This window comes from Notolabrus celidotus, chromosome 9 (assembly GCF_009762535.1).
Source record: "Notolabrus celidotus isolate fNotCel1 chromosome 9, fNotCel1.pri, whole genome shotgun sequence".
NCBI classification, from domain to species: Eukaryota; Metazoa; Chordata; class Actinopteri; order Labriformes; family Labridae; genus Notolabrus; species Notolabrus celidotus.
In genome coordinates this window covers 33,396,003-33,466,470 of record NC_048280.1, presented here as the reverse complement: position 1 = coordinate 33,466,470, position 70,468 = coordinate 33,396,003, and the positions used below count along the sequence as shown (strand labels likewise).

At 40.8% G+C, this 70,468-nt stretch overlaps 3 protein-coding genes across 5 annotated transcripts in view; 2 read left to right on the top strand and 1 right to left on the bottom strand.

Annotated features, from left to right (window-relative positions):
- Positions 1–15,717: 15,717 nt before the first annotated feature.
- On the bottom strand, positions 15,718–33,552 carry LOC117819135 (folylpolyglutamate synthase, mitochondrial-like). The gene is made up of 15 exons (XM_034692375.1): positions 33,331–33,552; positions 33,084–33,212; positions 29,225–29,278; positions 29,081–29,145; positions 24,754–24,868; positions 24,580–24,657; positions 24,387–24,448; positions 24,158–24,260; positions 23,715–23,792; positions 20,380–20,536; positions 20,154–20,234; positions 19,684–19,831; positions 19,332–19,401; positions 19,185–19,248; positions 15,718–16,227 (listed from the first exon to the last, which is right to left on the bottom strand). Exons 1-15 carry the CDS (start codon positions 33,376–33,378, stop codon positions 15,914–15,916), a joined length of 1,566 nt encoding a protein of 521 aa, XP_034548266.1. The 5' UTR covers positions 33,379–33,552; the 3' UTR covers positions 15,718–15,913.
- A 14,235-nt stretch (positions 33,553–47,787) lies between these two features.
- Positions 47,788–53,205, top strand: LOC117819043 (Golgi-associated plant pathogenesis-related protein 1-like). Of its 3 annotated transcripts, none has more exons than XM_034692244.1 (7): positions 47,788–48,003; positions 48,174–48,778; positions 48,902–48,928; positions 49,054–49,263; positions 49,721–49,798; positions 52,051–52,200; positions 53,010–53,205. In XM_034692244.1, the coding sequence occupies exons 3-7, from the start codon at positions 48,922–48,924 to the stop codon at positions 53,099–53,101; spliced, it is 537 nt and encodes a 178-aa protein (XP_034548135.1). In that variant the 5' UTR covers positions 47,788–48,003; positions 48,174–48,778; positions 48,902–48,921; the 3' UTR covers positions 53,102–53,205. The 3 variants fall into 3 exon arrangements, with proteins under 3 accessions (XP_034548135.1, XP_034548136.1, XP_034548137.1); XM_034692245.1 differs by having other exon boundaries at positions 47,795–48,003; positions 52,875–53,125; XM_034692246.1 differs by having other exon boundaries at positions 47,864–48,003; positions 52,987–53,125.
- Positions 53,206–68,495: 15,290 nt separating this feature from the next.
- tubb2b (tubulin, beta 2b) overlaps positions 68,496–70,468 on the top strand; it is a 2,586-nt gene continuing 613 nt past the window's right edge. Inside the window, exons 1-4 of the mRNA XM_034692973.1 lie at positions 68,496–68,628; positions 69,483–69,591; positions 69,679–69,789; positions 69,895–70,468. The exon at positions 69,895–70,468 is cut by the window's right edge and continues 613 nt beyond it. Of these exons, the coding sequence (XP_034548864.1) occupies positions 68,512–68,628; positions 69,483–69,591; positions 69,679–69,789; positions 69,895–70,468 (911 nt within the window). The 5' untranslated portion in view covers positions 68,496–68,511. The remainder of the gene's footprint in view (positions 68,629–69,482; positions 69,592–69,678; positions 69,790–69,894) is intronic.

Below are 70,468 nucleotides of genomic sequence, written 5' to 3'. Positions count from 1 at the left end.
CAATGAGAACAATTTGAAACTTGAATGAGGCTGAAGTGAGAATCTCAATTTTGTCTCCAGAGACTTAGAAGAGAAAGCCTTGAGCAGTTAAATTTTCCTCTGGGATATCCTAAAAACCTCAGTTAAATTAGGGAACTATTTGATGTTATTATCAGCGTTTTTGCACCCTGCATGTACCTTTAACTTGTTTGATGGAGCCAATGGTATTATGGCCAAGCTTTTGCACTATTTCGTTGCTGTAAATAAAGCTTTAGTCAGCTAACGTCAGATAAACTGGTGATACTTAAGTGATGAAAAACTGCTACTTGGATGCTTGGATTGAGGAGAAACATCATGCAAACACAGGTCATTTGTAAAAATGTAACAGCTGATTGACAGTGGAAACTGTTATTTTAGCTAATGTGGAAGCTTATTATAGAATATTTATTTATTTAGCACATTTCAAAATAATATGACAATAATGAACGTCATTGCACATGACCTTTTTTCATATCGTGCAGGCCTTATGTCCGAGTTTGTGGTAAAGGGCTGCACCAAGTGCAGTAAAAATATGAGCTTCAAAGTCACATATGATTATTTTTAATTGCATAAATGTCTATTAAAAAAACATCTATTGTCATAAATACCGCACACATGTAAATCCCAATGACAGTTTTTCCCCAAATCATGCGTCCCTAGTTTGAACTCAGCGTGTATCTGTGTGCTCAACAAACCTGAAGATTTTAGCCTGAGTTTGTTTACAGAGATGACCGTGTTCCACAGTGATAAGAAGCTCTGTTCGTTTCACTTTTAATGAGTTTGGTTCATCAGCGCTCGCTCCTCTACTGAAGATGCAAACCAACGAGCAGCAAGTTTGCCACGCTCCATGACATCTCAAAGAGTTTCAGGTCGACTAGATAAATGACTCTGTTTAGAAACACAAGCAGACTGCGGTCCTGTGGGAAACACTGTTGTTGACTATCAAATTAGCCTGCTAATGAATGGAGGGTCCACTGGTGTCCCTTTCCCATCAGGACACGCCCACTCAACAGACTGATTGGCAAAATATCCTGCTACATGACTGCCTCTAGTTTAGGAAAAAAATTGGACCCTGTGGCCTCCATGCCATATTTTGCTATATCTGGTCTGCCTGGTCTCTCTATGTTCAAGGTTCATTTTATTGTCATTCAGTCACATTTAAAAACATAAAGGAATGAAACACATTACTCAGGTCCAGCAGCATACAGAACCATACTAACCTCAAGCAAGTAAATATAAAAACGTAGTTTAAAACCAGTGAGAAAGTGCAGTAATGTGTGCATGCAGTCACAGCGGTAAAGTGCAGAGAATAGACCTAAAGAGAGTTCACAAGTCTCACAGCTTCTGGAAAGAAGCTACACCTTAGCCTTGTTGTTCTGGCTTTTAGGCTGCGTAGCCTTCTGCCTGAGGGGAGTAGGGTGAACAGTCCGTGTGCTGGATGGGTAGGGTCCTCCATGATGTGCGACGCCCTGCCTCTGCACCTGCTGACATATATGTCCTCCAGGGAAGGGAGGCTGCTGTTTGTAGTTCTTTGAGCAGATTTGATCACTCGCTGCAGCGCCTTCCTGTCAGCCACAGAGCAGTTCCCATACCAGACAGTGATGGATGCTGTCAGTGTGCTCTCCACCACACACTGGTAAAAAGATGTCAGGACAGCAGGGCTGAGGCCAGCTTGCTTCAGCCTCCTCAGAAAGTACAGGCATTGCTGGGCCTTCTTTATGGTGCTGGTTGTGTTGGTGGACCACGTGAGGTCATTGGAGATGTGCAGGCCCAGGTATTTGAATGTGGACACCATCTCCACAGATGAGAGCAGGCTTGTACGCAATTGTTCGTGTTTCTACTATAAAAAATTGAGACAGTTACCAAAATAACTGATCAGTAATGTCCTAGTTTTTAAATAATGGGGTATTGGCCAATTTTGTTGGGGTACCAAGCGTACCGATACGACTCTAAAGTGTGGTTACACTGCAACCTGTTGATTGAGAGAGCGTTTAAGAGTTCAGAAAAACAAGGACAGCAGAGGCAAACTTTATAAGTTACACAGTGCATCGTGCCAATATATTGTAATAAACAACTTTGGTCATTTCAAGTTTTTTAGTGAGGAATGAAATTTGCACCTTCAGTAGGAAACAAAAACTCAGAACCAAAACCCTGACAGGTTTGTTTTGTCTGAAGTCCAGTCCAGGATTAGCAGAGGTTTTTTGATCAATGGATTGCTGCCCCTCAGTCCCCTCAACTTCCACCCCCACCTTTGAGAGCCGAGCTTATCCAGCACCTATCTGGTTGGTGGAGTCCTCTGTGGCAGCTAGACGAATGCCTGACTCACCCCCACTCCCAATCCCACTCCCACACACACACACTCCCACCCCCCAACCCCAAACCCTGGCACCCAGCATCAGGCTTAAGTCCAACCTGCTGCGCTCACAACAACAAAAAAAAGTTTAATTAAACACTTGGCACGGGAGGCAGGGTGCGTGGGGGGCTGGGTAGGATGAGAGGGGGCGTCGAGGAGAGACAGGCCTCCTCACTTCAGCGCCTTCAACAAGCAGCATGCAAATGTGTAAAGAAGAGAGTCACAGCTCCACAGCCTCACATTCCTCAGTGACAGGCCGCTGCTTTCATTAAAGCTGCCGGACAAAAGAGGGAAAGACGACAGGACGACACGTCTCCGCCGGGCCAGCCTTACAGAGAGCAGAGCTGACGATGCTGACTGTCCTCTTTTTTTCTGTGATGTACGTCTTTCTGTCTTCTTAAACAAAAGAAAGGCAATTACTACACACTGCTGCCAGGATTTACCAGAATTTAAAAAGGAGGGGGATGCTGGTACTCTTGGCCACATTGCACAGAAACTGAGGGGAAAACTGGCACAGGAGCTATGAAAATCAACAGCTGGAGACAGGTCAATCTTAGGAAGTGATACAACTTTTTCTAACGGTGGCAAGTGTAAGCTATATTTAAAAGTTTCCATCTGACTTTGTTAAATTTATCTCAATAATGTAGTTAAATTAGCTGGGATTCCCTGTGGGTAAAACACGTACGATTGATAAGTGCTTCACAAAACCACACTTCAAATAAAAAAGACAGAATATCCCTTTAAAAACATTTATGTATGCGTATGGTTTTCGTGCCATTTACAGGTGTTCACCCAGCAACAACATCTGGCTTTGAAAAGTGAAGCCAATGTGGGAGTGCAAAAAACTGCAGTTCCTTGAGGGTTGCTCCAAAAGCCCAAGAGACCACATTAACACTGATGTTAAAATGCCCCTTTTATACAGGAGACATACACATCCTTAAAGGGATAGTTCAGTTTTTTTGAAGTGGGGTCGTATGAGTTACAGAATACTATTGCTCCTGTTAGCCACAAGGAGTGCTGGTGTGCTCTTCCCCTTTAATGAGAAAATTCCCAGAGGACCGGCAGGTAAGCTAGGCTACAATTCTCTGCGGACGGGGCCTCCTATTTCAGCTAATTTCACTAAAGTTAAGAAAATGGTCCAGGCACTCATCACGGTGCAAATGCATGAACCAGTAGAAAAAATTGGAGCTATTCAGTTGGCTGTCAGTCTTTGTTTTTGGCACTATTTTCAGACGCACCTCACAGACCGGTGTTCTTCCGCTGCATGAGCACGGATACACGCTGATCAGCTGTATGGATCAACAAGCACGAAGCAGGATCAAGTAGCGGTATCGGTCTTTAGAGTGAATTAAACTCACTTTTCTGCACATTTAAAAGATGGAACTTACCTGTCTTTATCCCGGCTGTTCAAACAAACAAACCTCCTGTAAGGCAGGGAACTCTGGATGATGAGTGATGCAGACTGGAGCCGTATGTGAGCCGCTGGTATCCTCTGATTCAGAAAGGTCCTGAAGTATTGTTGTCACTAAGTCCCTCTCCTGACAGGCAGAAGCTCTCTGGGTTCGTTGGCATGGGCTCACAGTTTACACACCGGCACCACCAGTTAACGTGGGATCTCTCCTGCTCACTCGTTAGCACAGAACTTTCTCCCCTCTCTTCTTCATTGGTACGCTGGGTCTGCATCTGGAGTTCTTCCTCTGTAAACTCTGGATCATAGAGGGATCCTCTTGTGTCCACAGTAAACGGTCAGAATCCCTCATTTCTGCAGTTTGTAGTTTTTGTTCCTAAAAGTGTCTGCCAAAAATGCTACGTGCTTGTTGATCCAAACAGCTGATCGGCGTGTATCCGTGCTCATGCAGCGAAAGAACACCAGTCTGTGAGGTGCAAAGACTGTTCAAACATTTTACTTGAAGACAACAAGGTTACGAGCTTTCAATAATTAGGGGCACAGCTGGCTAGAATGTCAAGAGGCTAAAGTTCGCCTCAACTCCGCCTCTCTGCTTCTTAATGGTTCATCAACAAGAGACAACCTCCAGCCGCGAGAATTGAGGCAAATACAGAAGTGTTAGAAATCGCAGTTCCTTGAGTGTCCCCTTGAGGTTGTCTCCAGAAGTACAGGAAACCACTTACACACAAACTCAAAAAAGCAGGTCTTTACAGCAGAAATAAACATGTTTACAGCCTGGTACAAAAAAATGAGTGTAGTCTGGATAGCTCATTTCTAGATCAGCACACACTGTACAGGGGGTGAATTGTTCCATAACACGGCAATTTTGAAGATATTAAGATTGCAAGTTTTCCATTATGAGAGGCACAGCTGACTTGATTGACAGGTGGGAACACTGTAGCTGTTGGCTAGGAGGCTCAAAGCCCGCCTCTTTACCTCAACAGAAGTTAGGTTGAGTTCAGCATTTCCAATTTTGTTCCCACCGACGATTAGCTTCAAACCAGCGCTTCTGATACAGATGGGTGACGTCATGGATACTACGTCCATTATTTATGCAGTCTATGGTCAACAAGGAAAATGAGAGTTAGGTTGAGGAAGCACTTCCATGGTCCCAATGCTGGGCTTCAAATATCTGCTTCAGAAACTAAGAGGTGACATGTCTGAGACTACGTCCATGTTTTATACCGCCTATGGTTTCTACCACACCTACGAATGCTGTTATATTTTTCTTTGTGTGTCTAGCATTTTTGTGTGAAATAAAATAAATCTCAAAGGGGACTAGTTCTGATCTGACTGCACGGACACATCATTGGACGAGTGTTCTGGTTAAAATAATCTGCTGGGTGACCTGGGGGTCGCCCTGGGTGCTCCGGCGGTACCTGTTTGCTTCCGGTCTGGGTCCTTGGCTTGTCCCCTGGCCTGGGTCTCCCGCGGCGGGTTGGGTCCTTCGGTCTGACTGCTCTCGCGGCCCGGGTGCTGGGCCGGACCGCTCGGCTGATCTGACCCAAGTGGTATCATCTGCACCAGTGGTGGTCTTGTTACACAAATAGAACACAGCACGGCGGCAACCCTCTGTGACCCAAGCTTCAGTAATGATTGTGGACACTAAGGGTTGCTTAATCATTAGTATCACCGCACGGAGTTTTTTTTTTGGCGTCATGGTGAGATGGTCCCTCTCCATCTAAGTGTCTTAGGTCTCTCTCTCCTTCTCTTTCCCTGTCCCTTTGTATATCCTTGTGTAATCTTTCTTTCACTTTCTCTTATTTTTTTTTGGCCCACCTAGGTGTGCACGCCCTCTTTTACAGAACATGATATTAGCTGTCAATAAAAGATAGGCCAGAGTTCTAAGAGGAATGGTGATGGTCGCATGCACACAGTCACAAGCACAGAAGAAAAATGTTTTCTTTCTTTTCTTTTGCTGCAAGAATAAATTGCATTAATATTTGACAGTTTGTGACAAACATGACACAAACCAGAAATATATATGCAGACAAGAGAAAAGAAAAAAATAATAATAATCTGGCAGAAACACAGTCAGACTGGAGGAGTTATAATAAAACAACATGGAGACTGGACTCACTGTCCTCCTCCTTCACCACTCCCATTTCTACCCTCCTCCTTTTAGTCCTCCAACCCTCCAGAACAACATTATCGTACAGTTTGTGGAGGTGAATCCTGGCCAAGCTCTCTGTGTGGGCAGAGTTGATTTATTGTGGTGACCAGCACACAGACAACACTGGAATTCACCACGGAGACACGAAAACAAACTAACTTAACATTTGAGAGACCTTTGAAATGTTTACCCTCCAACAAATACTCACTTCATACTTTATTTTAGTGTTTGGAATGAGAAGTAGCTCTACACTCACTCTTGAAAGGACAATATTTTACTGCACATCATGTTTTTCTCACTTTTATATCACTAAGCTGATACAAAATGAACAATTGCTTAAAACCAGAAAGTCTGTTAAAGTTGTGATGCCCTAACTTGGACAAAGAAATGAGGGCTTACCTAACAGTTTTGGTTTCTTTAAGTTGCTTTACACTCACACCTTTATTAACTAAACTTATGTACAACAGCCGAGAGAGTGAACAAAAGGCTGGGACAAAAAATAAATAGATGAATAAAAGACAAATCCAGTTTCATCCACGATGCAGACAAACCCCAATAAAGAGAGATCATCGTCTCTGTGAGCGAAAGACTGTCCAGATCAACTTAAATGAGCCAACGTAACCCTCTGAGTCGGTCTCTGGAGCTCTTCCATGTTACTTTGCAGAGCAGTGGGTAACAGACCATGCTTATAAAACACAAAGCAGTCACAGGTAATTATAAACTTCACACCTGAAAAATCCCAGCTAACAGGATGCTAACACCTCTTCCTTCTTCACACCTGCACTGTATGCTAACACTGAGAAGGAGGGAGCCTTTAGTCAACAATAGAAATAAGAATCTAAAGCTGTTTCATCCTCTCACTGGTTTACGTGTTGTCACTACAGAGGCCAAGTCTGATCCCTCACAGACTGTAAATACAGACAGAGACTCTTTTAATGGCCTATTACAGAGGATGAGCTCTCTATAGGTCGTCTTATTTTTTGTCTTCTGACTTCACACTTCAAAGGTTATAAATGTGCAAAAATTGAAGAATGATGAAAGATATCCCAAACCCCCTGTAGTATAAGCCTGCAGGTGGATGCTGGGAGGTGGTGAGGCTGAAAGTGTGTGCACAGCACTGGTGCAGGGCAGCGATGGCAGAGGACAATAACAATAGTTATCTACAGAGCTGTGTTTACACTGCTGACTCTACTGAGTTTGTTAAAACTTCTCCAGCAAAGTAGATTTGCTGAGTTTGACATCATTCTTTTGTTTGTACCAGATTAGACTGTGTAATAATTGGAAGTAGTATCCGTGCCGTCACCCATCTGTTTCTGAAGCGCTGGTTTGAAGCTGATCGCCGGCGGGAGCCATCTTGGAAATTCTGAAGTAAGTGCTGTCGAGTTAGTGTGAGGTAAAGAGGCGGGGTTTGAGCCTCCTAGCCAACAGATACAGTGTTCCTGCCTGTCCAATCAAGTCAGCTGTGCATCTCATAATGGAAAACTCTTAATCTCAGTATCTTTGGATCTGCCTCATAATGAAAAAATTAAGCCCCCGTACTGTGTGCCTATCAAGAAATGAGCTATTCAGACTACACTTGTTTTTTGAACCAGGCTATAAACATTTTCATTTCTGCTGTAAAGATGAAAGTGATCGTCTTTAGATTCATTTGTGTGAATGTGGTTTCTGGTGGTCCTGCAGCCAGCCCAGAAACCACATTCACACCCATTCAAAAAAGACAATCTCTACAGCATTAATAAACATGTTTACAGCCTGGTTCAAAAAACAGCTTAGGTCTATGTCGCTAATTTCTCTATCGGCACACACTGTACGGGGGGAATTTTATTTCTAATGCAGCGGTTCAGAAGACATTAAGATTACGAGCTTTTACCCAAATAAGGACATGACTGACTTGATTGACAGGCAGGAACACATAGCTGTTGGCTAGGTCACACTCTTTCAGCATTTCCAATATGGCTGCCGCCGCCAATTGGCTTCAAAACAGTGCTCAGAACAGATGGGTGACGGATACTACGTTCATATTTTATACAGTCTATGGTACAAAAAACATACATGTACAACCACAACATCCTTCAAACCACCTGACAACCAGAAATGTTGTAAAATAATACAGGAAAGTGACAGATAAAGGTCAAAAAGAAAAATAATAAGAAGAGTAAATATATTTGAAATTTGTAAATAACAATAAATAAATAAAATACGTTCAGTCAGGAGAGACACAATTTGAATAATAAAGGTTATTTATTACAACTGAATGAATGATGAAACTTGACAGAAATCTTTGGTGTAAGGACTCTATGGGGATAATGTTCAGAGCGTAGGATGCATGAATTTGGCAGCAGAAGAAATCCCCCTAGAGTCCAGACACTGGTGGTGGTGGTTGATGATCCTAGGAATTGAAGACTTGCAGAGACCAGGTGGAGATGGGGAGGTGGAGGGGTGCGCACCATCAATGCAAGAAGGAACTAGCAGGAGAGAGAGACACATTTAAAAAGACAGCAGAAAGTTGATAGGCTGACGATAAGGGCGTTCCACTGAGGTATTGGATGATTAACCAATGACAGCTCCGGAGCATGCAGCTGGAAGTGGTTGAGCTATTGAATGAGGGAGAGGAGAGTTAAACAACTGCTGTGATTGCTTTTATAGTCTTCCTGTCTGAACTTTCACTAGAGCTACATTAAATAACAGGAGTGTAATTACATGGTGAGCATTATCCCTAATAGCAAGTCTGTATGGGGACAAAAGGATCAAGTGCATAGCAGGAAAACCATTCGCAGATCTATAGCAGCACCAAAAGCAAACTAAAACATGAACACCAACAGGAATTAGGCACACTTGAGCGTGAATCATGCACCAGTACAAACAGCATCATCAGTACAAACAGTAGGTAAATGCAGACATAGAGGCAATGCGTAAAGGGGATTAGTGTAGACTGGCTCATTGAAGGACACATGCCATCATTTCTCATTCCCACACATGGAATAAAAAGCAAAAAGCTTCAGGAAACAAAACCATTGTGGCGTTTTTGAAAAGGGAACAGTGAGTCAAAATTATAAATGGGGACCAGGTAGCGATTAATTTCTGACTGGTTATAATATTATTTTTGTCTGTATTTTTAAAATATAATAATAATATTTCAATTTCCTTAAAAGAAAAAAAACATCCTGGAAGAAATCTTGTGACCCTTAAGTAGTGTCTCGCGACCGCTCAGGGGGTCCCGACCCCTACTTTGGGAACCCCTGCTTTAAAGTCACAATCTGGCAACCTCTGATCCACTGTGTCCACTGAACCCCATGTTATTTAGAAATGACCTCCCATGGGATTCAGTGCATGACATGTGATTACTATAAGAAACATAAAGTAGCAGTACATTGTGATTAGCTTAAATTGAAGGATAAATGTTGTTCATTATGACACAGGTGTTGGTTGACCCTCTGTTGTTTAGTGTGTAACCTCTGAGGTGAACAATGCACTTGCTCCTGTGTGTCTCTGTCTAGTCAGATCTCTTCCAGCACAGAGCAGTAAAAGAGGAAACACTGTTGGTGGCATTTTGCAAGCAGTGAGAAAAGCTGCAGCTGTCCGCTAATGGCTAGTGAATGCTAATGCTGCTATTGAATGGTAATAGAGGTTTATAGCAGTCAATCATTGCCCACTGAGGTGAATCTATTAACACTCAGATCACAAAAAGGACACTTTAATCCTGCAGATTTTTTTTTACAGACTCAGACACATGCAGGATTGAAGCACCTGGATTGAAGGGTAGTAGTTGAAAGGAATGTTTTAGGATGCCGCTCACTCTGTGTTTACTTTCAGAGGAATCCCATCTCAGTTCCCACCTTCCCCTGAGAGAGGGGGGGGGGTGACGGGTTGTTTATAATTTATGTGGTTTCTTATAAAGTTCAAGACAGGGGATTTGCTGTGGGCACTCCATCTCTCTCTCTCTCTCTCTCTCTCTCTCTCTCTCTCTTGCGCTCCCCCGCACATGCACATTTCCCTCCCCTGCACATCTTAACATCCAGTCCAGTCTGGCCCTCCACAACAATGGAATCTCAAAAGAGCCCCAATTGCCTTGTGACCCTTAACTTCACCCCCTCACTCCCCCCTTTTTTTTAAAAACTCTGCCAACAAAGAATTCTGCTGGAGTTCAGATGAAGAGGCTTTTAATCTGCATTTAACCGCCAATGCACCATCACTCTCGCCCATGTTCACATGTCACAGCTCAGCTTTGTATTTTTCCGGATGTAAGAGTTGGTTTGGATGCATGTTGGATGTTGTTTTGATGTAAATAAAGGAACAGAATGACCTGTTCATTTAGTGGTTACACTATGAGTGCTGCTGATTGGTCAGTCTGTCGTGGTGTTTACTCTCAGTTAACCATAAACTGTATGTTTGTCATGAATTTAGTTTAAAAAGAGAAGTCAACTCAGAAAGAATTTAAACCGCATTAGCCAGCAGGGGGCACTCCACAGGGCCAGTGCATTATTTGGACCCTCTCCTGGTTGACCTTTTACATCACAAACCAAAACAACTTAGCAAAAGATAAACTGGTTGTATGTCAAATGGTGGAAACATGGGGAAATTTACAGCTTTTTCCCTCTCTTATGTACGAAGCCCCTGATGTCCCCACCCAAAAATGTTTTTTATCTTATACCTATGAGATAATTATATTTCTTGAATATTTATATTCTATTCTATCTGATATAAGGCTTTATGACTCTACTTCTTTATACAGTGAATCTGAAATAAACAAACAGATAGGCCTATAAAATTCAGGAGTAACCCCCTGAGACATTGATTTTGTGTTCAGTATTTTGTGTTAAAAACTCACATCAAACACTTTTTTATTCTCAGCTCATCACAGACTGACTGTTTAGAAACAGACGTACAGTACCTTTATGATCTCAGGGACTGTCGCCGTTATCAAACTCAGGTGATGTGAAGTTTTAGAGAAGTCTGAGCCGCTACAGCATCCAATCAGATAGTGATGTTCAATGACCATCTACATTAACAATCTATATGGACCGAAAAGAGACGGAATCAGACAGCGGTGTCTTGGTACACACGTAATACATTTGCAGTCTGGATGCTGAGGGATGAACGCCTCCTGCTCAGAATGCAGCTAGGATGGACTCACAGCAGCATCCACTGCTCGTTGAGTAGAGTAAGAACGACACGTTTTCACGTCAGTCTCCAAAAGTCTGTTTTTAACACCAGAAAAAGTTGCTAGATTTGTCAATAGTCGCTTTTTTGAAAAAGTGTCGCTAGAGGGATCTGAAAACTTGCTAAATACTGACAAAGATGCTAAGTTGGCAACACTGCGTCTGTGAAGCATGCGCCAAACGCCGTCGTCTAGAACAGTCTATGCATGCAAAGTCCATCCCAAACATCCCAAAATCACCAAAAATGATTTCACTGCCTCATCTTCTTTTCCTCAAGTCAATAAGCATGTCCACAGTGGTGATGAAATGGTTAATGGTTTTCTGGGTATGTGTGCTTTTATCTTTTTGCAGCACATTAGCTGATATTTGATTCTGCATGATGTAGCATATTTTTTCAACAGATTTTGCAGCCTCTTTGCATTTGTTGGTCACTGTACACACTGTCTTAAATTTGATCAATTTATTTATTTATTATTTAAAAGGACCATGCATATTAATTAACACTTCTGCAAATATGCCAGAGTTAGCCAAAAGGCTAGTTTACATTTGTAATCCTTTGCCAGATGTTAAAAAGGCTCCCTAAAAAGATCAAGGTTAAACAAAGAAGGTAGAGGAGGAACCAAAACACACACAAACAAAAAAAAGGAGAAGAAAAGAAAAGTACAACTAGCACCATACGATTGAAAATGACTAAAAGCTACATAAGGAGATGACATAGCAGTCTTTGATCAATTTAAAGTATGTAAAGTATTTGAAAGCTGACCATTTCTGATTCAGAGCTGTTAGAGAGCATGATACTGACTAGAGCAGGGGTGTCAAACATGCGGCCCGCGGGCCAAAACCGGCCCGCCAGAGGGTCCAATCCGGCCCGCGGAATAACTTTGCAAAGTGAAAAGGTTACATAGAAGACATTAAGACTGCAATTTTTCAATAAAAGTAACTGCGATTTCAGATTTGTTCTCTAGGGGTCGCATTAAATCATAGTGTTGACGGAGCGCACCGGAACGGCGCTTTTTTTCCAGGGACTTTTTTCTTAAAGTGAGGAAATGGATTAGGCCACTTGCTTTTTGCATAATCCGGTTGAGATTCATAAAGACTTTTTAGAGCACTATAAGATGATCCACTAAATAGTCAACTTTACCTTCTTCATTATTATAATCAATCTGTTCTTTTGCAGTAAACATTACATTCGGTGTCAGGTGAATGGGTAACCTGTGTGCTTGGTGTGTTCGCAGCAGGTTTCAGGGCTTAAAGAGTGAAATATTCGGCCCCACTATGAGACTCATCATGGCAAAAAATACAAGAGCTGTTTTTGTAGAAAGATAGTTCATTAAATGTGAACATTTTCAGAATGTACTTGTACTTTTTTGCACTAAAACAAAGGGAAAAATGTAGAGTTGTTGTTATTTATAGGTTATTATGTTATGATTTTACTGGTCCGGCCCACTTCAGATCAACTTGGGCTGTATGTGGCCCCTGAATTGAAATGAGTTTGACACCCCTGGACTAGAGAGTTCATACCGGTCAAATAAAGGAGTTTCATTACAGCAGGCTGACATTTAAAGGTTTTAATTTTTTAATTTTAAAAATTCAAAACTGCAGTTCATGCTATTCTGCTAACCAGTGGGCAGTTGGAGCCTCAGTCAGAGGATTCTCGTCTGATGAAGTACCCTAAAGAGCAGCCGCACTAGATACATGACCAAATCCCAGAGGTTTGTCACTGTTGTCGCCTCACAGGGCCTCGCCAAACAAATCTCTGCTGTGACTGCACTAATTACTCCGGCTGTCTCTAATACCTGATTAGGACAATGATGTGATTTACAAGCCAACTGGGGTCTCTTCAGTGTGCAGGTCTTTGTTCTCTCTCTCTGGCTTCTCTTAAGATGTCAACCAGAGAGGGCTCCTTTGTTCCCAGGTAACTTTAGTGGAAGTGAAGTTTAACATGAGTGTGTGTGAGGAAAGCAGCTGCCCTCGTCTCTAATGATATTTTCTCTGTTGGGCATAAAGAGATTGTCAGGCCTCAATCTGTCGTCCTGTCCTCTGGCCCCCTGTCTTCTCTAATCTTGATGAGGGGCTAATAAGCCGGTGAGACAGCGGCTCCCAGCAGTGGCTCCCCAGTGGGCTCCCCGAGACCTTCCAAAACATCCCCCCTGTTAACCCTTCATCACCCAAACCTGGTCTGAAGTATGCAGGCTCAGATGCTCCGGTAATGAAAGGGATTTGAACAAAGCTGTGAGGGACCAAAGCAAACTTCCTCCAGTGATATGTGGAAGGTAAATACAACAGTGAAACATGGCATTCCAGGTAGCTTTGGAGACTGTGTCTGTCTGTCAGCTTAGCTCGGACATTACTGAGAGGAATTCACAGCAGGGGAGGACGGACTAGACAGACATGTTGTTATTGCTGCGGTGCTGCATTTTACTGTATTATAACACTCTGCATGAGGGGCACATGTTCTGTACTTGACATACGCAGAGGTAGATGAAGAACTTGAAGGCCTCACTTCAGTAAAAGTAAAGATTTCATACAAGAAAAAGACTTTGAAGAATTATAAAGTGTCAGAAGTATTTTTCTGATATTAACTGTACCAAGTATTTAAGCAGTGAAAGTAAAAGTACCATAAAGGGTACGCTTACAGGAAAGGATCAGAGTTTTGATCATTATCTTGTCAACGTGTCCCTGTAATGTTTGTAATATAATTTATTACATGGTTAAATAATCGATTCTGATTGGTTAAAACCATTGACTATATAAATAATGGACTTAGTATCCGTGACGTCACCCAGATCCGTGTCCGGTCAGTCTCAGATCCGTCACGGTACCAGATCTGATAGGTTTCTATTCTAGTCAATGTGTTAACTTCCACTGGAACCGGTCTGTTGCGTTCCGGCTGCATCTCTGATCCGGCAGGTCGGAGCCCTACGGATCAGATACACAAGACTTCTATTGTTGCCGGATGCCGGAGCACGACGCATCAATCTCAACAGAGCAGATGGAGCGGGACAGGAAGTCAGGTTTCACCAAAACAAAATGAAAACATCCGGTTAATTTTCAGAATAAAACACTCTGTGTTATCACCAGATCGTATTTCACTTAACTACAACAAACCAAAGTCATGATGAGCGGAGCCAGGCCTGGAGTCAACAGGTCAGAGGTTTTCAGAGGACCAGAAAGACAACATGGATAGAATAGAGAATGTACTTTAATTATCCCTTAAGGGAAATTCAGGTGTCTGGCAGGTAAGATTATAAAAATCCCATAAAACAAGTAATTCAGGTGTCTGTCAGCTCATCTCCCATTGGTTAGAGAGTTGTGAAGCCTAATGTACGGTGGCCCTGAGAGCTCACAGCACTGCAACTTAAGAAAACACGTGCAAAAAGACAAAACACAAGCAAATTAAGAAAACATCTTCATCAGTTTGACGACACATGCGCAGCACTTGGAAAACGCACTGCAAAGACCACAACACAATGGAAGTGTTTCCAGAGGACACTTAAAAGTGATGCACACGTATGGACTGTAGTATAGGCGGAATCATGTGATCACAATGTTAAAATAAATCAAAAACACTGACTTTTTAATCTAATTTTCCAACACCACTGACGGTAAGATAACCTTAATAGCGCTTTGACTAAAAATCTGCTTCTACAACAAGCATGTCCGGACATGTGCATCACTTTTAAGTGTCCTCTGGAAACTAATGTGTTGTGCTGTGGTCTTTGCAGCACGTTTTCTAAATCCTGCGCATGTGTTGTCAAATTGATGAAGATGTTTTCTTAATTTGCTTGTATTTTGTCGTTTTCTTAAGTTGCAGTGCTGTGAGCTCTCAGGGCCACCGTACTAATGTCTGCAGGGATGAATGATTTTCTGTATCTCTCAGTCCTGCAGCGCACAGAGATGAGCCGTCCACTGCTGCTGTTTCTCTGCTCCACAAAGAAGTTGTGAAGTGGATGATCTGTGTAATTTAGAATGACCTCTATCTTCTTCTGTGTGCATCTCTCCACCACAGCCCCCAGTGAGTCCAACCTGGTTCCAATCACAGTTCCAGCTCTTCTCACTAGTTTGTCCAGTCGCCTCACATCCTTGTGTTTTACACTGCTTCCCCAGCAGACTGCAGCAGAGAATAACACACTTGCTACCACAGACTGATGACACATCTGCTGCATCTTTCTGCAGATGTCTAAGGATCTGAGCCTCCTTAAGAAAAAGAGGCAGCTCAGCCCCTTCCTGTAGAGTGCATCTGTGTTAAGGGACCAGTCCAGCTTGTTGTCCAGGTGTACACCTAGACATTTGTAGGTAGGCACCACCTCGATGTCCACCCCACGAATGTTAACCAGCTGATGGCAGAGCCTGGATCTTTGGAAATCTACTATCATTGGGAATCCTTGATTCAGTAATAACCGTGGGAAAACCTCGGTCACATGACCCCAGCTGTCCGGCGGTCCTGCTCTGCTGTGGTGGAAGTCCTGTCCTGGTGGAAGACAGTGCAGAGGTTTTAAATGATATACTAGTGAAACTCTTTACCCTCACTGAAACTTAAATATACTTGGCCCTTATTTAGGGAGAAATTTCCTCACAGAGTATTCAGTTGGAAGTATTTATAATAGAATATGAAACAGCAGAGGGGTGAATATGAAAATGTGCACTTTACTTTAACGGTACATGTCAAACAAAGTCAGTCACTCAAAGGATTGTTAGAGATACATGGTCTTCTCCACAGCAGACACACTGAAGCTCTGTGACACTGAAGATACAGGAAAAAAACAGAAAAATATTAAAGTCAAGTTTTAATAAAATCCTTGCAGGAGAAAGTCTCTGATCCTCTAAGAGTCCAGAGCAGGTTCCAGATGTCTGAGCGCTCCTCCCACCAGGTACAGACTGCCGGTCACCAGCACAGAGACCTGACCCCCCTCTCTCATCCGGTCCAGGGCCTCAGTGGACTGCAGCTGCTCCGTCTGTCTGATCCAATGGAGGGCGCTGAGGATGCAGGGAAACACGAGGCTGCGACTCACAGACCTAGCCACCAGATGGCGATGTTGCGGGTGTAATGTTTCTGATGAGTTCAGGGTCTGCCAGATTCTCAGGTTGTCTCTGCAGCGAGCTGTGTGCACACATTCACTGCTGCTGTGCTGAGCTGCTGCAGAGGAGCAGAGATACATGACAGACATGTTGAATCAGCATGAGGAATAATTGTTGGCTTCTGTTTGCAAGCATAGAAATTGTCAGTCATACATTTTTCACCTTCATGATCACCAAAATATAACTTTCTTCTTAACTTACTATAATAGGTGTTTGTTGTTTTTTCAAAGTTTAGGTTTATCCAATCACAGGAGTGCTCTGGCATCTGATGGGACCTTTGACACACTCAGCATCCATCAGTTCAAACTGATTGTTTGAAAAATCTCTAAATCCTATAAACAATAAATGTCTGATACTTCCTGGATGAACATCAGATTTCACTTCCAGAAGATTCAAAGTGTCATCATTCAGATGTTAGTCTGAAGAAGCTGTACCCTCATTTATCAGAACCCTGAATGATCCAGACTTTATCATAAAGTCTGCTGCAGGTGGAAACTTATGATCTGTGTTTATCCTTTATAGTCATGAGCCTTCATTGATACCATTTCCAGGTCTGGATCACACTTATTGATAAGTCAAGCTGTTGAGCTGAGCTGACTGTGACCTATAAGGCTATTAGAAGAGTAAATGATCCATTAAATGTTAGATATGTATAAGCATGTTTGCCCTTTTTGTATTTTATCTGTCCTTTCTTTGATACATGGTTTGTTTTTCTATTTATTTTATGTTGTAGATCTTTTTTTAAGGGCTTTTATTTTGAAGGTGGACTTGCCACTTACCTGTGGGAACAAGGGAGCAATTTTATCCTCCTTTTGGTGGTTTTGTTTTTTGTAATTGATGGTGTTTTGATCCTGAAAAGTTTATGGGACTTAATTTGTTTACTTGTAGTCTTGCAAGCCTAGCAGCTAACGGCTAGCCTACCCTAGCCTAGCTTTTTGTAGAAGAAGACCTGTGAGACCTAGGATTGTTATTTTTGTACTTTTCCATTTTAAGGCCTTCATTTATTTGTTTTCTGATGTATTTTATAATTTGCATTGTTTTTTTGGATGAGCACCGGATTTGTTTATTTTCAATGTTGTTTTAATCAGTTAAATGTCTTTTTTTAAGGACTTTTATTTTGAAGGCGGGCTTGCCACTTACCTTTGGGAACAATGGTGCAATTTTATCCTCCTCTTGTTGGTTTTGTTTTTTGTATTTAATGGTGTTTTGATCCTGAAAAGTTTATGGGACTTAATTTGTTTACTTGTAGTCTTGCTAGCCTAGCAGCTAACGGCTAGCCTACCCTAGCCTAGCTTTTTGTAGAAGATCTGTGAGACCTAGGATTGTTATTTTTGTACTTTTCTATTTTGAAGGCGTTCATTTATTTATTTTCTGATGTATTTGATTATTAAATTTTTTTGTATGAGCAACAGATTTTTTTATTTTCAATGTTGTTTTAATCAGTTAAATGTCTTTTTTTAAGGGCTTTTATTTTGAAGATGGGTTTGCCACTTACTTGTGGGAGCAAGGGTGCAATTTTTTCCGCCTTTTGGTGGTTTTGTTTTTTTGTATTTAATGGTGTTTTGATCCTGAAAAGTTTATGGGACTTAATTTGTTTACTAGTAGTCTTGCTAGCCTAGCAGCTAACGGCTAGCCTACCCTAGCCTAGCTTTTTGTTGAAGAAGATCTGTGAGACCTAGGATTGTTATTTTTGTACCTTTCTATTTTGAAGGCCTTCATTTATTTATTTTCTGAGGTGTTGCATTATTTGCATTTTTTTTGGATGAGCACTGGATTTGATTATTTTCAATGTTGTTTTTAATCAGTTAAATGTCTTTTTTTAAAGGGCTTTTATTTTGAGGTGGGCTTGCCACTTACCTGTGGGAGCAAGGGTGCAATTTTTTCCTCCTTTTGGTGGTTTTGTTTTTTGTATTTAATGGTGTTTTGATCCTGAAAAGTTTATGGGACTTTATTTGTTTACTTGTAGTCTTGCTAGCCTAGCAGCTAACGGCTAGCCTACCCTAGCCTAGCTTTTTGTAGAAGAAGACCTGCGGGACGTAGGATTGTTATTTTTGTACTTTTCTATTTTGAAGGCCTTCATTTATTTATTTTCTGAGGTGTTGGATTATTTGCATTTTTTTTTGGATGAGCACTGGATTTGTTTTTTTTCAATGTTGTTTTAATCAGTTACATTTTGCATTGTTTTCAGCAGTTACTGAACTTGATTAACACAAATGTGGTTACAGTATTTAAATGCTTTTAACTTGTCTTGTGTTAATCAGAATCAGAAATACGAGGGGAAATTCAGTCATTACAGTTGCTCATATACACAATAAGTAAGAATGTCAAATAATATTAATAGAACAAAGTAATTACTAAGATATGAATACAAATACAATGAAAATAATGATAATAAATGTAAGTAGAGAAGACAAAATATGTAGAAAATACATGGTTGAAGTCTCAGGAGATCAGGAAGAGGGCACTCCGGTGGTCTTTCTGGAGTCTGGCTATGGCAGCGTTGAGACAATGTTGTAGATATTATATTTTAATTTTGGTTCATTGGTAATATACATATTCTGTTTGTCTTGTCTTGTACAGCTGTAACAGTGTGATTGTGAAATAGCTGCACGGCTATCAGGAAAATAAAGATGTCATAAAATACAGCTGTAACCAGTTAAACTGTCTGTCTAGCTGGGGACGTTACAATGAGCTCTCACCTCTGTCTCTCTCAGCTTCAGAGATTATTGGTGACAGTAATACATTTTGACTTTATTTTCATCCTATTTATAATAATATGCATTCGTGTACAATACCTGTGCATGTTGAGGCTTTTTAATTACACAGTCAACCAAAACCTGAGGGCACCAAATATTTACCAAACTAATAATTACAAGTATGTGTTTCTTGCTACCCCGCCTGCAACAGGACATTGCTTTGCTTTGCTGCTGGAGAAGCTGTCCAGAGTTGTTCGACACTTGTCGTCCCTCTTCAAAGATCACAAACTAACCCTCGAAAGTCATCGTCTTATCTCACCTGAGCCGCCTGCAGGTGTGTCAGAGATGTTCGGGCAGAAGAGCGCGTAGTCGAAGTGACAGGGCTGAAAGTCACACAGAGACAGAGCGTGAAGGCCCGCACAAACTTCATTTTAAAAAGAAATACTGCAGCTTGTGTTTTCCTCACCAGCAGCAGTCTGAGTAAAGCAGCAGAGTCTCTCTCTCCTGTTGTGTTGAAGAGCAGGACTCTGATGTTTCTGCAAGACAGAAAGAGAACTGACTGACTCCTTCTTCAGAGAGGTACTAAAAATATAAACACAAACTGTTACAACAAGGTAACACTTGATCTATTTTAAGGAGTGTTGTTTTTAAGAGCTCTCTTCAAATGTGACTATTAATAGTCACATGAGCACATTGTCTTGCGGAGTTCAGCCAGGACTTTGGATTTTGTGATATGTGCCTGAATTTCAGAGGTGAAAAGCAACCTTGAATTTTGCATCGTGCACTAATTCAAACTGTTCTGTGTTCGTGTAACATACGTGGTCTTGTTTCTGTGCAGCGTCTCCTGTCTGAACCAGCTCACACAGGCCTGCATGCTGTCTGAGGTGTGAGCTCCGTCCAGGTAATAAGTGACAGAACCTCGCCTCAGCTTCTGGTTTCGTCCCAACCACTCGGTCTCCTGCAGACCTGAGAGGAAAAAAAACATCCTCCAGTCATACCTTCAGAGCCTTCAGTCAGGCTTTGAACTTTGTGACGAGAGAATCTGGAGCGACTAAAATGAGTGTCCAATTTAAAAAAACAAGACGCTCTTAAAGAAGAATTATATGTCTGCTGTCATCTCAGAGATAAATTTAACTCTCACACACCTGATCTCATACAATCCTGAGCAGTTCCCTCATTCTAATAATCAGCCACACAGATAGAACATGTCCCTCCTCTTTTTTAATCTGAACAGTCAAATCTGCATTTTTATCAGCCAAATCCAGATGATGAACTTTCGTAAACTTGCCTGTCAGCATGTCTGAGCTGGGTTGAAAGATGTCCGCCTGTGATCCAGGTCTGCAGGAGGACAGAGCAAAACTGAGATCATCTGTAAGAGGTGAACATGGTTTAAATAAACTTAAACAACCAGAGAAGTCTGAAAACCACAGACGGAAATAAAAAAAAAACACACCTACAGCAGTCAGTTTTTTCTCACTGAACATATCTAACTCTTATTTTAATAAAACACCTACCTCCTCTCTCCCGGGCCTCGTGGCGTTGCAGCCAGCTGTGGCTGAGCTGCAGGGCGAGCGATGCATTTGCGTGGTGATGTTTTCCTGCCAGTCCCAGACTCATGGGGCCAACCAGAGCTTCATACTGATCCAGCTCAGGACAGACCAACAGAGCACTCTGTGCAGGACAAAGACGGTGTTACACCACATGTTATTGTCTCGACTCGGTTCTATTCACTTAGAGCTTTAAGAGTTCCTCTACTTTGTCTCCACTTCAGACAGAGTCTGCTCACTGATGCTCGGTGCAGGCTCAATGATCATTTCTTAATTCAAAGAAACCAGATCTCTGTTTTTAAATGTATTGTTATCGGGTTTTTTTATTCTTTATTTAGTGCTTCATCCAAGGTTCAAAGCCACATAAACAACAAAAATAATTTAGATTTAGAGAATTAAGTCTTAACTTTACTTGAATTGCTGCGCGACACGGACACATTGACGCACAAGTATGTGGTGCTCATGTCTGCGTCAGCCCCTGCTGCGTGGGGGCAATGCAGAAGTAGTCCAGTCTTAACCCTGAGAACCAATGGGAAACTCAGCACAGCAACTTTTTTGTAAAGTTTTAGTAATGGTCAGTTTCTTTCATGACGGTAAAGCCCATTTGCAAACCTGACAATGAATGAAAACATGTTTCAGAAAGGTAGAGCCTCTGAACAAGCTGCCATCTTCGACCATGAGTGAAAAGGTGTCGCCAACTTATTTCAGATATTTAAAAAATCAGGAAAAGGACCCTGTCTCGCTAATGAAGACTTCCTCTGACCAGTCATAGGTCACAGTCTTAAAGTGAACTCTCATCGTCGGCTCTTGTGGAACTTCAGGTAATACCAGTAACACACGAGGTGCGTTTTCACTGTCCATAACTATTTATGGACAAAATCCACAAAGAGCTGCTCCACGAGAGGCAGACGTTATCGAGTTATGCCAAAGAAGTGAGGCTAAAAAAGTTGGTTAAAGATGGTTCTAGACATGTCCTGAACTATGTGAGTATTGGAAAGCCTTCTTTTTTTAGCAATTTCTGACATCCTGGGCCTAAAGATTCAGCCATCCCCTCATTTAGCCATCTTTGGCAGAGCCCCGCTTGATTTAGCTACTACAAAAATCCTTGTGCTTTGGAAGTCTTCTAAACCACCTTTATTTAGAGTTTGGCTAAACGATGTTTTAACTCTGCTAAAATGGGAAAAGATAAAATTCACCATCAGGGGCTCATCGGATACATTTTATACCCACTGGAGGCCTTTATTTGATTATGTAGACCGCCTCCCTCCCAAGGAGTTGACCCCACCCCCCCATTGGAAACCTCTGCGCAGTGGAGGGTGGGCGCCTGGAGCCGACACGGGTCATATGGGCAATGCTGGCTGATTTAGACTGTTTCTGACTGGGATGCGAGCAGCAAACAAAACTAATATCAAACTTCTCATGAACTACATCTGACCTCCATAATACTGACTCACTCCCACATTTTAAATCCAAACTCAAAACCCATCTGTTTAAACTGGCTTACTCCATCTGACCACAACTCCTCTGTCCATTCACTTCAAACTTTTTAAATTGTGTTTTATTTACTGTTTGCTATTTAAACTCTGTTTGTTTCTAATGTTGTAAGGTGACCTTGAGTGCCAAGAAAGGCGTCTATAAATAAAATGCATTATTAGTATTATTATTATTATTATTATTATTATTATTATTATTATTATTATTATTATTATTATTATTATTATTTTAAAGGTTCAGCTGTCTGCTAACAGTGAGTGATTCCTCATGTAATCCTCAAACATGAAATAGTTCAATCCAGGGTAGTTTTGTTTCAGAACTAAAAAACGCCTTCTCTCTTTTTACCATGGTGCGGTCTGGGTGCGCCAACCCTCCACTGCGCAGAGGTTTCCAATGGGGGGGTGGGCGCCTGGAGCTGACACGGGTCATATGGGCAATGCTGGCTGATTTAGAACTATTACTAACAAAACTAATATCAAACTTCTCATGAACTACATCTTGTATTTCTATTAATTGATTGATTAATTAATTAATTAATTAATTAATTAATTTATTTATTTACTTACTTATTTATTTATTTCTGTACCACGTATTACTTGATTGTATTGTATTTTATTTTACATTTTGTTTTCCTAACTTGAGCTGGGGTTTGAGGGAGTGGGGTGGTGGGAGGGCAGTTGTGTGTGTGTGTGTTTAAAAACAGAAAAAGACTGTTAACTATTACACTGTTTTGGTTGTACTGGAATAATTCTGCAAAAACAAAAGAAAAAAAAAAGAAAAAAAAAAAGATGGTTCAAGTTATACTTCATAGAAGTCAAATCAAAGACCGCACCGTGGTAAAAAGAGAGGAGGCGTTTTTTAGTTCTGAAACAAAACTACCCTGGATTGAACTATTTCATGTTTGAGGATTACACGAGGAATCGCTCACTGTTAGCAGACAGCTGAACCTTTAAAATAATAATAATAATAATGCATTTTATTTATAGGCGCCTTTCTTGGCACTCAAGGTCACCTTACAACATTAAAAACAAACAGAGTTTAAATAGCAAACAGTAAATAAAACACAATTTTAAAAGTTTGAAGTGAATGGACAGAGGAGTTGTGGTCAGATGGAATAAGCCAGTTTAAACAGATGAGTTTTGAGTTTGGATTTAAAATGTGGGAGTGAGTCAGTGTTGCGGAGGTCAGGTGGGAGAGAGTTCCAGAGCTGGGGAGCAGAGCGGCTGAAGGCGAGCAGGGGGGACAGTATGGAGGAGGTCAGAGAGATATGGAGGGGCGAGGTTGTGTGTGGATTTGAAGGTGAGGAGAAGTATTTTGTAGTTGATCCGCTGTGTGATGGGGAGCCAGGTGGAGGGGACGGAAACCAGACTGGAATTGTTCATATAAATTATTGCAGAGTAGATGGGTATGGAGTTGAGCGGCAACTGATTTTTCAAGAATTTTGGAGATGAATGGAAGATTTGAAATGGGACGGAAATTATTGAGGTCGGTGGGATCTGAACCAGGTTTCTTGAGTATTGGAGTTACAGCGGCTGTTTTGAGGGAAGAAGGAACAATTCCAGTGGTAGGGGAGGAGTGAATAATGTCAGAGATGAGAGGGGACAGAGAGGGGAGGCTGGCCTTTACGAGGACAGTAGGAAGTGGGTCCAATTTGCAGGTTGAGGATTTGGATTGTTGAATGAGTTCGAATCTCAGATCATCATGGTTTCATTGATCCAACCCCCGTCATGCAATGCTTGATATGTTCTGTTGTATTGGATGCACATTATAAACATTTCGCAAGATAAAGATGTGCACGGCCTCCTCACCCTCAGCTCTTCAGCTCTGAGCTGCAGGACTCTCAGAGGGCCGGGTTTCTGTCTGACGGTGAACGCAGGGACACCTGGCTGAGGACAGAGGCGGACATCACAACTGTTGTTCACTTTGTCAACATGCTCACAGTTACAGTCAGCTCAGCTCTAGTGCTCCGGTCTAATATATATATAATGAACTGTGGAAGAAAGCTTTCCAAATCTCTGCCTCTCAGAAAAGGAATAAAATGCAGAAAATGTTAAAAACTCAAATTTAACCTTGAGCTCTTTAAGGAAATCAAAGATTATATTTTTACGCTCCTTTGTCAGGCTACATTTGTCTTTCTCTCTGCTGTACTCTGGTCTTTGTAACAAACACATGTCTATAGTGATGAAATAAACTGATTACAGTGAATACAATTAAAAAACATGGACAGTTTTTTAGTAAAAGTTTGTTTAACCTTGAATATCCCGGCTTTCTGAAATGCGATCTTCTCCAGAGTGTCTCCGAGCAGACTGCAGTGATCGAACCCAAGAGCTGTGATCCCACACACCCACGGCTTCCTGGTGACCACACACAATGACACATCAGCAAAAAACCCATTCCCTTTCTAAGAAAAACAACTGAGTCATGAATGTTTTCTTTACTTGTTTCAACCCATCACTAAGGCTCTTACCTTAAAACATTACCTGATAATGTTTGTGCAGTCATACTGCCCCCCAATGCCAACTTCCATCACTGCTAAATCAACCTGCATCAAAAGAGATGCAAATGATTAGAAATAATAAATGGCATTGTCAAACATCTTAACATGTGTTTGTGTGTATCTGAGTGTCAGTGTGTGTTTGTGTGTATTTGTGTGTCAGTGTGTGAGCAGCTCACCCGCTCCTGCAGGAAGACGTGGAAGGCCAGCAAGGTGAGGAGCTGGAAGTAGAAAGGCATAGAGCCTCCGTGGACGTCCTGAGGATTCAAAACATGGTGTTTTGCGTTGGAAGAGGTTTCAACAACCTGACCCTAACCCTCACCATTTACTGCTCCCCTCAGACCAGAGCCTACCTTTGAGTCCTCTAGCTGCTCGTACGTCTCCCAAAAGTACTTGGTGAAAAGCTGCTTGCTGATTGGCCATCCGTTGATACGAATCCTTTCTCTGACATGAACCAAGTGTGGAGAGCTGAGGGCAGAAACGCAGAGTGTTAGCTGATGATTAAACGTTCTCTTTATGTAGCCACATCCAAAAGCAGGTTCTGCTTTATCATCAATTGAGCTTAAAGATGACATTAATCTATAAAATGATCTATTTTGTTGTCCTGTTACCTTCTGACACAGTTACCATCTTAAAGTCCTGTTGTAGTCGACATGGATAATGGATGTATGGCTGTTTTTAGCATACATCCATCATCGATGAGTATTTCGGATCTAAACGCTCTTTAAACGGTCGGGAGTCTGTATATGATGTGTTATTTTGAAATTTGCAGATGTTGCATGCGATCCTGGTGCCTGACTTCCTGTCCAGGTCGTTCTTTTCTGTGCTGATTGACGCGTGCTCCGTCGAAAAAAGACTTCACGCGTATCTAAAGCGTAGCGGCGCGGGGGCACGCTCCCGAGACGGAGCTGAGACGCGCCACGGTGCTCCCTGTGGACCCTAGAGCATTGATTAGAATGGGAACGAAATGCAATGCTACCAAGCGGCAACCTCCGGTCTCAAACAATGGAGCCCATGCTGAAGTGTTATAAAATGGAGCGACGCCTGCGAGCTAGTTCAGGCAGACAACTCGAGCTGCAATGCCATACACGTCACATGTCCCACTCTCATAACCATCATCCAATCCTGCCCTCTGCCTCTCAAATTGGCGGTCTATTTAAACTGGGGAAATTCTCCCATCTCTCCCTCTGCCTGTCAACGCCTCTGCTGCTGCATGCCACTGCTGATATTTGATTCTTCCCCGCCGCCTTACCCAGCTTCCACCTGCAGGCTCCGGGGGGGGGGGGGGGGGGGGGGGGTCAGAGTTGTCTGACTGAACTGCAATACATGGAGAATCCACTTGAGGCTGGCTGCAGAAACACCGGAAACCCCATAGGCATGAATGGGAAAAAGAGGATCTTTGCAGCATTAATAAACATGTTTACAGCCTGGTTCAAAAAACAGCTTGGCCCAAAGAAGCTAATCTCTCTATCGACACACACTGTACAGGGGGTGAATTTTTTTCTAATATGACGGTTCATGAGATTTTAAGATTCAGATTTTTGCCCAAATAAGGACATGACTGACGTGACTCCCGGACGGGAACACATAGCTGTTGGCTAGGAGGCTCACACTACGTCACACTCTGCCTGGTTGAGTTCCACATTTCCAATATGGCTGCCGCCTTCGATTGGCTTCATAACAGCGCTCAGGAACAGACGGGGGACGTCACGGATACTACGTCCATATCTTATACAGTCTATGAATGCGACGCATCCTGTGGATTTTGGGGGTCACACTTTCATTTCCAACGAGCTGAGATAATTACCATACATCTGCACATCATTACAGCACCGTTATATTAACGTCCATCGGTTATAGTTAACAATTTACCACTCAATGTCACTGTTGTTTCTTCAAACAACAGATGAATTACCAACATATCAAAATGCTTTGACATATTTTACCTTTATGTCTCTGTTTGTCAAGTAACGGTAGTTACAGCAGTGATGATTAGCCGTTAGCTTGTTTGGAGGCAATGAGGCTCACAGGAGTTATCATTGAAGCAAACACCCCATTAAGAAATAGCTTTTCACTGATTGAGCAAATCACATCAAAACGTCATATCTGTGAGAGTACTTTAGTTAGGTTGGATGTTACGGTCTACTATTTAAGATGAACCTTACGTCCCTGTGGTGAAACCATAGACTGTATGAAATATGGACGTAGTATCCATGACGTCACCCATCTGTTTCTGAAGAGCTGTTTTGAAGCCAATTGTCGGTGGGAGCCATATTGTTGCTGTTGAACGATTATGATGTAAAGAGGTGGAGTTTGAGCCTCCTCGCCAACAGCTACAGTGTTCCCGCCTGTCAATCAAGTCAGCTGTGTCTCTCATTGGAAGACATCTACAAAAACTACAATACGTACAGAACTCTGCTGCCCGGCTACTCACCCACTCCCGCTCCAGAGACCACATCACCCCTGTCCTTCAACAGCTCCACTGGCTCCCCGTAAAACAGCGCATCCATTTCAAGATCCTGCTCACTACGTACAAATCCCTCAATAACCTGCCCCCCCCCCCCCCCCCCCCCCCCCCCCCCCCCCCCCCCCCCCCCCCCCATACCTCACTGACCTTCTCCAGTACTACCACCCCTCCCGCCGCCTCCGATCCTCTGACTCCAACCTCCTCACTCCCATTACCAAATCCAAGCACCGTACCTTGGGGGACCAGGCTTTTGCCATAGCCGCCCCCACCCTCTGGAACTCTCTCCCCCCACACATCCTTGCTTCTGACTCACTTCATTCATTTAAGAAACAGTTAAAAACATACCTTTTCAAACAGGCATTCCCCACACATTAATTATTCCACCTTTTCCCTTCTCATCTGCTTGTCTTATATGTCTTTATTGTATTTATTTAGTGTCTCTCTTGTGAAGCATCTTTGAGTTATTGAAAAGCGCTATATAAAACTAAGGTATTATTATTATTATTATTACTTGTAATCTTAAAGGTGACATATTACGCTTTTTTCATCAATACATATTGGTCTAAGAGGTCCCCAAAACATGTCTTTAAAGTTTATGCTCAAAAAATCTGATTTTGGCATGCCTGAAAAACCCTCTTCTTCAGCCCTTCTCAGAACAGGCTGTTTTCTCTCTGACCACGCCCCCTCAGGAAGTGGATGTGGCCTCGGCTCTCCAGCACGTTGATCTAATGTTTACATGTTGGCTGAATATACACGGCTGCTCACAGACCCGCATTACTAACCCTCTGAATCTGATCCAGAATCTGATCCTGATGGAGAGGCGCCTGCAGCAGGACCTTTCTGAACCACTGGTCACAGATTTAGTGTTTCTTGTTGTTTTATTTGTCAGTATGTCGACGTGTGTCTTGGTACACAGCTACAAACATGTAGCTATGTGGCTATGCTAACTAGCGCTAGCACTTTTCCATGAAAAATAAAAATCATCCACTAGATCTTCAAATCTGCAGACGTGGGGAGTAAAACCGACCTTTGTGTTTATTAAGACAGCCTACAACTAGCATGCCTCCCTCCTAAGCTCCTTGTTAGCACACATGTGTGCAGGGAATGAAAAACAGAGGAGGGGTTGAGTTGTATTTTATACAGTCTATGGGCTGAACAAGCTCCAAGCTCTGACTTCTCTTACAGACTGGATGTCGTTGTGACGTATGAAAAACACTGAAAACTGAGACGGCTGGTTTCAGCACACATTTACAGAAAGGTGGAGAAATCAGAACAGGGGCAGAATGGATTCTTTTCATTATCAGGGGGTTTGTAGACATGCCAGGGAAACATGTTTCAGGTAGAGAACCATTAAAAAGTCCATTTTGCATGATTTGTCAACTTTAATATCTTTGAAATTGCCGCGTTAAAAAAAAAATCACCCCCCTAACAGTGTGTGCCGATCGAGAAATGCGCCATCCAGACTAAACTCGTCTTCTGAACCAGCCTGTAAACATGTTTATTTCTGCTGTAAAGATCGTCTTTTTTTAAATTGGTGTGTATGTGGTTTCCGGTACTTCTGGAACCAGCCTCAAGTGGATCCTCGATGAACTGAAGTTTTTAGCACTTCCGCATTGGACTCATATTATTAGACCGGAGGTTGCCGCTTGGTGTAACCAAACTATGACATACATTGAAGCAAGTCTCAACGTACAGTTTAGGGACTTTACACCCTAACTGAGGACTCAACTTATGCAGAGCTGGTGATCCTCCACACACAGGTGGTTTTCAGTGTATCACCTCTGAAGCAGTTCACAGACTCCATCTATCGCCTTTCGTACCCAAAACAATCCTGAGATAAACCTCTACTATCTCTCAGAGCGGCCGGATCTTAACAGTCGTGATGGTTAAATATTAATTATTAGAGAGTAAAGTTCAGATTCAAACTGATGAATGAGATAAAAGCTGTTCAGTTTTAACCTCTGTGTTTTTAAATGTGTCACTGTTATATGTTTCTGTTATTATGGATTAATCATTAGTGCAGCATTGAGACCTTCCCCTGGACTGATTCTTTGCATTAGCATACCACAGTCTGCACACTTCAATAGCTTGTCAGGATCATTCAATGCTAATGCTACATACTGTGAGAACTTGTTTTATGTAACATGTCTTTAAAGGTAAAATCTCTTTCTGAAGGCAAACAGAGTAGTCAGTAAACCTGTGTCGTGACTTACCTGTAAAATCCCGTCTTAAAGCCACAGCTCCTGAGGACTCTCTCAGTGAAAGCACATGTTGATCCCTGAAAGGAGGAAGTAGTGTTTCATCAGAGTGTTTTTTTTATTATTATTATTAAAGATGAAGGTTTGTATGTCTCGTACCTTTCCTTTGGTCCCTGTCACATGGATTATGTTGAGTTTGTGCAGATCATCCACCTGGAGAAGATAACAAATGACAGTAGTGATAAATACAGAAATCAAAGAATCACTGATATCTTACATTTTGGCTCTTTAGCTCCAGTCCAGGCAGACGGCAGTCACCTTAGTGCAATCAATCAATCTTTATTTATATAGCACCAAATCACAACAAACATTATGTGAAGACTCTTTCCAAACAGAGCAGGTCTAGACCTGACTCCATGTTCTATTATAAACAAAGACCTAACATCAAGACAGGATAAGATCCAGTCCCATCTTACAGACAGGACTCAGTCTGATTTCATCTTAATCCACCATGAGCAGAGCACTTTGCAGCATTTAGCAAGTTACAGTGGCAAGGACAAACTTCCATTAACAGGCAGAAACCTCCAGCAGGACCAGACTCATGTTAGACACACATCTGCTGAGACCGTATTGGAGAGAGAGGGATAGAGGGAGATGAAGAGAGAGAGAGATGATAGTGGTGAGATGGATAGTAGTAGTTGTAGCAGCTGGAGTCTGGCACGTCCACAGCAGCAGAGATCCAGAGGAAGCTACGAGACAAGGGAGCTCAGGGACTCCAGAAAGGACTAAGAAAAGAGAGAAGAGAGGGAGACCAGAAGAAAGGAAAAGTGGAGAATAAATGGTGAAAGAATGACAGAAGGGAAGGATGGGATAAGAAAAGGAGACAGAGAAAGAAATCAATCAATCAATGGAAAAAAAAAAACAAAGGAAAGAAAGGAAAGAAGGGCAGAAAGTAAGGAAAAAGGAAAGAAAGAAAGAATGAATGACAGACCCAAAAAAGGAATCTACGGCAGAGATCCAGAGGAACCTATGAGACAAGGGAGCTCAGGGACTCCAGAAAGGTCTAAGAAAAGAGAAAAGTGAGGGAGACCAGAAGGAAGAATAAGAGGAGAATAAATGGTGAAAGAATGACAGAAGGAAAGGATGGGATAAGAAAATGAGACAAAGGATGAAGAAACATGGAAAGCACAAAGAAAGAAAGAAAGAACGAAAGAAAGAAAGAAAGAAAGAAAGAAAGAAAGAAAGAAAGAAAGAAAGAAAGAAAGAAAGAAAGAAAGAAAGAAAGAAAGAAAGAAAGACCCAAAAAGGGAATCTATGGCAGAGATCCAGAGGAACCTACCATACAAGGGAGCTCAGGGACTCCAGAAAGGTCTATGGTTAGTAACTTTAATGGGACAGGAAGAGTTAAAGTTAGAGGCATTAAACAGACAGAGGAGAGAGAGGGAAAGACAGGATCCCAGTGTGTCAGTCTAAGCCTATAGCAGCATAACTAAGAGCTGGTCCAAGCCTGATCCAGCTCTAACTATAAGCTTTATCAAAAAGGAAAGTTTGAAGCCTACTCTTAAAAGTAGAGAGGGTGTCTGCCTCCCAGACCCTGACTGGTAGATGATTCCAAAGGAGAGGTGTTTGATAATTGAAGGCTCTACCTCCCATACTTCTTTTAGAGACTTTAGGTATGATGAGCAGGCCTGCATGTTGGGAGCGTATTGTTCACAACTTTATAAATGCTCTATAGTGACACGCAGGATTACAACATGGTTTACGTTTTAGTATTCAGCACATACAACCTGACAGAGGTTGTTCACACCTGGTTTCATCATATGGATTGAGATCTGGTTACTTAATCTACACATGGAGGTGGTCTGGGAGGGATTAGCCCACCTCAGTCTGGCCGTGAGTCGATTCTCTCTCTCTTACTTCTCATGTCATTCTAATGTGTTTGATGATGTAGTTTCTGCATTAAGTTTGCATGTGATCATTCTTCAGATCTTGTCTCTCCTGATTGAAATGTAGTAATTAAGCGCTCAGAAACATTCACTGGAGACACATTTGGAAATACATGATCATGCAAAGTGTGAGCACTCGTAAGTAAAGCTGAATCACCCACCGCTCATGTGTCCGTGCTAACTTGTTAGTTATTTACCTTTACAGTAACAGCAGCTTTTCTATGCTACCTCCATATCAGAGGAGTTTGTTTGAATTATACTCTTTAAAAAGAAGCCAATAAGTAATTGTTTCTGTTCTCTAACTTTTCTTTTTGTTTTGATTGTTTTTGTTTTCTCTTTAATCTTCACTGTGAAGTTGGACTGCACATTTTTTTTGCTCTTATCCCTTTTATTTGATATTCTTAAAATTATTATTATTATTATTATTATTATTATTATTATTATTATTTTATTTTTTTTTATTATATTTTTATTTGTATTATTATTATTAGTAGTAGTAGTATCATTATTATTATTATTATTATTATTATTATTGTTATTATTAGTATTAGTAGTAGTATTACCATTATTATTAGTAGTAGTAGTAGTAGTAGTAGTATTACTATTATTATTATTATTATTATTAGTAGTAGTAGTAGTAGTAGTATTACCATTATTATTATTATTATTATTATTAGTAGTAGTAGTAGTAGTATAACCATTATTATTATTATTAGTATTATTATTATTATTAGTAGTAGTAGTAGTAGTAGTAATAGTAGTAGTAGTAGTAGTAGTAGTAGTAGTAGTATTATTATTAGTAGTAGTAGTAGTAATAGAAGTAGTAGTAGTAGTAGTAGTAGTAGTATTACCATTATTATTATTATTATTAGTAGTAGTAGTAGCAGTAGTAGTAGTAGTAATAGTAATAGTAGTAGTAGTAGTAGTAGTATTACCATTATTATTTTTAGTAGTAGTAGTAGTATTACCATTATTATTATTAGTAGTAGTAGTATTACTATTATTATTGTTATTAGTAGTAGTAGTAGTATTACCATTATTATTATTATTATTAGTAGTAGTAGTAATAGTAGTATTAGTATTAGTAGTAGTATTACCATTATTATTATTAGTAGTAGTAGTATTACCATTATTATTATTATTAGTAGTAGTAGTAGTATTACCATTATTATTATTAGTAGTAGTAGTAATAGTAGTATTAGTATTAGTAGTAGTAGTAATAGTAGTATTAGTATTAGTATTAGTATTACCATTATTATTATTATTAGTAGTAGTAGTAATAGTAGTATTAGTATTAGTAGTAGTAGTAATAGTAGTATTATTATTAGTATTAGTAGTAGTATTACCATTATTATGATTAGTAGTAGTAGTAGTAGTAGTATTAGTATTAGTATTATATTTCTGACTTATTTATTTTAAAACAGTGAATTCCAATTAAATTATAATGTATATTACTTATTTTTCTGTATCTTTATTCCCATTATTTTCAGATTTTTTTTTTAAAAAAAGGGCAAAAATGAATTTAATTTGACTGTAAGAAATACAAATATCATTATAAATAAAATAAAATAAAAAGAAGCCCAAAAACATATATTTTCAGAATAGCTATAAAGAAGCTATGGCTTCATAAAACACTTTGATTCACACATACTCATTGTCCCATTGTCATTGTCTTCCTCTGGAGTTGTTTATACTTTCCTTCTTGTTATAATAAAACACTATTACACATGTCTGCATACATAGTTATTTTCCTTACTGTAAACAAAATACAAAGACGTGTGCTGCATTTCTCATTTCTTGCTGTTTTTTGCTGAGTTTTTAGTGGTTTTAACACCTGTGCTCCGTTTAATACTGAGAGTGTGCCAAACATGGAGAGCCACTTTAATATGTGGGTTTTAAACTCAGCCCTGAGGTTAACCTCAACTATTCCCATTTTAGAAACCTTGCTGGTAGTAAACAGGCCGGGTGTGTTTGAGTGCTGCTCGGTGGCGTCTGAATCAAACACAATAAGAAGAGTTTAAACCTCATGTGTATGAAGATGGATTAAATAAATGTCATGTTTGTGCACATACAGCGATGCCCGTGCGTTGGAGGTATCCCTGCATGTCCTGCAGCTGCAGACCTGGATTCTCCTGACGTGCTTGTATCCGCTCAGACACTAAGGGTTTATTCTGCAGAGTGTTCAGGACACACATAGCTCCCTGAGAACACACATAGAGACACCATAAAAGACTGAAATGCACAGAGAAACGGGAGTATTCTCCTTCATGATCATACAACATAAGCAAACTCAACTTAACATGTTTGAATAACACTCACCTGAAAAGTTTTGGTCCTGTTCAGGACAGCAGGTAGACCCAGAACCATGTTCGCGAGGCCTTATCAGGGACTGAACAGACTCTCACTTCTATATAGAAACTACAAACATGTGTTTAAGATCCGTCTGAAGACTATAAAACGAGCAGACTCAGAGATAATCTGTCTCTGTGGCATCTCGACACATGCTGAGAAACACTGAGATCAGGATCCTGTCCTGTGTTTTTCAGCACGAGGCGACTGTTTGAACAAGATCTCAGTACATTTATAACCTGATGTAAGTAAGTGAGGGCCGGAGCAGCCAAAACAGTTATCTTACAGGTTAATCATTTCCAAACTCAGCACTGCAGACTGATCTGAACCTAGCTCTGTCACAATGTGTTTCAGAGGAAGAACAGGGAAGTTTTATCTTCAAACAAAAGACAATAAAGCAAGTCAAGTAACAAGTCTGCATGCAAGGTGATTTCTGAGGCAGCTGGTTATTGGGTTTGTGCATTATTGTGTTAATGTGTGTGGATTTGAATGTCTCTGAGGTGAAATATCCTCTTGAAGTGCATTTTGACCAAGAGTTCTGGGGTCTTTTAGCCCCCAGAACTTCTTTACCCTGAACTAAAAGGTTCGTTTGCCCCCATTGTTGTCTGCGTTTCGACCGTCTGAAGTCCCAGGTAGATTGTGCAAATCAGGCCAGTGACGTATGGAGGAAATAAAAGTAAATGCACTACACCACCAGACCAGTAGAGGGCAGTAAAACAAAGTCGAATGCCATTCATCACCATAGAAGCAGACAAACAGGGAGGTATCATTATGAGCAACACAACAGTTAGCCTGTTAGCATGAAGAGACTCAGCTGGCGCTGTTTTAGATGGTGCTATATTTCATCACAGATGGATTCACTGAATCAACACGTGAGAGGAGATAAGCGCGAGTAGCAAAGACGTTTCAACACGGCTTTAAAATCCTTTTGAACTCAAAAAGCCGTGGCAGAGATCGGCCGGTGTTTTGGGTTAAACAGCGATCCTGTTAACTGGAGATTTTCAGCCCAACGCATCCCTCATAAAAGTCTTTAGATGATCATTAAATATCTGATAAGGATACTGAATCTTAAAACTCCCTCTGTGTTTCAACAGCTGTGTAAACTCCACAAACACTGACACGTTCAGCTGAAGGTCTCCAGTTTACAGGGTCACTTTTAAAACCGTAACACCGGGAGAGAAGCATTCACGGTGGGCTGAGAGAAGACTACTGTTACAAGCTGCTAAATCAAGAGAATCACAGCTTCTTCTTTTGAAAAGTACACACACATACAAAAAAGATAGAACAAATAAAAACTAATGAAAGAAAGAGAAATCAAGTGAATCACAGATGTGTGTGATGTTATTGTGGACGGCGGGCGGAATAAAAACACTGTGGTTAATCTACCAATCAGACACATTCAGCATTGCAGGCCCTGCCCCTCGAAAACCTCAGGACCTTTGAAAAGTATTTCCCATCTAGCAGGGGCTTTTCAGGGGGGAGATTATCTACCCCTGAACTACTTTTTCACTCTGGGTCCGTTGGTCGAAACGCACGTAGTTCCGGGGTAAAGTTCCTCCTGTTGAAAAACGCCTATGTTGTACCTGTAAGTTGATCAGAAATAAACCTCTGCTACGTCAGCTTTGTCAACACATCAAAGTTTGTAGCCTGTTGATTTTCAAATCCCTTTCTCTGTTGGTCCCAATTTACTAATTAAGGAAAAAGACAATAATGTTTAATTATCATTTCACAGCAGCAAATACTCACAATGAGTGACAGATTTGATTGTTAAAAATAAAGCAGGAGGAGATTTTTATGTCAGAAAATGCCACCATGAACAGTTCAAGATCAGCAAAGAGTTAAGAGGATTTTTTTTGTGCCTAAAAGAGGCAAAGTTCCCCACAGCAGCTTAAATGGCCCTTTACTTTGAAGGATTTTAATTTATTGTGAACACACATAGTCTGTATAATAAATGGATGTAGTATCGGCGACGCCAACCATCTGTTCCCGAAGCCCTGTTTTGAAGCCGATCGTTGGCGTGAGCAATATTGGTAATGAGTTTAGAGTTTTAGATCCGCTGCTCCTGCAGCCTGGAACCTGTTGCAGGAGAGGGTTTGAGTGAGCTTGTCTCTTTAAATGTGTTTAAAAGCAGACTGAAGGCTCTTGAGGAAGATGCTTCAGTTTGTAGATGCTTTGATGACTTTTGTTCTGAAATTCTGTTTGTAATGTTTTAGAATTATGTGTTGTTTGTCTGTAATTTTTCTGGAATGTGCTGCTGCTGATCTTGGCCAGGACACACTTGAAAAAGAGATTTTTAATCTCAATGTGGTTTTCTCCTGGTTAAATAAAATAAAATAAAAATAAAATAAAATGCTGAACTCAATCTAACTTCATCCTAGCCAGTGTGAGGTAAAGAGGCAGGCCTTATCCTCTTCGGACACAGCTATAGGGTGCCTGCCTGTCAATCAAGTCAGGCATGCCCTTAAATGGCAAAACTTGTAAGTTGAATATCTTCACAAATAACAAGTTATAAAAACTATATATTAAAAAATGTCACCCCCGTTTATTGTGTGTCAAGAGAGAAATGAGCTAAACTGTTTTTTGAACCAGGCTGTAAACATTTTCATTTCTGCTGTAAAGATCGTCTTCTTTGAATGGGTGTGTATGTGGTTTCTGGTGTTTCTGCTGCCGGCCTCAAGTGAACTACAGTTTTCAGCACTTCCATGGGCTTCATATTTTAAGACCTGAGGTTGCGGCTTGTGAATACACTTAATGGCTCTGTGAGGAGTTTTCATGTTGTGTTGATTCTGGTGCCCCCCTTTGGATTAAATCAGTAGTGTCTTTCCAGGATGAAGACTGCATTTCCCTCGAGCACCATCGCCCACTGTGGTAAAGATGGGGCTCTTGCCGAAGCGTGCATTTGTTGTGCATGCAAATTAATGGAATGTATACGTCTTTTTGATAATCCTGCTCCAGTATTGGCCATCATGTCAAAAGAAAATGATCTGAAGAACAAAAACTCCTCCTGCTTGATGACTTGCTTGATGACTGCACTGATGAACTTTACCTGCAGAGCTCTAAACAGAGACATTTTGGGGGGATGCACAAAGAGCGACTCAGATAATCTGACCTGAACATAGGAACTAAAATTCAGTGTAAATAAATAACTGATCTGATCCCTGATAATCTCATTTCACTGTGTTAGTCATGAAAAAGCATCAGGATGAGTGTGAGAGTATTTCAACATCAGTGAAAAACTACTCACTGTGCCTTTAAGGGTTATCTTTGTCTCGTTCTGGTTGTTGTTGTTTTGTGAGTCTCGGAAAATTCAACTTCATTCACAACAGGAAACGTTAAGCCCTTACCCCTGGACCCCCTCCTCCCCCCCTCGGGCCCCTGCTCCTGTGCCCCCTTCAGTAATCCCCCTGTGTCTGAACCACATGTGTGTGCAGATACTACAGAAAACCTAAAGCAGCACCTACACATGACAAACAAACCAAAATTATACAGTATGTGTTGTAAATAGCAGGGTGTTTTTACTGCAGTCTGAGAATGCCTTTAAAATTTTACATGCTTCAGCTCGGAGCTGAGACACTTTAACGGCCTGAGCTGCAAACTGATGGTTTGAGCTGAAGGTGTGGAGAGGAGGTGACGCTCAACAAGCCCAGGAAGGTTCAAAGCTTCGGTTCAGGAAACTCAGAAAGTCATACTGGAGTTTTAGTCGTTATTTAATAGCACGTCTTGTTTCCAGAACATGAGTGTGTCTCATTCCTAGTTTTTAAACCATCTCATACTCACACTCTGCACATCAGACGTCAGTCCACGGGGGTTCAGTGCTCAGGCTTCAGGGTGAGCATTGGAGACCGTTCACTGAGAGTCATTTCCTGTTTCTGTCACATGGGTTTCTCCAAAGCCCGGCCCCTGCAGGAGTCCAACATCAGGTGCTGGATCTGGTCACTCAAACAGACAGAGTGACTGCACACTCAGATTATGATCCATCTCCTCAGCCTCATAGTCATCAGATTAAAAACTGAATCCATTTCTTAAATCATCTAATCATCCAGACACATTCATGACTCCAATCTCAGGAGGTCTACCAAATCTTCTGATGAACAGAAATGTTAAGGACTTGTCTGTAAAACCATGAACCATAACAAACAGCTCCAGTTCCTCCTCTGTGAATAAAATCCACCGCCTGGCTGTGTGAGACAACTTGTGAACCCTTTCAAAACCACAGACGAGGGGAAGTCTTTAAATATGCTTCCTTTTAAAAAGGAATTATAATGAGTATAATTGCTGAGTTTAATGTGCACACTGTGTACAGGTTCCAGCGCCAGATATGGCACACACTGTGTGAAGAGGTAATGTTAAGTTATTGTGTTAAAATTCTCTCTGATATCAAAAAGTGAAAGCTGCCCTCCCTCCACCTGCACAGCTTACAGACAGGTGACCATGTGGTGAGATGCAGGTGGCTGGAGCCCTTCCAAGTCCAGTTCATCACTCACAGTGCCGTCAATGTTGCATAGCGAGTAACCTGGGTGCACACCAGCCACTACAAAAAGGTTCCACCTCCACGAACCAAGAGAAGGCGGAACAACAGCATCCAACCATCCAGCTACTGAGAACTCCCCGGTCTTCTTCAAAGTCTCAAGTCTTTGTAGTTTGTTGTGAATTGTTTAATTGTGATAACAAATACAGTGTTGATATTTTAATTTGTTAAATGATTTAAGTTTTATTCCTGATGTTGACAGGAAGTGCTTTTTGATTTTGAAGGACAAAAGTAACACGTCACTGTTTTTCCAACTGCTGACTTGATTTTTGATTAGGTGCTCAAGACCGTGATTTATCTTCTTCTTTGTTCTATAAATAGAAAATATGAACAGTAAATGGCTCAGCTTGAAAGGTATCTGCTTAAGACTCTCCTTGAAGATTGCACTTCATGACATAGTTAGAACATAGACTGTATAAAATATGGACGTAGTATCCGTGGCGTCACCCATCTGTTCCTGAGAGCTGTTTTGAAGCCAATGGACGGCGGCAGGCATATTGGAAATGCTGAACTCAACCAGGCAGAGTGTGACGTAGTGTGAGCCTCCTAGCCAACAGCTATGTGTTCCCGACCGGGAGTCACGTCAGTCATGTCCTTATTTGGGCAAAAACTTGTAATCTTAATATCTTCTTAACCGTCACGTTAGAAAAAAATTCACCTCCCTGTACAGTGTGTGCCATTACAGAAATTAGCTTTGTAGGTCCAAGCCGTTTTTTGAACCAGGCTGTAAACATGTTTATTAATGCTGCAAAGATCATCTTTTTCCCATTCATGTCTATGTGGTTTCCGGTGTTTCTGCAGCCAGCCTCAAGTGGATTCTTAATGAATTGCAGTTTATAACACTTCCACATGGGCTTCATCATTTGAGACCGGAGGTTGCCGCTTGAGTTAGACATACAGTATTGAATCCTCTGCTCACACTCTGTATTCATGCTGTTCATGCCGACCCTCTTGCAGAAGTGCTGATTTTTGTTGAACATTTATCTTATGATAAAATGAAGTAAATTCACACTTCAGAATTTCAGAACGTCCATAACACCAACCTGATTTCCCCTTTTGTCCTTTATGAAATAACCCACATTCTTATTTTTTTTTTTGCATCCGTTTTGTAATTTAGTCAGAAAAACACACGTCTCTATCACACCGACTTCCTACGGCTTAATTCCACCAGATCCGTGTCCGGTCCGTCTCTGATCCGTCACGGCACTAGATCTGATACATTGTTCTAGTCAATGTGTTAACTTCCACTGGGTCCACTCTGTTGTGTTCCGGCTGCATCTCTGATCATGCATGCTGAAGTCCTCTGGATCAGATACACAAGACTTCTATTGTTCCCAGATGCCGGAGCACGATGCATCAACTCAACAGAGCAGATGGAGCAGGACAGGAAGTCAGGTTTCACCAAAACAAAATGAAAACATCCGTTTGAGTTTCAGAATAAAACACTCTGTGTTATCACCAGATCGTATTTCACTTAACTACAACAACAAACCGTCATGATGAGTGGAGCCAGGCCTGGAGTCAACAGGTCAGAGGTTTTCAGAGGACCAGAAAGACAACATGGATGAGGAGGTCCAGAACCCACCGCTCCGTGCTGCATTCAGCGGTGGGTGTTGAGGGACAAGACAGCATGGAGCCGGACCGCAGCAGATCTGGTGGAAGTCCTGTGTTAGAAATAGTGAATCTGTTTTTTCATCATTCTCTTGACTCTTCAGCTGCTTTATTTCTCAGGAACAGTTTCTATAAATAAATAACACATTTCTTATCTCTGTTGTTTGTTTCCTTTGTGCTCATCTTCTGTTGGCCACCTGTAGGCGTGTCTCCTCTCTCTGAGGGCTGCATGTTTTAAAACTCATAAAAACAGTAAGTGACATTTCTGCAGAATACGACCACTCTGCATATTTGTCAGCTTTGTTTTAAGAGGCTGTTAACTGTCAGAAATATTGTGCAAACACTTTTTTGTGGCTTCAAAGTATGACCGAAACCTGATCAGCCAGTTTTACTATCACTGCCACAGTCTGAGAAAAAATATCTGATATCTGTGTTTCCAGCCGATCAAGCTGAAAAAAGCCTTTTTAACTTCCTCTAAAGTTGTCGTCATAACCTGACGTCTTTAAATGTTTTAAAACATCAGTTTAAGAATATTCCTGCATAGCATTAGATTGCATGACATTCAGTGTGGCTCCATATGAGTCTAATCTCCCACACTGTGTGGTCTGTTTCAGTAACAAAATGAGCCACACTACTTGGTTGAAAGTCTTTTTTTGTTTTGTTTTTCTCTCCACCTCAGAGATTCACAAACAGAAATGTTTCTTTGTTTGAGGCCTGTGACTGAGCTCGGAAGAATGTCTTTGAAATGTGAGGCAGCTGGATTTTCTGGACACACAGAGCTGGGAAAATGTTTAACTTTGAGTGTAAGATGCAAAGAGTTTCTCCTTGGAGTGATTGCAAAACTCTTCATGTTGAGCTGTTTGAAGAGAAGGAGGAGGGCCCGGCAGTGTTTGGATGTTTAGTGGACGACAGTGAGTCTCAGTTCACTCCCACACACCCCATTAAGAAGGAGAATAACAGTGATACAGACCTGCTCAATTATTCATGAATGTGATTATCCTACCTCCACAAGGAGCCAGGAGAAGTAGCAACAACTGTCCTCCAAAATGTTTTCTTGTTTTTGTTTTGCTCCTTATTGAAAGATAATTTAAGCAAGTCGGCAGCGGCAGTGTCAGGCATAGCAGATGTAATGAAGTGAAATCGTCACTCTGGTTATACGAGTACAGTAGAGAGAAATTATTCTGCTGGGAGGCTCCATTTAAAAGGATTTGAGTTTTCAACAGTTCAGGGTCTTTGTCATATTTTCATGTCATGATGCTCTAAATGTTTTAATTTTATGACAAGTCAGGACTTCAGGCGGGGCCAGTTTAGTACATGGACTCTTCTACAACAGAGAGTCCATGATTTCCAAAAAGAATGTCAGATTTTGATTCATCAGACCACAGGACAGTTTTCCACTTCCCCTCAGTCCATCTTAAACGGGACCAGGTCAAGAGAAGTCTCAGGTGTTTCTGGATCGTGATTGCATGGTTCAGTTTTAACCTGCATATGTGGATGCAGTGATGAACTGTGTTCACAGGCGGTGGTTTTGGAGGTGATTTTGAGCCCATGCAGTGATTTCCACTACAGAGTCATGTCTGTTTTTAATGCAGTGACTTCCACTACAGTCATGTCTGTTTTTAATGCAGTGACTTCCACTACATAGTCATGTCTGTTTTTAATGCAGTGACTTCCACTACAGAGTCATGTCTGTTTTTAATGCAGTGACTTCCACTACAGAGTCATGTCTGTTTTGACTGCAGTGACTTCCATGTCTGTTTTGACTGCAGTGACTTCCACTACAGAGTCATGTCTGTTTTTAATGCAGTGACTTCCACTACAGAGTCATGTCTGATTTTAATGCAGTGACTTCAACTACAGTCATGTCTGATTTTAATACAGTGACTTCCACTGCAGAGTCATGTCTATTTTTAATGCAGTGACTTCCACTACAGAGTAATGTCTGATTTTAATGCAGTGACTTCCACTACAGAGTCATGCTTGTTTTTAATGCAGTGACTTCCACTACAGAGTCATGTCTGTTTTTAATGCAGTGACTTCCACTACAGAGTCATGTCTGTTTTTAATGCAGTGACTTCCACTACAGAGTCATGCTTGTTTTTAATGCAGTGACTTCCACTACAGAGTCATGTCTGTTTATAATGCAGTGACTTCCACTACAGTCATGCTTGTTTTTAATGCAGTGACTTCCACTACATTCATGTCTGTTTTTAATGCAGTGACTTCCACTACAGAGTCATGCTTGTTTTTAATGCAGTGACTTCCACTACAGAGTCATGTCTGTTTTTAATGCAGTGACTTCCACTACAGAGTCATGTATGTTTTTAATGCAGTGACTTCCACTACAGAGTCATGTCTGTTTTTAATGCAGTGACTTCCACTACAGAGTCATGTCTGTTTGTAATGCAGTGACTTCCACTACAGAGTCATGTCTGTTTTTAATGCAGTGACTTCCACTACAGAGTCATGTCTGTTTTTAATGCAGTGACTTCCACTACAGAGTCATGTCTGTTTTTAATGCAGTGACTTCCACTACAGAGTCATGTCTGTTTTTAATGCAGTGACTTCCACTACAGAGTCATGTCTGTTTTTAATGCAGTGACTTCCACTACAGAGTCATGTCTGTTTTTAATGCAGTGACTTCCACTACAGAGTCATGTCTGTTTTTAATGCAGTGACATCCACTACAGAGTCATGCTTGTTTTAAATGCAGTGACTTCCACTACAGAGTCATGTCTGTTTTTAATGCAGTGGCTTCCACTACAGAGTCATGTCTGTTTTTAATGCAGTGACTTCCACTACAGAGTCTTGTCTGTTTTTAATGCAGTGACTTCCACTACAGAGTCATGTCTGTTGTTGATGCAGTGACTTCCACTACAGAGTCATGTCTGTTGTTGATGCAGTGACCTCCAGTGCTGCCTGAGGGCCTGAAGATCAGGTCCATCAGGCTTGGTTTGGTCCTTGCCCTTTTTGTTCATAGTGGTGGTGTCTCCGGATTCTCTGAATCTTTCCATAAGTGTTCTGTAGACGATGAAATCCATTAGTTGTGGATGGAGTCGTGTTACTCTGAGGAACATTATTCTGAAACTGTTGAACTATGTGCTAACATATTGAACTAATATAAATGAATAGGTTTCATCATAATGACTGTGGTGTCTCATTTTTGTATTGTTAATAAGTCACATCACTTGTATCCATCACAGACCAGCAACTAAAAGCAAACAGACACAATCAGAGACTAGCTAAACATAGCCTAGCATTTAGCATCCCTATTATCATCAGGAACGCTGCTGTCCTTCATGATAATGACTCATGACGCAAACTTGGACTATCAGCTTGATAAGTTTTTACATTGCACATATTTTTAGATCAAGAGTCTTGATGACGTGTGATACAGATTTTTTTTCAAGTCTTATCTGACTGACTCTGCAAACGTTCCACGTTTACTGTCTGTTGTATTTACTGTTTTGGTAAATGTCAAATCTGCACTTGCTAGAGGAAAAGAAGAAGATTTAAAGCTTTTGACAATGCAGCATGATAAAAGGGAAACAGATCGTCTCGTTACAAGATCAGATTTTTCAAAAGTCAAGGAGGAACAGAGAACAAAGACTCATTCGAGGAAGAGGTCTCTGAAGAGGAGCAGCCCCTGCAGTGCTTGTGAAATCTGCTCAGTGCTTGTGAATCTTGTTCTACACCTACACTTGAGGCTGCAGCTTCCCCCAGCTGGGGGACGCAAGAGGAGCTTTCACTTCCGCCCCTCAAAGATGGACTTTAAAACCCCGACTGTGTGCTGCACATGTGAGAAAGACATCTGCGGTGTCCACGCACACACATAAGCTTTCTGTCTCACACATGCTGATTAAAGTTGAATGATTTATGATCTACATGTTTTTAATTAGTATTTATTGACTTACTGAATTCTTATCTGTTGTTATTTATATACTTTGTGTGTCGAAGCATGCTTTAACATTGGAAACTAGGATGTTGTGGTTGAATTTGTCTTATAGTTCTAATGCATTAATTGACTGAAATTCTGAATTGACTTACAGTTGCATGTTGAAAAACACAGATATCCACAGTTTGTGCTGAATGACAGATTGTATCTTCATAATACATTGCAGCTCTAATTATTTCTGCCCTGTGTTTCTCAGATTGACCTGAAGAAGTTCTCAGGATGCAACATTTGACTGATAACATTTATTACATGTTAAAGTTCAGTTTGTAGGGGGTCTCCTCTCTTTTGCCTGTGTGTGTTTGATCTAATGCATGCACCTGTTTATGATGCACCAAAGACAAGATGCAAGCACGGACAAGTGTGAAAATGTATGTTGTTTTTTGTGTGATGTGAGGAGGGCTGTAGTGATTCTTTTAGGGTGAATTTCTGTCTTTTCTCAGCTTCAGTTTCTGGTGTTTCACTGCTTATGAAATCCAGGAGTTTTTGGTGTTACAGTTTTGATCCCCTGGATTAAACTCTCTGAAAAGGCTGATTAACTCTTTGTCGATTTTATGACTAAATACCGGTTAGGGCACAAAGGTGAGTCTTACCCTCCTGTTAGGGTTCTTTCTCAGGAACAGCAATAATGTTCCTGGGTCAATTTGAACTGGGGCATATTTAATGATCCAAAAGTGTGGGAACCCAAAAGAAACTCCAATAAACATTTTTTAAAATCTCATTATCAACTCCATTACTAAACATTTAAATCAATATTTAGTGCAATCGTGTTCTTTAATTCGCACGGATCATGGTTCAATGAAGATAAGTCACTCGTATTTTTATGAACACAGTTGCAAAGAAACATTTAGTATTTGACACTTCTGACCACTTTTAGCCTCCACTTTTACTGCAGGGTCAAATTGACCCACAACCAGCATCTATGTAACTATGCAGAGGGGGTTTCAAATATGTGAAATGAGCCATTTTCATTTTATATGTTGTTTACACTAATTAAGCCAAGCAGAAGTTTAATTGTTTGTTGTTGTAGATTTTTAAACTGTAAAAAGGGTCAATTTGACCCGCAACATAACAGGAGGGTTAAAGCTCTTTCATCTTCATCTGCTGTTGATTTAGTCACATATTAGTCACTGTGGCTTCACATGAGATTAGATCTGCATATTTTGATACCAACCAAAAAAGTCAGGTATTCTGTTTGGCTGTCTGACATGTACATATTCATTTTAAGTGTGTTTGTGTTCCAGGTTCAGGTTAGTCCCTGAGTTATAAGTCAGTTAAGACTAAAGACAAAGTTAAATGAGAGGAATTCAGAGACAGCAATTATCACATCAGACATGAAGTGACAGCTCAGAGTCCCTTAAGGCCTCCAAGCTGCTTTAACCGTAACATCTCCTGACTGTAGTCCATAATGATAGCATACACACACTCGAGGAACATGTATGTTTGCATACCAATACTCAAAGCTGACAATTTAAAGTCATGTGAAAACATGCTCCTCTCATTGGTCTGTATGCAAAGCAGACATCTGACCAGCAAACATCACAAACAGTGTGGATGGTGAATGGTGTTGCAATGGCTCCAATGAGTTTCCAGAAAGACGGCACAAATCAAAAAACACACGCTAAAATCCAAAATGAATGAAACAGGGGTGCTGTGACATCTAGATTCTGGGTTTTGTTTTTTTACTTTTGCCTTTGCATTATTTATGTGTTTGCAGTGTTTTCTGTTTCTGCTTTTCAATGCATCTTTTAGTCTTTTTACTCATTTGTGGCACATTTCTACCCCAGCATCTGGTTTGGACTTCTGTATGTACTTTCACATTTGAATCAATTCTGAATCTGTAGTCTGTGGCCAAAGCTCAATGTCCACACTGCCTGACTTTGAGGCGCGTCCCCGCTAAGCCCGTGAGACTTTGGGTCTGTCCCACTGTCAAATCATCAAGTGCATGAGGGATCTCACACAGACCTTTTGAGCTCTTTATGTCCCCTTTTCATAAGAGGGCTTAGCGTAAGGGAATTACCCATAGTTCATAGCATTGTGAGCGTGTAAGGTGCAACAGATGTTGGCAGTATACAAAAAAGATTGCCTGTAAGTAAAAAGGTAGAAAACAGCCTTACTCTGCCTAAATCGATTTATCTTCACACGTGTGTATTAACAGTAATATATTTATATTAATATATTAATATATGAATATACTTTGAATGTTGTGGTGAATCAGTCTGTACGGTAAGAGTCTGGATCACATGGTGATCAGTCCATCCCTGACACGCCTTGAATTTGAGGAAAGTAAAAATTGTGCAATAAAAATTCCTATCCCCGCTAAGGTGAGCTACATGATGTCATGCAGGTTACAAGAGAAGTCACAAAGTGCTGTCCCATTCCCAGTTCTACAGTTTGAGCCCTTACTTAGTCTCCTGCACTCAATCACTTTACAGGTGACGTCAATTCGGTCAAGAAGGGCTCAGGGCTCACGGCTCAGGGTTTAGGGAGGACACTGAGATTGGGCCTGTTTGTGGTAGTGATACCTGGTGTTGCTGTTTGCCCCCGTCGGCCATCGTAGTAATGACACACAAACACATAGCATCCAGGGTCTGGTCAGACACTATGAGGATGCATTATGTATTGATCATCTAAAGTTAGAGTGTGTTGTCATGCTTATCTTCCAGAGTTGATGTTGACTTAAAGAAATTGAGTGTGTGAAAACATTGCAGAGACCAAGCAGCAACCTCCGGCCGTGAGCATTGAAGCCAATGGAAGTGTTTAAAAAAGTGCAGTTCCTCGAGTGTCCACTAGAGGCAGGCTCCAGAAGTACCGGAAACCACATACACACCCATTCAAAAAAGACGATCTTTACAGCAGAAATGAACATGTTTACAGCCAGTTACAAAAAGTGAGTGTAGTCTGGATAGCTCATTTCTCTATCAGTACACACTCTACGGGGGTTGCATTTTTTCATAACACAGAAATGTTGAAGATATTGAGATCACGAGTTTTCCATTACAAGAGGCACAGCTGACTTGACTGACAGTTGGGAACACTGTAGCCGTTGGCGAGGAGGCTAAAGGCCCACCTCTTTACCTCACACTCCCTCAACAAAAGTTATGTTGAGTTCTGCATTTCCAATATGGCTCCCTACGATCATTGGCTTCAAAACAGATGGGTGACGTCATGGATACTACGTCCATTATTTATACAGGCAGCTCTGTTCTTCATACTGTGTATGTTTTTTAAATAACCTGGTGCAATTCATATGTATCAGTGTACATATTGTGTATACATCCATATTGCCATATTTCATTTTATTGTATTTTATTTTGTTCTATTTTACCTTTATCATTGCTATTATTATTATTGTTATTATATGTTTAACTATCTTAGTACATTGTTGTTTTCCCCTGTCCCGTGTTGTAAGCTACTGTAACAAAAGAATTTCCCCCAATGGGGGACCAATAAAGTATATCTTATCTTATATCTTATCTCTTAGTACAGTTGAAAATTTTGACTCAGCCCAACTTTTTAATTCGCCCTCCTGTCCACGTGTCGCTTTACACATAACTCTTAACCATAGATTGTATAAAATATGGACGTAGTATCCGTGACATCACCCATCTTTTTCTGAAGAGCTGTTTTGAGACCAATCGTCAGCGGCAGCCATATTGCTTCTGTGGAGCCAGTGTGACGTAAAGAGGTGGAGTTTGAGCCTCCTAGCCAACGGCTGCAGTGTTCCCACAGGCAGCTGTGCCTCTCATTGGAAGACTCGTAAACTCACTATCTTTGAAATTGCCGCTTTAGAAAAAAATGCACCCCCCTCACAGTGAGAACACATCGAGAAATGAGCTATCCAGACTACAGTACACTCGTCTTTTATATCAGGCTGTAAACATGTTTATTTCTGCTGTAAAGATCGGCTTTTTCCCATTCATGTGTATGTGTACAAATGTGACACACTGAGGTTGCCGCTTGCTCTTAACGCCTTAATATAATCAGAACTACTGAGTCATTAAAAACTTGACACCTGTGTGTTTGAATAAAGAAATAAGCCATTGAGATGTAAACTGTTTTTGTACGAGGCTCTAAACATTATTAATTCTGCTGTTAAAATGGGTGTTGGGACTTGGGCGCCTCCTGAGCTTTCGCTGCCAGCCTCTAGTGAACACTCAAGGAACAGCAGTTATATTTTAACTTCTGCATCAACCTCATTTTTCAACACTGAAGGTTGCTGCTTGATAAAATCACATAGAGGTTGACAAAAGGAGGACTGAGCCCTTGGGTGCACAGCAAGTCAGCCGACCTGAAGTTCTCAGAGGTGTCAAAAACTGTATTGAAAGCTGGCCAAGCAGAAGTAACAAAATCCAGCCTCTGCTTGCCATTTAGAAATCTCAAACAAAAAACAGGAGGAAGTTAAAGTTGTGATGCATACAGCCTGTTCTTTATGGGGACTAACTTCCTGCTATACAAGACCACAAACACAGACCAGCTTTCCGTCTCTTGAGCTGCAGGTGGTTGAGAAACGGCGATGTTGTGATATTGAGAGTCGACAGTGGAGCTTTGGGTGAGCAGCTAATCATCTCACTACAATTTAGAAATATTTAGTGGTAAACATTATGTGTGTGAGGAGAGCAGTGTTTTATGGTTAGCTAATGAGATCCTTGTGCTTTGAAGTCTTCTGCTTGTCTGTGTTTAATGTGAACCTTGACTCGTTAAAACCTCCTGTAATTGCAGACGCAGGCTGACAGTTGACAGGGAGGAATCCATCCTTTCACTGGAGGAGAGTTTACCACAACCTGTTTTACATGCCTTCCCTCATCACTGCACTCTTCTCATGTTTTTACATCTGCAGCTCTGACATTGCATTATTAATCACTGGTAGGGAGAAGATCCAGGGTGGTAACCCAGACTGAACAGAAACCTGTTCATAATCTCTGGATCAACTCGGCTGTAGGAGCAAACCTGAGACGCAACAGTCCCAAGAAACCAGAAAAATACCAGCTTATTGCAACAACCTTGATTACTGTCCACAGAAGAAAGTATTTTCATTCCCTTTGTATCTGAGGTATCTGATCCTGTAGATAAAGATTCTAAAAAAGCACTGACATGTTGAGAATGTGGAATATCCTGCAAACAACAACACTATGAGTCATTTTCAAAAACCATAAGTGGCACAGAGAAATAATTACAGGCGAGGGACGGGTGTCAGTCTCCTCCTACGTGTGGATGAGGCGGGAGAGCAAAGGCTCCCAGATATAAATATCAGCTTCAAGAGAGCTCAAAGCTGCTCTGACTCTTCAGGACATCACTCAAGACTTCAAGGAAACACCCTGAACAAGGTAAGAGACAGAGGTAACTGCAGTCACAGGATAACTTTGTGTTTACTGACACCCTCTGCAGAAATGTAACTTCAAGCTGGGTTTGTGATTGTGTTCATTATACTTTTCTTTTTCTTTCTCCAGCCTCTCAGACCACAAACAGAATGGCAGGTGAGTGCATCATGTTTATTTTCCACATGCAGCATTCATCCACATCTATTAACATGCAGCCTGAGTCTCTCGTGTCAGGTTTTCCTCTGCACACTCATTAACTGATAATGTCTTCTAATCTGCAGATGAAAGCTTTCTGCAGGAGTTCCTGGAAACACACAATGCCTACAGGGAGAAGCACAACGCACCATTAATGCAGTACAACGATGAGATGAACGCCACGGCCCAGGAATGGGCTGATCACCTGCTGGCAGCCGGCGTCTTTGAGCACAGCAGCACAAATGATGGAGAGAACATCTATAACATGTTCAGCTCTGTGGCCATCGAACTGACAGGTACACTCTCGACCCAAACACTCGGTCTCAATAAGAGGATTTACTTTTTAATCTGCTAGCTTAATAAAAACAGAACAACAAACAAAATAAATATGTAGGAGGATGTAAAAACATGATGTCTGAAACTCTGTGGTTTTGCAGCTGCAGCTATTCTTGTTTCCTTAAAGTGACTCATGTTTGTTCAGAGTAGCAAACTGTTAAACACTCTTGACTCAGTGACTCTTCTTTAATGATAACTATTCGGATTTATGCATGAGATGACACCAACCTGAGTTACATTGGTCTACGTTGAAACATGAAGTCATTGAAAGATTTTTCTTTTGCAAGAATCCTTTTGAAGCAGTAGAGTTTAATGATTCTTCTCTGACTCCTCCTACTGAGGTTTGAAAGATAAAAATAGATCTCATGTGCTTCTACATCATCTTTATATACATGTCCTCTCTCTGTCATGTTGCAGGTAAAGAAGCTGTAGACTCATGGTACAGTGAGATCAAGGATTACGACTGGAGCAACCCTGGATTCAAAGGAAGCACGGGTAAACAGATCCATTATTGATGTCTCAAAGAGTCTGAAACCTTTAAAACCTAAATGCATCAACACTTAAAGCTCCTGTGAGGAGTTTTATGAATTAGACTGAACTCAGTATTGATGCCTTTTATGACCTACAAAAGAGAAAAAAAAACATCAGTGTGAAGACTTTCTGTTACTATGTGGTTATTTTCGTTGTCTGAATCTGTGAATCTGCTGCTGGGCGGGGTAGGTGTCAGGTGAACTCATCAACTGCATCCTCCTGAATCGGTCTTTACTACATTTTACATGAGCAAAGATTCTCAGTGAGTTATAGATTTGACTGTTTGAAAACAGCAGGATGACGTTTCTTGATAGAAATAGTTCTTAGCAAAATAAAGTAGAGGTACCACTTTGTCCACAAGGGGGCGCCAAAATCAACACAAAAGAAAGGATCGAAATAGGAGCTTTAAAGGATTATATGAATAAGTGGAATCAACTAAAATGAAATGTTTATGTTTTTTTAATTTTTACGAAGTTGTCAGGGGAAAAAATGCAGTTTCTATTTTAGAAACAAACATTTTTCTTTATAGCAGAACTCTACAACCCTTCACATACTGTAGTTGTTTTGTACGGAAGAGGATTAGGGCCACTGAAAAAAAAAAATTAAAGTCCAATTTTTTTTTTTTTAATTATTACTGTGAGATTAAAGTCAGAATATTGAGATTAAAGTAATCTCAGAATTCTGACTTTAATCTCAGAATTCTGACTTTAATCTAAGAATTCTAACTTTATTCTCAGAATTCTGACTTTAATCTCAGAATTCTGACTTTAATCTCAGAATTCTGACTTTAATCTCACAATTCTGACTTTATTCTCAGAATTCTGACTTTATTCTCAGAAGTCAGAATTCTGACTTTAATCTCACAATTCTGACTTTAATCTCACAATTCTGACTTTAATTTCAGAATTCTGACTTTATTGTCAGAATTCTGACTTTATTGTCAGAAGTCAGAATTCTGACTTAAATCTCACAATTCGGACTTTATTTTCAGAATTCTGACTTTAATCTCACAATTCTGACATTTTTCTCAGAATAATAATAATAAAAAAAATGTTGACCTTAATTTTTTTTTTTTTCAGTGGCCCTAATCCTCTTCTGTATGAACTAATTTGGCTGCATTTGATATTATAAATGTTTTAACATGGAACTCAGAAATCATTGACTTCACATAAAGTTTGATGTCCGTCTCACACGGCATGGAAGTTGTAAAGTGAACATTTTGCATCTTCTTATCTCATCCTGTTTTGAATATGGACACCGCTCCTCTACACGCCTCTCATTGTGAGATGTGAAGCCATAAAACAGCATTGAAGGTGTTCACATATTGCATTAGTGCAGTTAAACATGTGCAGAAGCGATCAGTATGGAGCTATTATTGTTGCAAAAGTATTTGGAAATGTGTATTATGATCCACAAATGCATAGACAGACTCAGGCTCACAGGCCCTTCCAGGGAAAAGAGCAGCCAAGCCCACATTACAACTGGTGTCACGTCTTTAGTGTGAGCAAAGTGGGACGCGTCCGGCAGCTGGCGCCTGTGAGCCTGAGTTTGGGGCATTAAAACCGTCGCCTCACATAAGTGAGCGTTTACCTTTTATATACAGTCTATGGTTTTTACGCATCTGTGGATCACACATGGCAGAACTGTTGCAAAAGTCAGGTGTACACACAGGTGTAAGCGAGGACTTGCGTGTGTTTTTAGGCCATTGCTAAAAACACTTAGACTTTGAAGAGATTCATCACTAGTATGCTTTTGTAACTTATACATTTACAGATCTGTGTACAGGTTTGTGGATTCATGTACACAATTGTGAATCTGTGTATGCATTTGTGGATCTTTGTACACATTTGCGGATCATAATACACATTTACAAATACTTTTGCAACAGTAACAGCTCCATAGATCAGGCTGAGAACCCTCACAGACATCTGGCTCTGACATCACAACCTGCCAGCAGGGGGAGCTCTAAATATTTCGGCTTCACTGTCAGGGAAACACTTATGGTGTCAGTTTAAATATATAATATATATTTCTAATCATTTGTGTGGACTCACTGCCACAGATTGTTATATATTATGTGCAATTTTTATTATTTTACATTATTGTACATTTTATTTCTTATGTTTATTTTGTGTGTTATGTAATGTATGTATTATATTATGATTATGTCACAGTGGATTGGGGTTCACGCTGCAGTCCTGTGCTTCCTCCTGCAGGTCATTTCACTCAGGTGGTGTGGAAGGCAAGCACTGAGCTGGGAGTGGGCATGGCCACCGACGGAAACAAGGTGTTTGTGGTTGGACAGTACAGGCCGGCTGGAAACATGAACATGCCCGGATACTTTGAGGATAATGTCCTCGAAGAAGGTAACACAGGATCTGGATTGTGCTTGGTTTTTTTTAGACTAACACTCATCCAAACAACACGGCTAACACAGAGGGAATAGCAATCAGTGGATGATGATTTGATTCGATTAGATGAGAGCTGTAAAACTGTAATGACAGAAATAAATATCTGATATGTCAGAGTGAACCCTGGAGGTGTGAAGGACCTCGGTCCGTGTGATTTGGGTAAAACTAAATACCTCACCAAGGTGCAGGAGTCACATTTACAAGGTAAGAGGAAATATGTGTTAATTTGGATAACTCACTTCCCCAAATATGTTTCTATTTTAAGTTTAATGAATTATTTATTTAACACGGGAAGAGCTCGCTGATATCAAATTGATCTGATTCAAGCCCAGACAGTCAGCTGCACAGTTCCACCAAACAAGAGCAGCCACACAGATACACAATACATGACTATTAATCAATAAAGAGTGACTTTGGAAATAATCTAGCAAATTCTGGAGAGCTGTGCATCTAAATAATGTCCCATTAAGCTTTTTCCTCTTATGTTTTTTTGTACAGGAGTGTAAGTATCAGACAAACCCTGCAGGCTGATGTGTTTTAAGATGCAGCTCTAGTGTTATTGCAGCCTGTCTCCACAGTTCTCAGACAGCAGAGAGTTTGAACTCCACTGTTGTCCTCTCTCTATTCAGGTGATGCTGTGTGCATGATCCAGATATGATTCCAAGACTCACCTTCTTCTCACTGCAGCAGCATATCCTCTATCAGTTACAGGCCTCAACTGTATTTACTGTCACTTTCCAGAGTAAAGGCTGTGCATTTTACAGCTGGCAGAGAGCCGGGTGGAACAGGCAAGCCAAGCAGCGACGGAGGAGGAGGAGGAGGAGGGAGTCCGAAGAAAACCTGCACACTCCTGTAGAAGACCTGAACAGTCCCTGCAAACCTCAACACATGACTGCTGGATACTCAGTGCTGTACATACGTTTAAAAAATGAAAATAAAACACTTTGTCTCACAAAACAATCCTGACTCAAAGTCCTTAACATCGTACAATAAATGTTTGTGTTTGAAAGTGAGCACCTCAGCTTTTGCAGTACACTCAGTGGAAACAGCTTTATGATATGACATGATCCCTTTAGTTATCTGCACTCTCATATCCACACACAAATCCACATTTGGAACAGTTTTTAAAAGGGATATCTCAAATGGAGTTTCATCATTTGTCAATTATGAAGAGAATAAGTGTTTGGAAACACCTTCTCATTAGATGGTTTGTATTTATTTTAATGATTGTAAACACTGTAGATTAATACTGAAGGCATCAGAACTATGAAAGAACACATATGGAATTATTGAATGAACAAAAAAGTGTTAAACAAAGCAGAATATGTTTTATATTTTAGATTCTGTAAAGTAGCCCCCTTTTTCCTTCATGACAGCTTCACACACTCTTGGTATTCTCTCAGTCTGCTTCATGAAGTGGTCTCCTGGAATGGTTTCTAATGAACATGAGCCTTGTCAAGAGTTCATTTGTAGAATGACTTGCCTTCTTAATGTGTTTGAGACCATCAGTTGTGTTGTTCAGAGGAAGGGTTAGTACACAATGGATAGAGCTATTTGACTACTGTTGTAATCCAGATTATGGCAAACCCAGATTATTTCATAGTTTTGATGTCTTTGGTATTAACCTACAATGTTGAAAATAATTAAAATAAATAAAAACATTGAATGAGAAGGTGTGTCCAAACTTTTGACTGTTAGCGTATATATATACGGAGAGAGAAAAAAGTCTGTCTCACTTATTCTCAAGAGAAAGTCATCGATCTCTTATGTTTACCGACAAATTGGAAAAAGAAAAATCTCTCTGGATCTGCAGTGATATATGTATTTTTATATTCTATGTATTGTACAGCACTTTGGTCAGCTTCTGCTGTGTTTTTAAATGTGCTAAATAAACTTGACTTGATTTGACTTCTGCAGCGTTAATAATTCCACTTGAGCGTAGTTCCTAAACTCACCACTAGGTGGCAGAAAAGTATATCACATAAACTGTATTGGACATCAGAACCTTTTCATTGTATTGAAGAAGAAGAAACCTTTATTGAAGGCTGCGTTGGATAACAGTTCATATATTACAGGAAACTTGCATACATATAATTAAACATATTGCAATGCATTGAAGAAAATTAAGAAATTATAGAGCTTTATCAGACACTACATTATAATTCTGGATGAAATAATAGAAAAGAGATAGAAAAATAAAACTAATAAACAGTGAAATAATATTTACTCTTTAACCCTCCTGTTATGTTCTTTTCTCTGGAGCAGCAATAATGTTCCTGGGTCAATTTGACATGGGGCATATTCAATTATCCAAAAGTGTCAGAACCCCCAAAAAAATCCCAATGCACATTTTTTTAAATCATTGAAATCTAGATTTAGTCCATTGGTGTTCTTTAATTCTCACAGATCATGGTTAAATGAGGATAATTCACTCGTTTTCATTAAAATTCATGTTAAAACATTTTTTTATGTATATTGGAAAGCCCTAAATATAAATACAATAGTTTTTATGACATAGATTTTTGTTTATTTTATTTTAAATTTGTATTTATTTTTATTTTTATGAAGTAATGTCGATAAATTAACATGACTCCTCTTCTGTCACATGCTGCCCAGAGTTTTATTTAGCTGGTTTAGAAGGCATATATTGCCTAAAATAGACTTTAGAAAGGGTCAATTTGACCCGCAACATAACCAGAGGGTTACATACAATTATGAATTATTAAATCTAAAGTGTGTGTGTCTTTTTTGTTGCTTATAATCTTTAAAGAATCTATGAAGTATTTACATACATCATAGATTCTTTAAAATGTATAAACAGGCTTTTACTAGATCAGAATTTTTTTTTTCTTTATTGCCATCAACGATCAGAAAATACAGTTAACTATTGTAATGGCAATTTCTTGTTCAGGCTATGATGTCAGCATGATAGATGAAATAAACTCATGGAGAGACAAATGATTGTCTTTTGTCAAGTTTTATTAGTCCTCTTTGCAAAGAGGGAGAAAACAAGTGAACTTCTCTCAGTGGAAGACAGATGTCTTCTGCCCCCAAAAATGTGAGCTCAGACAGCATTTATCAGAGAATATAAACAGGTGTGGTACATTGACAGGAAGCTTCTTCCAAAAAAGGCAACATCCTGTGGTCTAACAAAGATCATTGATGGGTAGAATATGTCATCTGCAAAAGAAGGAATTATGGGAATACAGGAAACCTTACTTCTTATCAAACAAAAGCCTTCTGTGTACGACCTTGGAGAACTGCACCTGCAACAGTTCCTATCAGTCTTACAGAAGCACAGAGAAACAGAAAGCAATAGTTTATTCATGAATGTTCCACCACACTATAAAATCAACCTGATCTAGATACAGACTTTCAGAGATAACAACATTCAGATTACCTGACTCTTTAAACGCCCTTTGTCGGAACTGTAGGTTTTCCCTCACAGCTCCTTTTCTTTACAGTTGTTCTGATGATAATAACAGCTACAAGGTAAATCACTTTAAGGGGACAATAGTGATATCTAGCAGTTTTAAGCTTTAAGCTCCTGTGCTGCATGATAGGTATGATCCTACGTTTGTCAAGTTTTAAGCATTAAAAACATCTGTCATCACAAATTCTTCTGTGCAAAACAACATCCATTCTCTTCTTCTTCTCCTTTTTCCATCCTGTGCATCTTTCACTGCAAGTTACTTAACAAAGAAGAGATTATGTCACTTTCTGTGCTGCTCTAGAAACGTGGCTGTACAAGATGGCGGCCTGTGTTGTCATGATATAAAAGTCTCATTCTGAGTAAAAAGCAAAGCAATGTTTCTATTCAGGTGCTTATACACTCATTTAAACATATAAATATTATGTTCTGCTACATACCACACACTGCACCTTCCAATGACCTAATTAAAAGTTTGAGCCCTTTTTGTTCCTGTTATCCGGCTTCAATCCAGCCCTCTGATGGGATCAGGATTATCCTGATTCCCTGGATCAAAGTTCTCCCAATCCTACTCAGAAGTTTTCAGCAAGTCAAACTGGAGGTTTTATGTTGAGGAATAAAAACAACACTGCATCTGATCCAATGTTGTAATCCTTTTTCTTTCTTTTGAACGAATTCATCCAATTTGACAGCTCTGATCCGACCAGATTACTTCTAAACAAAAGATAAATGATTAATAACTTCCTGTTCTTCATACTGTGGAGCTGCAGTCCTTCATCATCCTCACTACTAGACTGTGAATTATAAGGGCTGATGGAGAGCAGTGCTGCATGGATGCTAATCTCACAGAGAGGCGTTGTGAGCTCATTCAAATACACAGAGTCAGAGGAGATAAGAATGAAAGTGTCCTCTAAGTCTGTCTGTTTTGCATAATGTGTTTCTGTCCAGGTATGAAAAGCAGGATGATAAGTAAGAAAACATTTCCATCATTGGAGAGTTGACACATTCATGAAATACATGACTGAGACCCACACCCAGCTCTACAGTCAGCTGACACACAGTGCCCCCTTCTGGCTGCAGGGGTTGCTTTCCGTTCACCTCCAGGTCCTGCAGACGTGAGAGAAACCTGAATCATGTTTCCCTTTGAGGTTTATCCAAACACTAAGTATTGTTGCTGAATAGAGATCTGATAGATAATGACTCCAGTGTGCACAGAGTACAGAAACTCTCACCCTGATGTGGTTTTGATTTTTGTTTCTGCAGCTGCTCAGGACTTTGGTGCACATTCTGTGATGGCAGGATGATCTAGTTTGGTCAAACTAAAATATAAAGATGTTGTTTTACATTAATACATTGAATGATAAAACCTTCATTTCACATATGAATACCATAATATTTCACTCTGCTGCAATTTCTGAGAATAGATATTAACAAATTTGAAAGGCATTTGCTTAAAATATCAGGATCTCTCTCTACATATAGTCCTGTTAAGCAGAATTCAAGTCCATGTGTTGTTTTTGCAGTCGTTCCAATCCACAATCCTCTTTTCAGTAACATTTAATGTTTTTATTTCTTAAAGCACCAGAGGAATGTGTGCAAGAGGGTTACAGTGCAAGGTTTAATGATATTTCAAAGTAAACTATTTGCAGCGTGCAGAGTTAACAGGCTTACTTTGTAACGCCAACAAAATTACATTCTCTAAAAAGGATAAAAAATCAGCTTCATTTTTTATTTTTCTCACATGTGGTCCAAAATGCTGCTGCTAAACTGTTGACCAAATCATTGAGTCAATCTCATGTTACACCGTTCCTGATTTCTTTGCGCTGGCTTCCAGTTAAATGTGGGATCCAGTTTAAAATGCTTGTTGTTGTGTACAGAGCGCTCAGTGGTCAGGCTCCAGTCTACATTAGGGAGCTGCTGAAGCCTTATAACTCCAGCAGGACTCTGAGGTCCTCTGATCAGGGTTTATTGGTTGCGCCTCGTAGCAGGTTAAAAACTAAAGGAGACTGGGCTTTCCAGGTTGTTGGTCCTAAACTCTGGAACAGTCTCCCTCTAGAACTGAGAACTGTGGACACTGTTGACATGTTTAAAAAGCAGTTGAAGACCCATCTGTTTAGACTTGCCTTTGTTTAATCTGTCTGTTTTTTATGTAATTTTTTTTATGTACTTGCTGTTTTGCCTTTTAATGTTGTTCTATTGTTGTTGTTGTAAAGCACCTTGTGACCTCTGTTCTTGAGAGGTGCTCTATAAATAAATCTTATACTTACTTACTTACTTAGTTACAAAAAAACACACAGAAGTATTAAAAAAATACGACTTCTTACAGATCTAAAGATAAAAATGTATATATTAGAATTATCATGGTATCAAATTGATGTAATAATGAAGCAATTAGACAAAAAGGCAACAGTGCAGTGATGAGGCCTGACCAAGCGAGTGTAGTCTGGATGGCTCATTTCTTGATTGGCACACACTGCCAGGGGGTGAATTTTTCATAACGCAGCAATTTTGAACTAGAGATAGACTGATGTGTTTTTTTCAGGGCCAATACCGATACCGATTATTCGTAGTCAAGGAGGCCGATAACTGATATTTATTTGCAGTAACAGGGGAAAATATTGGCGTCAAAATTTTGAATAATACAAAATCCAACACTTCACTTCGTTTAAATGCCTTTAAGCATATGTTTATTAAAGAGCTTTTCAGATTTGCAACATGTTAAAGTTTTTTTTTTAAATCTTAGACCAGGGGTGTCCAAAGTACGGCCCGGGGGCCAATCGCGGCCCAAGGTCCATTTATTTATGGCCCCAAGCTTCCATCGTAAAATGTATTATTTATAGCACATAAATTAATCACATTCTGAATCATCTGTACATATGCAGTTTTTTTCAAGCACACACACAACCTTAAGTAAATCCAGAAACGTCTCAAAAAGCTTCATATGGACTACCTGTCTAAAAAGCCAAAGCTCTGGGAATTCTGCAAGACGGCAATAAAGAAGAAACACAAGAACTCTTAAAGTTGACAGGCTTTCAAATTAATGTTTTTATCATGATGTGAAAATGTTCTTGATGAACACTAAAAGTTCAGAAGACACAAAAGAGGACACAAGGCATAATCAAAATTATGAAATTGTGCAGAAAAGGCTAAATTTGATGCATAAAAATTGTTCAGAACGCAGGACAAGAATTATTTTGTTCTAAAATTGTTGTCTGCTGGTCAGAAAAGTCTTAAAAATAACATGAAAAAGAAGTGTGATGAAATCCAGATTGTGATCCTGTCATAGAAAAATAATGAAACAATATTTTTTTTCCCACATTGCCCGACCCGAATGAAAAACATTTTCCTCCAGAAGAAGATAAAGTTTGCTAATGTTTACTTGACTTGTGGAGAACTGAGGACTACCTAGTTGCTGTTTTATTGAGAAAACAATTAAATTAATTGTTCTTAAATAGAGATTTCATATATAACTTTTATGATTCCTAAGTCTCAGTAGGAGCCACTGGCCCTGAGGTATTCTGACAACATCAAATGTGGCCCTCTTTGAAAAAAGTTTGGACACTACTGTCTTAGACTATAGACATCTTTGCTTTAAAATTCTAACAAAAAGTGCAGGGAGCTCCTAGGCTCAGCAGCATGTCTTATAAAGTTAAATGAGAACTTTAACACATAATGATTTAGTGAATTTCAAGCCAAATTAACAGTTTTAAATTGATCTCTTTTCGGCCGTCAGATTTTTGTAAAAGGCCGATGCCGATTTGCATCAAAATATAATCGGCCCGGCTGATAATCGGTCTATCCCTATTTTGAACTTATCAAGATTACTAGTGTTCCATTGTGAGAGGCACAGCTGACTTGATTGATAGGCGGGAACTCTGTAGCTGTTGGCAAGGAGGCTCAAAGCCGGCCTCTTTACGTCACACTCGCTCGGCAGAACTTATGTTGAGTTCAACATTTCCAATATGGCTCCTGTCAACGATTAGCTTCAAAACAGCTCTTCAGAAACAGGTGGATGACGTCACAGATACTACATCCATTATTTATACAGACTGTGGGCCTGACAAGATGCTGAATAATATGATAGCGTAGCTAGGTTTAGGTTTGATGCAGACATGAGTTTTAGAAATGAAAACAGGTCCTATAAATGTGAAAAAATCTGCTAAACATTAACATTCAATGGCAGAGATATTTGTGTAACAGGGTTATGAAGTAATAGTGTGAATAAACATATTAATCATTCTTTGCTTAACAGGCTGCTTGATGTACCTCCACAGGGCTGGTTTTGGGGTTTAAGGTTCTGGACCATTTTTGTAGTCACATTAAAAACTAGTCTTTATTTTACATTGAGATGTAGGCCTCTGATTTTCCTCAGTCACAACAGCCGAGTAGTAACAGACCGTTTTCCTAAGGTGGCCATCTTCTTATGACGCCATGCTCAGGGCGGGGCGCTCACATCACGCCATCATGTCCCATAAGTCGTATAAGCCTCCATGATCTGACACTCTGTAGTCATTTCACTGCTCCCCGGTTGAAAAACAGACACATAGCAGTGGAGAGTGAAAATCTGGAGAGAGATGGGGTTACATGTTCTGTTAAAAAGCCTTAAATTTGGGAGCCCATTAACTAACATCAGAGCACAGCTAATGTTAGCATTAAGCCTGTCATCAAGGGAACTGTGGAACACAGTAGTGAGACATGATAATGCCTGGGCTTCTCTCCTTGAGCATGCATATCAAAAAGACAGCCACCATGGGATTTTCTATTGACAGCAGGGCTTCTGAACCACTGTGCTAAATTTCATCTTGCTAACTTCATGGTTTAGGTTACTACTTCATTTCAACAAGCAGCAGTCTTACTCTGGTTTTGTTAAAAAAAAAAAAAAAAAAAAAAAAAGAGTAATGAACATAAAAAGCTGCCCTAGTTGTGACTGGGCTTTAAAAGGATCTGAGCTTCCTGCCTCTGACTGCACTGCAGAGACAATGACTCAGTGTGAATACATTTCCCATAAACCCCAATGCTTCCTGGCCCCTCCCCTTTTGGCATCCTGACATGATGGAAGATTTCATTAGCCTCCAGCTGCCTGCAATGCAGTAATAAAGCCATCAGAGGAGGCAGGCCTTTTCTGCTGATCACATTTCGAGGCTGAATATCTGATTTATAAATCAGATGTAAGCTCATCCCTCATCTGCACTCCGCGTACACAGAATCCTGAAGACACAGTGAGGAGCTGTAGACACATCAGCAGATTGTATTGTAGAATTAAACCCTCCCCCCCACAGCCAGCTGCAGCTACACCCCGACAGTATGACTGTTGTATTTGTGAAACCAGATATCCCGTGCACGGTGGGCGGATTCTTGGACTTCCCTTGGACCACGTTGACCATCATGCTGAGTGCAATAAGGGGCTGTGGCTCTGCATAGCCTGATGGCTGTCTGACTGTATTAGCATCAAATGGACTTCCTGACTCAACCCTCTGAGGAGCAGCCGAGCAGAGCAGACACCCTTAAAGGCGCATGATGTAAAGTGGAGGGCAGGGAAAAATCAATGCAGCAGCCTTTGAAAGCCTCAAGTAGCCTGTGTGTACGTGTGTTTAGAGGATGACTCTACTTGCTGGCTTCAAACAATACATGTACTCCATTTTATATTACTTTAGAGAAAGGGAAGACACAGGGTTATCTCTAGTACAAAATGTTCTCCTAGCTTTTGTCTTTGATTAATTACAGCCAATGTTTTTTTGGCTAAGTAGCCTCCTTTGTGTTTTCTTGTCATTCAGTTATAGGTTATATGCTGTGTTGATATCTGTTTGAAAATAAAACAAGTACTAAACTGATTACTACACAAAAGGTTACATACAACTGTCTCCATCAAGCAACACAATGTCTTGTAGGGAAAGAGATTGGCAGCTCCTGCTTAGCTAGCTCTGTTAAACTAGCTTTGCTGAGCCTTAGCTTCCCCTCTCTCTGTTCTATAACTTGATTTATGTAATACTTCATTTAGTAACGCAGTAACACAAAATTACACACACATTTTGGTTTCACAGCATTTTTCTGTTGCAGACATAAATAAACTAGCCTGCTTTGTTTCAGCTTTCAAGGAAGTTAGCTAACCAGCTAGCTTAAGTAGGCCTGTTGCTCTAGCTTTAGCATTTGCTGTGAAGCTGATTGACTGTATTGGGACAGTGTGTTTTTAGTGCAATCTATAGTTATTGTAAATGCAGTGAAACCGAATTTAATGGAAAATGTACATTTGTATTTCACACTGAACTGTTTTTGTATTTTTAGCTTTGTACACGAGACTAAAGGTTTGATTCCTACTTCTGACTAAAGTAAGTAAAAACCAAGCGGCAACCTCTGCTCAAAAAATTTGAGTCCAATGCAGAACTGTTAAAAACTGTAGTTCATCAAGTGTCCACTAGAGGCTGGCTCCGGTAGTACCGGAAACCACAAACACACCAATTCAAAAAAGACGATGTTTGCAGCAGAAATAAACATGTTTACAGCCTGGTTCAAAAGACCAGTGTAGTCTGGATAGCTTAATTTTCAATCGGCACCAAGCGGCAACCTCCGGTCTCAAACTATGAAGCCCATGAGGAAGTGTTATAAACTGCAATACATCGAGAATCCGCTTGAGGCTGGCTGCAGAAACACTGGAAACCACATAGACATGAATGGGAAAAAGACGATCTTTGCAGCATTAATAAACATGTTTACAGCCTGGTTCAAAAAACGGCTTGGCCCTATGAAGCTCATTTCTCTATCAGCACACACTGTATGGGGGGTGAATTTTTTTCTAACGTGACGGTTCAGAAGATACTAAAATTCAGAGTTTTTGCCCAAATAAGGACATGACTGACGTGACTCAAAGTCGGGAACACATAGCTGTAAGCTAGGAGGCTCACACTACGTCACACTCTGCCTGGTTGAGTTCTGCATTTCCAATATGGCTGCTGCCGTCGATTGGCTTCCAAACAGCTCTTCAGAAACAGATGGGTGACGTCACGGATACTACGTCCATATTTAATGCAGTCTATGATCGGCATGCACTCTATGGGGGGGGGGGGGTGAATTTTCTTCCTAACCGGGCAATTTCAAAGATATTGAGATTACCAGTCTTCCAATGAGAGGCACAGCTGACTTGATTGACAGGCGGGAACACTGTAGCTGTTGGCTAGGAGGCTCAAAGCCCGCCTCTTTACGTCACAATCACTCGACAGCAGCAATATGGCTTCAGAAACAGATGGGTGACATCACGGAGACTACGTCTATTATTTATACAGTTATTGGTAATAGCCAGATTTTTTGGTTGCTGCTAGAGATGATGTCTTCAGATTGTCCCGTGTTGGGATGTGATTTCACTTCCCCTGTTTTTTGTAAAACGCCAACATTAAACAGGAAGCATAAAGTCCGATGGACGTCAAACATGGTGGAACCAGAAACAATATCCTGTACAGTGTGTACGGATAACTAAATGATCTACATATCTCCCAAAAACGTCGAACCAGGCTGTTAGCATGTTTAAATTGTGTTTAATACTGGTGGACATTTTAACACAGGATCCTATAGTGGTTGCTTAGCTTTTGCAACCAGCCTCAAGTTGACACTTGAGGAACTGCAGTTTTTTTGCACTAAAGCCCTTATTTATACTTCTACGTCAAATCGTAGCCTACTCTGTAGTTCTGCGTAGCTCCTGTACCTACACAGAGGCATACCCACGTAGCCGACTCGCACCTCCTCCAAAATGTAGCTACACGTCGAATCGACGCAGACTGCAAGCCCTGTGATTGGTCCACTCAGCGGCATTGTATTTCCTGCATTTACAGCACTTCCGGGATCCTGGACATCGGCCGTGTATTTCATCTCCTCCGACATGTCCTCTCTATTCTTCCCTGTAATCATGTCTGTACGACAAACAGCAACATGTAACAGCTGTGAATTAACATAATACACTCTGAATCAGGAAGATGCTGCTTGTGCAAAAGAGGTGTCAAACAGTTAGTTTAAAGTCTTAACTGTTATTATCTTAATTAATGTAGTGGAGAAATGTTTTTATTGTGTGGAATGAGCGTTTTCATATTCTACGTGGCCTAAAACGAGCTAATGTTTTATGTATCAGTGGCCTAAATCAGTCAGTATCCTGCTTTTATCATTCATCTCTACAAAAGTCTATTCATTCTGCTTCTTTCCCAGCTGATCCATTGTGTTTCCAGAGTCGCCTACAAAGCCAGCTCAGGGTGTAACCTCAGGTCAAACAAACTGTTTGTCCTGACACACTTTGATCCTGTTGGATGTGTGACTATGGCCTGAAACTGTTGTGGTTTGCAGCTGAATGTGAGACTGGCTGAATGCTGCTGCAGCAGGGACTCGGTAACCTGATATGAGAGCGAATCAGTTCTTCTCTCTGCAGACATACTGTACATGAGCCCAGCTGTTACTGTCCAACACCTGTCCACTACATTAACCCTCAATATCCACATTACAGGATGAGTCACACAGCAGAGGACCATGCCTGGCTGGTACATGATTGGCCTGGAATATTATCCAACACATTCTAACGCTAAAAATATTTCCAAGCCAGCTCTCTGTTGCAGATTTGCTTTTTATCAAATGAAGGCAGTTCTGTTAAAAATATTAAATGCTGTTATCTCAGTGTTTGGAGTGAGATGGTCATACATTTTGAGTCAAAGTTTTCCTGATAAGTATTATTCTTGCTTTGGCATGCCTTAGCCCATGCCCTAGATTTTTTTTTTTTCCAAGCTGATGCAAACAGTGAGGTCTCATTTTCTAAGATGCTCTATCCAGCACCAAACAGGAGGCAGCAAATCAGCTGTAATCCAGACATCAAGAGGGTCTGAAGGAGTCTGATGTCACTGTGCTCCCACTGAATGTGCTGCCATGGTTAGGGTAAAAACACAGCAGTAGTGCAGGCGTGGTTATCCTGGTCTAGCATTAGCTAGAAGCCTGGTAGCTTAATGCTATACCATGGTAACTATCACCCTGTCACACACAAGTGCAGCTGTGGCAGACAAAAATGCTCCATTGTTGGATTTTTCTTCTTGTAAGGCGTCTATTTAAATAAACCGTGATCCTGCAGCTGGTATATGCACCTCTTAATTTTGGTCATAGTATCTCCAGTACCCATGCACATTTCCTTGAATTGTATCAAGGCTTTGAGATATGTGTCTGGGAGATAGCTGCAGCATTAAAGAAGACAAAAGCAAACAATATTCAACAAACAAGGTGGATAAATTACTGGATACGTATTCTCTTGAAATGATTTAGATGTGTATTTATTGTCCCTTAGAATTAAAAAATACTGCAGTCAATGTTTTTGGTTGAAATGAATTTAAACATGTTCATAATCAATTCATCCCGAAGATGTTCTATTGTTCTCCAGTAAGAAAGAGGGCGTGTCTGGCGCAGTTCTCCTTGGTGGTTGCATCTCATGTTGTAATCTTGTTATTACCTCTGAGCAGGATTGATGCGGGCGTGGCTCTCCCAGCAGCATCTGTTTCCTCTCGGTAATATTGATCTGACTGCTGGAGGCTGAGTGCTGAATGCTGCAGAGACCTGAGAGATGCTGAGTCATGGGGAAGAAGGACCGGTTCTTCACAGAGACACAGTGTATGTGCCACCGTAGAATAAACACAGTGTGGGAAATGCTTCGCTGTAAGCTATACTGCACACATAGAAAAGCATTACACACCATAATCTCCTCCCAGTGTGCTGAAAGATTTTTCATGCATTAGGTTCCAGCTGACCTGCTCAAGCTGTCACCACAGAGCACTCAAAGCACCCAACCAGAGAAAGACATCAATGAATAATTGATCAGTTATAGAACAAAAGAAGCAGACGAAAGAAGGACAAACTGACTGAGATCAAAGAGGATCCACAAAGTCGTAAGGCTTTTTAACAAGCACAATGCTCTTTACTGGATGATGCATTATCATTCAGTGGATATGGGCAGGGCTCCATCTTTATAAAGACGGAGTTATATGGTCCAAAATTCCCCAGAAATTCAACTTGATTCCATAAAAAATCCTGCAAGTCAAATACTTTATTTTAATATGTGACATTTAAATTAATTTCCCTCAAACAACCAATGTCAGTCTCAGCAGTACAAGAGCCTACTTTAATCCTGGCAGCTCTTTCAGGCTTGAGGGCAAAACACTGTATTGAGGTAAAAGCTAATGTTAGTATGCAAATGGGATTCAAAGTGAATGTCATTGCACCTGTTATGTTGTGGTTTTGCAGGTTGTTGCAGTACAGGCTTTGCTAGCTTCATGGCTGTCCAAGTGACCCTTGTGAAACCTCAATACTGCTTTTATCAGCTGCATGATAAGTGTCTAAGCGATTGAGGCTAAAAGCACCAAACATACATATTAAGATTCAGGAGAAGACAGTAGTTTTGTCCCAAATAATCTGTATATCTTCCAGGGTGACATCAGAATACAGCACTCTATTTTTATTTATTTTTGGGGGGGGTTTTGCCTTTATTGTACAGGACAGCTGAAGACAGACAGGAAATATGGGGAGTAGAAAGCGGGGGAAGACATGCAGGAGATGGTAGACCGGTCGGGAATCGAGCAGGCGACCCCTGCGACGAGGACTGTAGCCTCTGTATGTGGGGCGCTTAGACCGCTAGGCCACCAGCGCCCCACAGCGCTCTATTTAAGTGCAGTTTTGTTTGTCACATGTTTACTGGTATAACATTATGTGAGTTAATCAACAACCAGGTACAAGGTATTTGGAAACCGAAAGTCACAGCTCCAGCCGTGCCTGCAGTAATGTTGTAAACAGGGTTTCTGGGTAGACCTACTCTTATGTAAGGCTTTAGGACCAACATCTCAAACCACAAGAACAGTTTTTCCCCTCTGCACCAGACTCATCAATAAGGCGTCAGTCACCATCTTACATTACATTAACATGAACCCTCTACATCTGCATCGTATGTGTTACATTAACACATATCCTCTGGATTATAATCTGCGTGAATAACTCATTCCTCCTGTAAATCATCATGTGGACTGTTGCACATCACAACATCGACATCTTGCAGGTCCCAGCAAAATAATTCATTTTGATGCTTTATGCCTGAGTGGATGAAATAGTCTTAATTTCTAAGCAAACATTAGGAACATCTTTATCTGGATCCTGAGGAAATACATGGTACATTGTATAAGACTGTACTACTGCATAAATAGGGCACATCCTTTATGTGGCTCCGGGTACAGAGCAGCATTACTTATGCACTTACATAAATGAAAAAATACATCAAAACTACTATCTCTGTATTTTTTAGGATGCTGCTGCAGGGCTCTACATTCTTATTTCCCTTCATGCTGCACGATAATCCTGCAAAACAAGAGCTGATGTTAAGAAAAGAATAGCATGATTGTGACCTGACTCACTCTCTGTCACATTGCTCTGACATGGAGCGAAAAAAAAAGAGGCCTTTGTGTGTCAGATTTCAGTTCATACAGAGAAGAGGCTATGAGCGCGACCTACATACTCCATGATAAGATGAGTGCTCTTGTAAAAAAAAACTCATGCACAGGCGGAGGGAATATGAATGCATGATAAATTCAGATTTAATTGGTCAATGAGTTGTTATTCACGCACCCGTAGAAAGCCTGCATGGTGCGCACAAGAACTAATCTACATAAAAATGCATGGTATGCATGGATACTACGCTAAAGGCTGGTACATCCATGGAAAAAAATGTTAAGCCCTGTAAGAGTAAACATAAGGCTAATCACTATGGCGACAAACACCTGGGTGGGGGGATGCCTGTGCCCCTCTTACAATCACAGGAGGCATGAGCTGTGGCAACTGCACTGCAAGGCGTCATGGCAACACACTTGTCCAGCATTCAGATTAACTATTAATATAGCTCATCTGCCCTCATTCCACAACACCACTTTACAGCAGACTGTGTGAATGAGATGGTTAACATACTGCAGACATTCAGTGCTTTTGTTCACCGCCTTCAGGATCAGGCATGAAACAGATGAATCCTCTGTCTAGGATGCAGATAACAGGAAAGGGGGCTAGGTTAGGAGGATAACTGCCCACTGATGGATACTGCCTAGTCATTATAATAATAAATTATAGGCCTTTCTTAAGTAAATGTCCGAATTTTTGTCTGAATGGCTTTTATTTTCTGATCTGTGACACTTTGTATAATATGATTTAATTGCCTTGTGGTTTCATTCATACACTCTCAAGGAAAGCAGCTTTTTATCCAGACATGGTAAATAACCACATTTAGGGAAAAGGGAATATAGTGAGTTAAATTTGCTGCCATTGAGCTAAGTAGGAATGTAAAGCTGCTTATCCAAAGAGGAACAGAAAATCAGTGTTGTGGCCTCATCACAGTCGTGTCCAGAGCTAGAGGTTCTGCTGAACTGGTCCATTGTATACCGTTAGTGGGCCACGTGGACTGTGGATAACTATGCTTTTAATAAGATAATTAATCAATGAGTCATCAAATACAAACATTTACTTTTAATCGACTGTAAAATACGTGTGATTTCTGAGCTAATCCTGGGCGTGCAGCTGCATAAATGAACCACATTTGTTGTCAGCAGTGTCGCATTTCTTTTCCGCCATCATGAAGCAGGCCAACATCTACAGATTAGATGTGTTAGTCACACGTTTGACATGCGAGTGATTGGCAGGCGCGACGGACCAATCGGGGAAAAGCATTCGAACATCTCATTGGTCAATATTTGTGCCTGTAAAGCAAGCTTAAACGCATAAGCCAATGGGCGTTCGAGTTGACGCCTGAGGGGCGGGACATACTTTAAGTATAAAGAGGATGGGTGAGCTGATTCTGCATGCATAGAGACAAGCAAAGTCATTCATTGAAGGGTCCAGTCTACCTCCAGAAATACAAAATGAGGGAAATTGTGCATCTCCAGGCCGGCCAGTGCGGAAATCAGATTGGTGCTAAGGTTAGTAACACTATATTCCAGTTTTGGTGGACTAAAACCGGAGGATTTTATTGAGAAACACGGCGTTCTTTGCTCCGTGGGCCGGTGCTTTGTGCCTGAAGAAGCCACACCCTGGGACTCACAATGTGTCCTACTTTTGTCTATTTCCGTTAGAGTTGTAATCTCAACATATATAACTGCTCAGTTATATAAATGGGGGTTTAATACGTCGAAATGGTTAAGACTAAAAAAGAAATTCTTCATTTTAAGATGCATTTTTTTCAGTTCCTTATTAAGTCTGTTGTATTAAGCTGTTAAACCGTTGGATTTGAATCGTTAACCTCTGTGGATGGGTCTTCTATAAAATGGCGGATTACTTTGAAATCACCCTTTTTTTTAATTTACTACGTGAACGTTTCTGCAGCACAGAAAGAGGAAGTGAGGATTTCTTTTAACCGAACATGAATTCAACCTTTTAATATGTAACATGTATGAAAATAACTGAATATAAAGGAAAATGTTAATATTTAGTGAATTAATGCCTCATTGATGTGGTAACAGTCCCCGGCTCTGGGGCCCAGTAGGCGGTGTTGGCGGTTAGTGACGTAGCCAGGATATTTCAAATTCATAAACGCAGCCAATGGGAGATGAGAGCGCGCGCGCGCGGGGATTGGGGAGCGGCGGGAAGCGTTAACGTCAACACATATGTAATCACTGATTTAAACGCGTTAAAACCTTTATTTAAAACGTTAAACGAACCAAATTGACACACAGCCTCTTACACAATACTACACGCATGTTTCTGGTCTCTTGTTGACTTGTTTTTGTGTCGTGAGGAAGTGAAAGTGCTTACGTGTGTATTTATTATCTTCCAGTTTTGGGAGGTGATCAGTGATGAGCACGGTATCGACCCAACTGGCACATACCACGGTGACAGCGACCTGCAACTGGACAGGATCAATGTCTACTACAATGAAGCCACAGGTAAGACTACATGAAATTGATTTTTATAAACAGTGGTGTTTTTTTCTTCCTGGATTTCCCTCACCTTTTTTAACTTGCATCTCACAGGTGGCAAGTATGTGCCCCGTGCTGTGCTGGTGGATCTGGAGCCAGGTACTATGGACTCTGTGAGGTCCGGACCCTTCGGCCAGGTCTTCAGACCAGACAACTTCGTTTTTGGTAATTTCATATTCTTTAATTATATTCATACATTTTTTTTTTAAAAATCTATCCTGTATTGTGTTGGAGGAGCTGTGATGTTAACATGGTATCCTCCTTTTCCAGGCCAGAGTGGTGCTGGCAACAACTGGGCCAAGGGTCACTACACTGAGGGTGCAGAGCTGGTGGACTCTGTCCTGGATGTGGTGAGGAAGGAGGCAGAGAGCTGCGACTGCCTGCAGGGTTTCCAGCTCACACACTCTCTGGGTGGTGGTACAGGCTCTGGCATGGGTACGCTGCTCATCAGCAAGATCCGTGAAGAGTACCCAGACCGTATTATGAACACCTTCAGCGTGGTGCCCTCCCCCAAAGTATCAGACACAGTCGTTGAGCCCTACAACGCTACACTATCGGTCCATCAGCTTGTAGAAAACACAGATGAGACCTACTGCATTGACAACGAGGCCCTGTACGACATCTGTTTCCGTACCCTTAAACTCACAACCCCTTCATATGGTGACCTCAACCATCTCGTCTCTGCCACCATGAGCGGCGTCACCACCTGCCTCAGGTTCCCCGGACAGCTCAACGCTGACCTGAGGAAGCTGGCCGTAAACATGGTGCCATTCCCACGTCTGCACTTCTTCATGCCTGGCTTCGCTCCCCTCACAAGCCGAGGCAGCCAGCAGTACAGATCCCT

What these genes read in the sequence shown, in the direction of transcription:
- LOC117819043 (XM_034692244.1), top strand. An exon ending in TGTGGCCATCGAACTGACAG is followed by an intron (nt 49,264 to 49,720) that starts GTACACTCTCGA and finishes GTCATGTTGCAG; the next exon opens with GTAAAGAAGCTGTAGACTCA. An exon ending in GGATAATGTCCTCGAAGAAG is followed by an intron (nt 52,201 to 53,009) that starts GTAACACAGGAT and finishes TGCATTTTACAG; the next exon opens with CTGGCAGAGAGCCGGGTGGA.
- LOC117819135 (XM_034692375.1), bottom strand. Translation starts at nt 33,378, where the DNA reads ATGGTTCTGGGTCTACCTGCTGTCCTGAACAGGACCAAAACTTTTCAG. An exon ending in ACGTCTTCCTGCAGGAGCGG is followed by an intron (nt 24,449 to 24,579) that starts GTGAGCTGCTCA and finishes CTTTTGATGCAG; the next exon opens with GTTGATTTAGCAGTGATGGA. An exon ending in CTTTACTCAGACTGCTGCTG is followed by an intron (nt 19,249 to 19,331) that starts GTGAGGAAAACA and finishes TGTGACTTTCAG; the next exon opens with CCCTGTCACTTCGACTACGC.